This window comes from Adiantum capillus-veneris, chromosome 6 (assembly GCF_014529385.1).
Source record: "Adiantum capillus-veneris isolate H3 chromosome 6, ASM1452938v2, whole genome shotgun sequence".
Taxonomy (NCBI): Eukaryota; Viridiplantae; Streptophyta; class Polypodiopsida; order Polypodiales; family Pteridaceae; genus Adiantum; species Adiantum capillus-veneris.
In genome coordinates this window covers 125191546-125263634 of record NC_140936.1, presented here as the reverse complement: position 1 = coordinate 125263634, position 72089 = coordinate 125191546, and the positions used below count along the sequence as shown (strand labels likewise).

The 72089-nt window shown below is 39.3% G+C and overlaps 1 protein-coding gene across 1 annotated transcript; it reads right to left on the bottom strand.

Moving 5' to 3' along the window:
- Positions 1 to 12230: 12230 nt before the first annotated feature.
- Positions 12231 to 62076, bottom strand: LOC147456224 (uncharacterized). Its single transcript, XM_086513829.1, has 3 exons — positions 61986 to 62076; positions 53747 to 54286; positions 12231 to 12544 (listed from the first exon to the last, which is right to left on the bottom strand). Exons 1-3 carry the CDS (start codon positions 62074 to 62076, stop codon positions 12231 to 12233), a joined length of 945 nt encoding a protein of 314 aa, XP_086369955.1.
- Between the last annotated feature and the right edge of the window lie 10013 nt (positions 62077 to 72089).

Below are 72089 nucleotides of genomic sequence, written 5' to 3'. Positions count from 1 at the left end.
TCAGGACCTCATTTCACTGACTCACTACCAGTCCCGTCGGTACAAGAACTTTATTTCATCGAATCACTACCACTCCAATCGATGCAAGACATTTCTGATATTAACTTTTACGGTAGCCACGGGCTTCCACTTTTGTATGCAAGTCATGCTAGCCAGGAGGAATGACCTCCACCACTTCATGGATTACGCTTCCACTATCACGGTCGCAAATCTGTTAAGGACAAAATCAGTGACGGATTGTTTAAAATGATTGTCGGTTGTTATTAACACACAACCACACTAAAAGGAAACCTAAATCTAGGACTTATTTCATGGGCAAAGTACCAATGCTAAGTCATCCTCATACAATCATGACCCCTGCAAGCTAGGTGGATTGGAATGAGTTTTCTGTTACCTCTCTCATCAAGAGAGTCATTCCGAAAAACTGGGGAATGCTTATACGATAAGCTGCAAGTCCGGCTTACGATGTGTAAGAGCACATAGCTTAGGCACACACTCTAAAATCTTAAGGAAAGTTCCTCAGCCCAACATGCTCTTATTTTCGTTCTCCATCTCTTTCTCTAAGGAACAAAATGAAAATCTTCTACAAACGTTTTGTTACATGTTGCGCTAGTGAGTCCTCCTGAGCCAAGATGCTCTAAACTCTCAGCTAGAAATTGGGCAAGGTGCCATCCACATTAGTCTTCATAGGTTCAAGGATTGAACACTAATTTCCATGAGGGCTATGAACCACGCACGCTGGCTAAGAGCCATTGCTAAATCTAGGGTAAGATCCACTTGTTGGTATTCCTTGGATGATTGTTCTCAAGATCAAACAGCTCTACCCAGTGGAGTACACATTGAGGTTAATTGACAAGCAAGCGTCTTGTCATTACGGATGTTTAGGGTGTCATTTTTGCACTACATGTTTTTAGTGCGACGCTCAAGTGAGTTTTTGATAATATTAAACTCACACCAGCTGATCTCTACCACAGAGTATAGACGCAACAATCAGTTGTGATAGCATGGTTGTCCATAAGAGATCGGTAGTTCACTTGTGTGGGTCTCCTGCTCTCTCTATAACACTACGGAGTGTCTATGGACATACTGTTTTGGGGAAAGACCCGGCGGGTGATTGTTACATCACCCCATAGGCATTAAGGATCATAGTTTGATCTGCATTAAGGATCACAGTTGATCTCTCCCAGTTATACTTTCAAGGAAAGAATTCCGCAATCTACAAAACACGGTAGCGGATGGACACACTTGACTATGTACACGGTTGACTATGTTGGTTACCGTTATCTGCTAGTTGAGCAATTTCTACAAAGAGTCTTACCAAGGGGTTTGACTACATAGATTCTAATCCAAGGGCTTGGATTGCAAAGGCAACACCCAAGGTTCTCAGTACAATGCTGTTTGTTTTTTCAGGTAGGGGACGTACTCCTCTCCATCTGAATACAGGTAAGTGTACATTACGTTCAAATCTTCAGGTACGCATCTATTGATTTGGTGTTATTCCATTTTCAATATGCTTTGCTTGGTTTTTCAAGACGTCTAAGTACGCTTGAATGTTACAGAGACATGCCAAGGGCATGTCGAGACAAAGTATTTTGGGCCAAGTGTCCAATCTATCTTTTTGTCTTATGCTGTTACGAACCTACTTGTAGGGTTCAATTTGGCACATGTTGTCACATGGGATACAACATAGTCTAGGAACTCAAGGAGTTTGGTTTAGCCAGTGTGGAGCAAGATAATGAGGGTCCCTCTCACTCTTGTCGTGGAGTGTTTTGCAGTTCCTCCATACACAAGTACATCTTGTACTCGATGGATGTCGCTTTTTCGGCCATCCTTATTTGAGACATATTCCACATGTGGTGAATATGAGTCTCTGGGACGAACACTGGTGCCTAATTCTTAATGATGTGTCACGACGAAGTCCCTACGTGCTGGTCGCATCCGTTTATTAGACCATTTGAAGCACATCGTATCAGGAACAATTTTAGTGGCCAAAAATTGTTGGGTACTCAGTACAGATTTGTTGCGATGACAAGTGCTATGAAACCACCTTAACGGAGGGTTGTTTCTACATATAGCCAAGTATGCTAAGTTACTGAGAATGTCTCATGGTTGGTACCTAGGTGTGACTCATCTTTCACATTCTGTTATGGTCCAACTCTTACTGAAAGGCTTTCACTTACGTACCATAGAAAGTCTCGTCATGGAATGGCGGTTTGGATAAATTTGTGTTAAATGCTTGCACACTAGGTGTTATGGGCCCTAGTGTTTAACACTGATTTATTTGAAGCGGCATGCCAATTCATGAACTTTATTCTCTCTGCACCTTCTTGCACTGCCTGTGCAATCTCTCCTGCAGATTTATTAGGAGTTTACACCCTACCATACAAGGCACTGGCTCAGGATGGGTGTCTATGGTTGGATGATCTAAACTCCATGAGCTTACTCCAGTCCACCCGCTTTCAAACTAGTTGGTTGTCTTCACTCCATATAAAATATATGACTCGATACTCAATGATTGAGTCCTAGTTTATCGAGTCAGGAAAGACTGTCTGTAAGTGGTTGGGGAACAACACCTCACTCTTACTACTGCTGCTATTCATCTCGTGTTGGATGGGCAACTTACAAATATTTATTTTGATAAAGGATCTGCTAAGAGCATACGTTAGCACAACGCATTTCTGAATAGATGATTTTGTCCCTATTCTAGAATTTTCTTAAGTACGGTTTTCAACTTTTAACACCTGTTGCGGTGGGGTTGGAGATTCTTTCAATAGTTTCATACGTCAAGGACTTACCAGGTGTGCTGACAAAGTATGTTGGCAAGTAACATTCATTAGAGATGAACATGTAGTTCTATGTGTTCCAATATGTTCAAAAGTCTGACATAAGGACACACCATACTCTACTTCTTCGTAGCTAAATGTCAGGACAAGGGTCCTACGGGGCAAGGCCCAACCTAGGGGGTCAAGGACCTAGGCCAAGGGCCTGGACTGGACTAGTGTGGACTGGGGATCCGCTTAGGGCAAGAGCTAGGAGCTAGGCCTATAGACTGGAACATGTGTTTTCTGTTATGATCTAATGTGTTACCTAAGTAAATGAATGCTATCCATCTATGATGATTCATGCATTCTTTTATTCTATAGGATAGGATAAAGGTTTGTTATTGCATGCACACTAGGTGTTATGGGCCCTAGTGTTTAACACTCTTTTGTCTAAGGTGGCATGAGACTACATCTCCAGTTGTTTCAAGGATGAAACCTCTCTTTTGAAGGGAAGGAGTAAATCATCAATCATTCCTGTAACTTAAGTTATGAGCATGTTATAAACAAAGGTTTATATTCTACAACTTAAGAAAGGACAATAGACATGCTAAGAGCATAAAATTGCTACGCATATAAAATATAGGTAGCTACACCATTCAGAGGTGCTAAGAGCATTCGTTTACGATATGCTAAATAGCATATGCACATTACAACTCTTGATATGATTCTTATGGTACGGTTCTAAGATGATTTGACTAGTCTATTGGTAAGCCTAGGGAACTGAGACATAGGATCCTCCTCCCTATCGCCCTTTATATAGGCCTAGCTCCTAGATCCTGCCCTAAGCGGATCCCCAGTCCACACTGGTCCAGTCCAGGCCTCTGACCCCCTAGGTTGGGCCTTGCCCCATAGGACCCTTGTCCTGACATTACTCCCCCCTTAAGGAAGAGTTTTCGTCCTCGAAAACACACGTAGTAATATCTTCTTAATAATACTGATTTTTTCTTTATTGACGTCCCATACATGAGCCAGTTGTTGTATGACCGATAATTGGTGCAGTTAGGAGGTTCAATGAAACCAAGAGCAACATCTTGATTTTCAACATTGTTGTCCTTTTGCAACCACTTGGGTCTAAATGGTAACTCCATTTATAACTCACTTGAGTATTGGAAAGGAGTAACCACAACTAAGAGTTTTCCAAAGGCATAACCAGTTTTCAGATCTTCTGAACGTACTGGAATAATGCAAGGAAACCTTGGCGTAACTTTCCATGCAGTTGTGAGCCAGATTTCCTACTCGCGTGAGTATCTTGAAAAGTTCATAGATAGGGAGTGTCCTCTTGTTAGAATTCTGAATAGTTTGGAACACAAAGAACTACATGTTCATCCCTAATGAAGGTTACTTGCTAACATACTTTGTTAGCACACCTGGTAAGTCCTTGACATATGAAACTATTGAAACGATCTCCAACCCCACCACAACAGGTGCTCAAAGTTGAAAACCGTACTTAAGCAAATTCTAGAATAGGGAGAAAATCATCTATTCAGAAATGCGTTGTGCTAAGGTATGCTCTTAGTAGATCCTTTAGCAAAATAAATATTTGTAAGTTGCCCATCCAACACGAGATGAATAGCAGCAGTAAGAGTGAGGTGTTGTTCCCCAACCACTTACAGACAGTCTTCCCTGACTCGATAAACTAGGACTCAATCATTGAGTATCCAGTCATATATTTTATATGGAGTGAAGACAACCAACTAGGTTGAAGGCAGGTGGACTGGAGTAAGCTCCTGGAGTTTAGACCATCCAACCATAGACACCCATCTTGAGCCAGTGCCTTGTATGGCAGGGTGTAAACTCATAATAAATCTACAGGAGAGATTGCACATGCAGTGCAAAAATGTTCACAAAGAATAAAGTCCATGAATTGGCATGCCGCTTCAAATAAATCAGTGTTAAACACGAGGGCCCATAACACCTAGTGTGCATGCATTTAACACAAATTTATCCAAACCGCAATTCCATGACGAGACATTCCACAGTACGTAAGTGAAAGCCTTTCAACAAGAGTTGGACCATAACAGAATGTGAAAGGTCTGTCACACCTAGGTTCCAACCATGAGACAGTCTCAATAACTTAGCATACTTGGCTATATGTAGAAACGACCCTCCGTTAAGGTGGTTTCATAGCACTTGTCATCGCAACAAATCTGTACTCAGTACCCGACAAATCTGTACTCAGTACCCGACAATTTATGGCTACTGAAATTGTTCATGATACGGTGTGCATTTTCTCTCTCTCTTTCTCTCTCTCTCTCTCTCTCTCTCTCTCTCTCTCTCTCTCTCTTCTTGAAGAAGGAGGAAAAGATAAGGGCACGCTTTCATGATTTGCATAGCAAAGAAGAGGATGGAGAAGAGGTTCATGGAGTCTTGGCATGCTTGATGAGAAAGAGAAGCTCGGCGTGGGCAGTGCCCCTTGCCAGTCGACCGAATAAGACGACAAGGCACTGCGTGTGCAGATGCCCTTGCTAGGCGAGAGGGTCGAGGCCATAAGCACCACGGGCAAGCCCGCTTAGTAGGAGGAAGGGCCAAACCTTCGACCTGCATGAAATCCTACAGGGAGCGGCTCTTCGGATGCGCACTGGTTATGGCACCAAGCTTTGCTTCTGCTGCATGGCCGCAAGACGTCCATACCGCAATAGAGGAGCGGCTCTTCTTTGACGCAGTCGGCCATGGTGACAGCAGAGAGTTGTGGTTTTTAAAAAAAAATATAAATTACTTACTTTTGCCCTACCCTACTAAGGGTTCTAGCCCATGGTCCCGTTATCCGGGCACAACCAAGCCACGTAACAGGTCATCGACGTGAACATTACACAACATCGACGGGCGCCACCATCTCCAAAGTCGAGTAACGCTCACGCAGCATCCCATGGGCAGTCCGCCATAGCCACGCCTTTTGAAGTTCCAAGGACATGCGGGTAGTGGGTTTCAAGATTTTCAATACAAAAAAGCTTTGAAATCTCAAGGCTTCGGTAAAGTTCAAGGTAACCTTTCTATATTTGTTTTTTCTCAGTTGATTACCCTTATAGCTTATGCAGGATGGCTTAGTTACCGAGTCTAGTTGTGATTGGTATAACAAGCAGCTTGTATCCGTACACGAGAACCATTCAACAACATGTGATTGCCAACACTTTGATTCTCAAGCTCAGACAGAGGATCAACCCTACGGTTGGGTGGTTTCAATCCCAAACCTCTAGGGTAACTAACCTTGTGTCAGGCAAGGCCTGTGTTTTGTCCACTCAAGGTGCTCGGCAAGTTCAAGCTTTAATTATTATTTCACGATGTTGGTCATCATGACTCAGATCGAGGTTCACGGCAGGATGTCTGCCATCAATGTAATCAACCAGGTTTATGATCCTCCGCAAGCGTCTTTTGATGCAACAACCAGATGTGTCGCTCGAATTGGGTTTTCGCGACATAGGAGCGGCTCTCCTTTGGCAAGGCCCTTAACAACATGAAGTAGTGTAGTTATTGAGCATGTGCTCGATCAATTCTCATATGCAATGGAATGGATGATCACGGCTATCATTCATAGCACCAGGTAGGTCGGAGATGCATAGCTTGTGCCTGTTCTACTAATTTTCATTTACATTTACAATTCAACATGGTCGATTTTTTTGCATGAACAAAGCTAGGAGCTAGGCCTATATAAATGGCGGTAGGGTGGAGGATCCTATGTCCACATTGGTCCACTCCAGGACCTTGGCCTAGGTCCCTGACCCCCTAGGTTGGGCCTTGCCCCGTAGGAACCTTGTCCTGAAATTACTTTTTTGGCCACCGAAATTGCTCCTGATACGTTGTGCTGAAAATGGTCTAGAAAGCAGATGTGACCAGCACCTAGGGACTTTGTCGTGACACATATTTGAAATAGGGGGTGCCAGTATCAGTCCCATATTCGCCACATGTGGAATATATCTCAACTAAGGATGTCTGAAAAAGAACATCCTTCAAGTACAAGATGTACTTGTGTGTGGAGGTAACTCTAAACACTCTGCGACAAGAGTGAGAGGGACCCTCATTCAGTGCTCCACACTGGCTAAACCGAACTCCTTGAGTCCCTAGACCATGTTGTATCCCATGTGACAACATGTGCCAAATCGAATCCTACAAGTGGATTCATAACATCATAATGTACTTTGCATATTTAAACGACTTGAAAAAACCAAGCAATGCATACTAAAAACTGAAATAACACCAAATCAATAAATGCATACCTGGAGATTGAACTGAATGTTCACTTACCCGTATTCAAATACAGAGGAACACGTCGTCCACGTGTTAAAAAACAAGCAACATTGCACTAGAAACCCTGGGTGTTGCCTTTGCAATCCAAACCCGTTGGGTAGAAGCTACGTAGTCAAACGCCTTGGTAAGACCCCGGGGCGGTCACTTTTTAGAATGTGTATGATATCACGTGAGTTAACCGGAGAGGATTATTAAAAGACCAAAATGTATAAAAATGTATACATACAGAGGGGGGTGGGGGTTTTTTAAATAGGCTCACAGTGTAAGTATAGTATGTATATTGGGGTATTATAAATTACCTCTTGATATAGGGGTCTTTTGATAAGTGACTACCCCGGGGGTAAGACCCTTTGTAGAATTGCGCAACGAGCAGGTAACGGTAACCAGCCTAGTTAACCGTGTACAAAATGATGAGAGTCAACTTAAAAAGTTGAATTTTTCCGCTACCGCGTGGTAGATTGCAGAATTCTTTCCTTGAAGGTATAAAAGATGAAATTGTGATCCTTAATGCGTATGGGGTGATTTAGTAAGTGCCTGTTGGGTCATACCCCAAAACTGTGATGCCATAGACACTCATAGTGCTATAGAGAGAGCCGGAGATCCACAAAAGTGAAATGCCTAGCTCTTATGGACAGCCATGCTGTCTCAACCTATTGCTGCATCTATACTCCATGGTAGAGATCAGCTGATGGGAGTTTAAGGTTATCAAAAACTCAACTCGAGCGTCACACGAAAAACATGTAGTGCAAAATGACATATTGAACATCTGTAATGACAAGACTCTTGCTTGTCAATTAACATCAATGTGTACTCCATTGGGTAGAGCTGTTCGATCTTGAGAACAGTCATCCAAGGAATACCAACAATTAGGTCTTACCCTATATTAAACAATGGCTCTTAGCCTGTTTGGATCATAGCCCTTATGCAAAATAGTGTGCGATCGACGAACCGATGAAGACTAATTTGAGTAGCATCTTAGCCACGTGCTAGCTGTGAGTTAGAGCACCTCGACGCAAGCTGACTCACGAGCAAAACATGTATAAAAAGCTTCTTAGAAGATTTTTAGTTTCTCCTTAGAGAGAGAGATAGAGAATGAAAAGAAGAGCATGTTGGCTTAGGAACTTTCCTTAAGTTTTCAGAGTGTGTGCCCAAGCTATGTGTTCTTACCCATCTTATGCCTGACTTGCAGTTTATCGTATAAGCACTCCCCAGTTTTTCGGTATGACTGTCTCATCGAGAGAGGTAACAGAAAAACACAAAACGCAGTCCAATCCACCGGCCTTGCCGGAGTCATGATTGTCCTTGACAGAGTTGCAAGTGTGATAGCGGAAGTGTAATGCATGAAGCACGCGGTAGAATTGAATCCATCGCCCTAGCATGCCTTGCATGCAGAATTGTAAGCCCTTGTGGAGATTGATGGCCTCTATTGTGAGAACCAAAACTATAAGTGCCTTGCACAGTGTAGACTGGTAGGGATTCTTAAGTGCCTTGCACAGTTTTAGACTGGTAGGGATTATTAAGTGCCTTGCACAGTTTTAGACTGGTAGGGATGCAGTGAGCTGTGATTACCTATTTTGCCAGTTCCCTGAATCCTTGTTTCATATAAAATTGCCAAGTAATTGCCAAGTAAAGTGTAAACAGGAAAAAACTTAAACTTGGCTAACCTGGTCGTTGCTGTAACCAGTTGTCATGAAATTTGGAAGGAAAACTTGTTTCAAAACAGCTTATAGCCATATCTGCACAGACACCATCGTATATCCTATACACCTGTCTGGTACATAATGAAATAACCTGCAATATGAATTAACCTGCAAACACATTTCCTATTTCTTCGCAATTTTGTATGGTCAAACCATATGCCAAACATGCGAAGTCTCAATACGAAATTGAGCAATTATGAAAGCCGTGCTTCACATAAATACTTTTATGCTCATAGTGTACAGATATGCTTTCCAATTTACAGAGAAAAATAAAGTCGACGTTGTTGAGCATCAACTGATAATCGACCTTGTTGAATTGGTCCCATGTACTAAAAAGCAGAAAAACTTGCAAAATATGTACTGTGTACCTGCTTGGCTTGATTACGTTGTCTTTGGGATATACGTAAATATTGTCCTTGACATATATGTAGATATGGAGCCCTCCTTCCGGAATCCTTGCTTCCCCCAAGTCAGCGACCATGCCTAGTCTTGCCCTTACTAGCTAGGTAACTTTGCCTTGGTGAAGCCTTGTTCGTTGTGAAAACATGATGGAAGTTCCATCGTGCAGCTTATGACGGTGGTATACCGAAAGAAATTCCCACCAATTTGTGGCTTTGTCGAGCAAAATGCCGTACCCAAGGCATATAAACATCAAACAAAGCGTAAACGAGGAAGGAAAAAAAAAACGTCGGCCATGCCAACATCTGTACCATACCAATTGCAGGCATGGCCTGTACTTTCCTGAATGCAATTGGATGACAGTCCCAATTGGTAGCAACCTCGCGATCATTAACCATTCGTTAACTATTTTTGTACGTTTTTCATGAAAACTTTAGTCAAATACAAAAATTGTAAACCTTATTGAGATGCGTACTTGCCTTGCGTCAAATTTATGCAGTGGCATTTGGACGAATCTTCCAATCCTATGACAAGGTGGTCGCTTTCACGGGATCGATGTACTTTGCATGCCTTGCATGTTTCTTGCCTTTGATAAGTGTTGTGAATTTCTGAGTTTTACAAGAAATTATGCATGCTGCAAATCCGTATTGTTCACCCCCCATACGGTGGCTTGGTGTGTTGTCGTGCACGAAGAATGAAGAGGTGAAAGGGGGGGTTAGCCCATGGGAACCCTCCCTTGGCTTAATTTAAATTTCCCAAGGTCAAAGGCCTTAGGGCTTGTGTGTGTGAAACAAGTTGGATTTTGGGCGATGGCGTTCTCTACTGCCTGCGCAGGAAGAGAAGGGGTTTAGGGAACCCGTTGCATGCAAATTCGGGGGAAGGTGTAGTGTCGAAAAACATTCCTCAGGCCAGGGCGACCCCAGCGAGTCCATCAGGTCGCGGTTTCATGCAGGTCGAGGATGGGGTTAGCAGGCCTGCACACGGTTGGCACCGATCTTCGTTTCTCCTTGCAAGCATGCGTTCCTGCAGCCTTCTCCTTTCGGCTCTTGTTGGCGGATACGCCACGACGAACGTCAGCACAACGAGAACTCACCTAACAAGATTTGTCAGCTAAGGACGAAGCTCGACCCGCAAGCGCGTGGAAGCAAGCATAGGGTGTCAACCTACACTCGACCGACTCTTGACTACTTCCTACAGAGGTCTCTACCCAATGTCTAAGCTATAGCCTTCAGGAGTGCATAAGAGGAGATTTCCTACAACACTTTCAAGAGCCAAATACCCATCAAACGTTCTCGAAATGCCATTGAACTTGAAGGAAACCCTATTAACACCAATAGGTCGCTCTCCCTAAGGTCCACGAACCAAAATCCCAACCCTAAACACCTGGTGCAAAATCATGTAGGATGTCTGGTCAAAATTTACAGATCGTTGTTTCCAAAAACTAAAGTGCCTAATGTGTAGCTCTACTCAATGCAAACGCGTGGGTATGATGAAATGCGAAAACAGACAACGTATGCTCAACAAATCACGAGATATAGCTCGTGGGTCTAGTTCGCAATGCCAGACCATACACCCGCAATGTAGGTATTGGCGCGTAGCTCTCGTAGGGGGCAACACGCTGCACTTCTCTGCACTTGATTCCAACCACCAGTGTGCATGTAGCGTCAAGATGAAACTCTCACTCTCTCTCTCGTACACAGAGAATGCTCACTCACACGGACATAACCTTTTTTTTTAAAATGGAAAAGGGTTTTTCTTCATTAAGGTCAAAAGTGGTATAAATACCTTACAATCTCAAACCTTAATGTTCCAATTTTAACCATCTACTCAATCTAAATGTAAAAAATTGGATATAATCTGGAAGCTTCTGCAAGCCCCACTATTTACGAAGGTAAAATGACGGGTTTTCTCAATTAAAGAATAATTACAAAAAATAATATCCTACCGAGAAATCATTCTCCGTTGGGTGTGTCCAACTGCTAACACTCCCCCCCTCCTAGTTCATGTCGTCACCGACATGGTAGTAGAGTTGCTTTTTAGTGGAGACTTTCGCACATCTTTAGAAGGGACTCATATCGCGCATGTTGAGCCAGTAATGTCCGACCGAATATCTATGTGTTGATGGTGAAGAAGCCGGTGTAGAAGGCTTCTTCAAAGGCCTGGAGGTGATAAGAAGGCAAAAACATAATTCTCTGATATAGTGCATGTATCACCTCGTGGGAAGGCTGAGCAGACAGATCGTAGGCACATCTGTATGTATCTTGGAAGAAAAAGATATTGTCTGTTGCCTGTCCAGGTTTGAAGGTTTCTAAGACCGCCAGAAGGGTTTTACATATTTTTCTAAGCATGATGCAAGATAGGTCAGGCGAGCCAGTGAATAATTTGATGGCGTCCGTTAGGGTTTTCACCATGTATTGCTCACTCATTCTCTCGCCTGCCTTCAAGCCTGGCAGCTTCGGGTAATTGAGCCAAGTGGGTTGGCTTCTCTGCAACAGCTCATGTGCTTTCCATGTTCGCATCCTTAGTACAGGGAAAAAACTGCGGTTGTCTTTGATTCTTTTGGGCGCCTCTACCAGATGAATTAGATATTGCAGATATTTGGTGATCCATGCCTTTCTCCACCTGGGCTGAGAATCCACGATCAGCTTAACTCCTTCATGTTTGGAGATATCTGCTTTGTATAATGGCATGATTGGCTCCTCTTTTATCCGTTTGTTGATTGTAGCAGCCTCATACTTTAGCAGAGGATATGGGAGAGAAGGCTATAGCCATTCACGCCGAATGACATTGGCATCTATCTTCTGAATGGTCATAGATTTAAACACTCTCTGCTGCCACTCCAATGCTTCTTTGGTTGTGTCTTTTATCGCCGCTTCTATTGCCTTTTGTAGCTTTTCTTCTTCTTCTTGTGTCAGATCTTGGGGTTCTAATGATGGCCCCACAAGGATGTCCTCTTGCATGGTGGTGTCCACTGGATCTGACACATTTTCTATGTCAATTCTTTCCATTGCTGCTGACCCGGTGGTAAACTTTTGCTCTTCAGTTTGTTGTTGGCCTTTCAACTCATCTATCTGTTTTTGGAATGACTTTTTGCCTCTTCCGCTTGATCTCCCATGTTCACTAGGAGGTCGCTCAGATCTGCATTGATTTTTTCCGCCTCCTCGAGCTTCCTCTTGATGTCTTTGCTTTCTGCTTGCCATCTCTTAAATTCCTCGTCCATCTTCATTTTCACTGCTTCTAGCTCATTTTGCATGGCTTTGTTCTCTTCTTCCAGGTGGTTTTGCATTACAAGAGATCCCTCGGCCAGCATCAGCCTTTGACTTTTCTCGAGTGTCAACTCCTTTTGGAGTTCCTTCATTTGTTCTTCATACAGATCATTCTCTGAAGTTGTGCTAGTCGAGCTAGCAGCTCTGACTCTGGCCGGAGATGCCCTTAGCCTTTGATTGGTCTGATCTTTCACTTTCATCTGATCTTTCAGCTCGATCACTTCATCCTGGCTTGCCTCATGCTCTATCTTGGCGTTTTCCTTGGCATTCCTCAAGGTTTCCACCTCTTTGGACTCATCAGCAATTTGTAGAGTCAGATCGTCCCTCTCTTTTTCCGCATGGTATTCTTCCTCTGCTCTTTGAAGTTTGTGTTCTGCTACCTGATTCTGTCATTCCATCTCCTGGCATCTTTGTAATTCCACGTCCAGACTGGCTTGCATATTTGTTTGTTTCTCTATGTTTTCTTGGCCTTGTTTTTGCAGTAAATCCACTTCAGCCTTGATATGAAGTTCATTTGTTTTGAGAGTATCAATCTCACTCTCAGTGGCCATTGATCTTGCTCTGAGCCCGGTTAGCTTTTTCATTATTACATCCCAATCATTGGTTGGTGGCTGTAGGTCCACTGTATCGGTGGCCATCTCCTTCAACTCTACTAACCGAAGGGTCTGCAGAGATTCCTTGGGTTTTGTGCTTGCCAACTCAAAAGCTACAGTAGATGCCTCTTCTCGAGAGTACCGGTACGAAATCCCGGTCCGCCTTGGTTTTTCTCTCTCTTTCTTGGCCTTCCTGCTCTTCTAGCAGTTGCCGTCTCACTTCGTCCACTTCTTCTTCTGTAAATAGGATATTCGGGATATTCTCGTTGTAGCATCTAAGATCTCAAAGTTTTTGATATAATCTTCCAATCGATCCCGGTGAACCCTTCGAGATGATCCCGACATGGCTTCAAGGGATGGCTTCCACAACTCGCTTAGATCTCCTTTTAGTGCTCTCTCAGCTTTGAAGCTTTCCATCAGTCTTTCTAGCCACGCCGCTTTCTGTGACTTGGTTTCCTTGGTTGGCACTTTTAGACTTTCTTTCTTTCCCTTCTTTGACTCTGGCGGCTCTTCTAGCACGGTCTCTAACCGACGCTTCAAACGTGTGGCTACCTTGGGTGCTTTGGGAGGTTCTTCTTCTTTGTTTTCTTTCAGCTTTAACCAATCATTTTGTGAGGGAGGTAGAGGCCAGTTTACTTTGGCATGCACTGCTCCACAGAAAACTTTTGTTATCAGCTCACCAAGTACAATATAGGTGGGATTTTTGTTCCCCATCTTCACCAGATTGTCGTGGATGTAAGCGTCGTAATTTATCTCTTGTGGTTTGCTCTTCTGCATTGCCCAGGTGAAAGTGGTTGCAATGGCTCCAGGTGGCATTCTGTATTTTTGTGGCCGCTTTGTACACATGTGGAAGTATTGATTATAGAGTTGGCTCATGATAGCCACCTTCGAGTTTGCAATATCTTCAAATGTGTAGTTATTCTTCTTTTCCGAGTAGAACTTGACTTCATCTTGCCTTTTTGTCACAGAGTCTCCTTTGTTTGAGATGTCAAGTGCAGTTGCCACCACCCTCTCTGTGATGAAAACCATTGTATCAGGCTTGCCTTGCAGATGAGTGACTTGGGCCACTCCATCTTCTTTGATTGTGGTTACAAATTCCCACACTCTTTTTATATCAATTCCTGCTGGCAAAGCTTCAAAGTAGTTGTGGAGGTCCAGCTTTTCCAAATAATCCCCCATCTTGCTCTTGAAAAATTCATTGAGCTCTCGTGGTATCATGGGTAGCTCCACTGCATTTCCTTCAGGATCTTTGAATACTCCTTGGTAGATTCTCACATCATTGGACTCTAGCAGATTGTCTTGAATCCATGTGCTTGTGGCCTTCAGGGTTCCTTCTGGGATCACAAAAGGCTCTACTTCTTCTAAGTAGTTTTTATAGTCATCCTCTTCTTCTTTGGAGGTGATTTTGCGGCTGCCATGGATCCTGTTGCACTTAGTAGTCCAAAGTTAGCGTTTTTTCCATATTAGCTGATACACTGAGTTCTAACCCAAATGACTTGAAAATTAAAAATAAAACTTAAAAGGAACTAGGGAAACTCTGCATTTGCTCACAGTAGCTTTCTGGCTAAAAAATTATCATGTAGACATCCTACGTGTAGGATGTCTACCTTGTCTGTTTTTGGTGAAACTTGGTAGGCTGGTGGCCCTTGACCTGTGCAACATGGCTATGTCATTGGAATTGGGTTTGGGCATCAAAAGGTGCAATTTTGGGCAGATTTAGGCTTTTGGCTCACAAATTGGGAAGGATGTCCTCAACAGGTGGAAAATGATATTCAAAGCAGTTGAAAGTTGATATACAGGCTTCTTAGACCATGTTAATGGCTTCCATGAAGTCAGATCCTGCACAGTAGGTGAAAATGACACTGGAGACATCCTACGCGTAGGATGTTTATTTTATCAAAATGACTTGAAGTTGGTTCTGGGGGTAGCCCTTACCATGTGGAACATGGACCTGCTCTTAGATTTTGCTTTGGATAAGTATTGGTGTTTGTTAAGAGCATTTGTAGTGTTTTTAGGCTCAAAAAGTGCATCTTGGAGGTGTTGGGGGCCAAAGATGATGAGAATGGCTTGAAATTTGATACATGAGCTTGTGAAGGTGTTATAAAGAGATCTAGAACTCAAAAATACCATCTGGGGGTCAAACTAGTCATTTAGACATCCTACGCGTAAGATGTCTATTTCATCAAATTTCACATCTGACCCCAGAGTTAGGTTGGCAATGTGCTCATGAGTATATTGTGCAACTTTCATGTGATTTGGACTAGTTTTGGTAGGTCTATGACCCACTATTGCCTCTATGCTCTGACTTTTCATTTTCTGATGCATATGAGGTCAACTTTTGTCCAAATGTGATGAAACTTGGTGGCTAGCATATACAGGCTATGTAGAAACTATGTGTGATATGAGATGTTGAGTTTGGCTCCCAGATATGGCCTTGAGACATCCTACGCGTAGGATGTCTCTTGATGAAATTTATATAAGAAGTGCTATGAGCCCCCTTGAGTCCCTTTTAAGCCCTATTTCAACAAAAAAGTCAAATAAATAGATAGAAACTCCCTGTGTGGCTTTCAGAGCCTCTGAGCCGTTTTTTGACTCTTGGAGTGCTTTTCGGCGGTGAAATTTCTTGATGTTAGTCTCCATAGCCTCATGGTTCCTTGGGGATCCTTGCCATATGGTTTTTGTCGACTTTGGCTTCACCGGAGCTCTGTTTGGCAATTTGTCATTCTGGAAGCACTCGTGGTTGCGTTTACATGTCGTCTATGACTTGTGGTGGTCTACCACCATAGGACTTGGTTGTTGATGGTCTAGGAAAGCCGCTCGTGAAGTTTGGTGACAAACGGACATGCGGTTTGGCCGTGAGAGCTAGTTGACGCTTTGTGTGTCTGAAGCTTAGTGCCGCTTCGGGTCGCCTTATGGCCATGTGGGATATATAGCCTTGTCGAGCATGTCGAGATGCTCCTACCCATGAGTTTTGGTAGCATTTGGGCACCTTTCCACCGATTTACCATTTGGTGGCCTCTTGCAGGGCTCTAGAAGTTAGGGTTTTTTCCAATGATTTTCCGCGACCTTTGTGCATTCAAAAGTGGTCTCCTATGCTAGGGTAAGCCGCCGATGAAGCCTCATTGCTTTTGGGTTAGCCGTTAGGTGGCCACTTCTACCTGTAGGTCTCTCCTGCTCGCTTCTCGTGTGAACCCTACGCTAGTTTTCACGACAAAACATCAAACATATGCGAAAAGCTCAAGTTGGTGAGCCTACCTCTCATGTCTGGAGCCTGTCAGGTGGTCGTCCGCGTCGTAGAAGCTGTTGGAAGTCCAGTTCTCTCTAGGTGGCAAGAGCTCTCTCTCAAGAAGGCAATAGTAGAAATGAGCTTAAATGAAGTGAAAAAATCTTATAATGGGGGTCCCCGAACCACTTTCCATGAAATTTGACATGTGCTCCCAACTTCTTGCGAGATGCGGTTTAGGCTCGAAAAATTCTTGATTTGGACTCCATTTGCCCAATTTCCGAGAAATTTGACGTTTCGGTCAAAATCTGGCAAAAACACGCTTTCCGCTCCATTCACATAATTGTACCCCCATTGTACCATAGGTTGTCCTATAGCCATTGATTATCCCCATATTTTTTGTTTTTTATTACGACCGTATTTTGCCTGCTTTTTGTATTTTTGAAGTTTTTTGTCGATAATTAGTAAAATTAAAAAGAAAATAGCAAATTAAACCCAAAAAATCCCCAAAAATCAAAATAACTCAAAAACATCACCGAAAACACTATATACACTCACATGCAATTTTTATGTCCGGATTTCTTCGTTTACCAATATTTTGCCTGAAAAATGGCTATTTTTACCTATATACACACACCTAGGGGCTTGATTTGGCGTTTGGCCCCATATACTTGTAGATTCATGCTATATAAGGGCATATGTATTTGGCTATTTTTACCTATATACACACACCTAGGGGCTTGATTTGGCGTTTGGCCCCATATACTTGTAGATTCATGCTGTATAAGGGCATATACTTGTAGATTCATGTTGTATAAGGGCATATGTACTTGGGTTAGTCCAGAAAATTTCGCAATCAAACGACAACCCTCTAAAATGGTCGAAAAACATGGCCTTTTTTGCTCTTTTTACCATTGCGTCCGCATTTGAGAATGCCTCCCCCCCTCCTAGCTGGAGTCCTCCCGGACGACAAGGTATCACATCGGTGTATGTGCCATGCATGGGTTAAAAATTGTGCTAATGCTCGGCCGTGTAATGTGTCCCTATATGTTGTATACTCGATCAATGCATGGAAAAATCAATGCTGTGCAAGAGGAGGGAATAAGCAAAATGCTTATTGGCATTCGACGTTGAGGTTTCCTCTTTGTTGTTGATTTGGTTGGCGGATTTTCTTTGCAAGTAAAAGTTGTAATTCTACCGCTCTTTGTTTTATCGTCTTTCTTGAAAAAGTCGCTTGGTTTGCCACTACTGTCAATATGGCCATGGTTGTCTCCTTGGAGAGAATTGTGGTGGCGGAATTGGTCATAGTCTTTGTCTCTTTTTTTTTTCCATTGGTAGCTTTGTTTTGGAGGGTTTTGTAGGTTTATTGCTACTTCCATGGTTGTCATTGTTGTGATGCTGATTGGCACCCACCTAGATCGGTTTGCCGGTTTCATATGTAGTGTGTGTCTGCATGCCGATGTTGCTTGTACTGAAGGGAGTTCCCGTTGCTTTGGTTTCGGGATCCAAATGCGAGCCGCATGTAAGTTGTTACTGAGCATTTTCTTTCGTACCCATATCTTTTTTATTCCCTTGTTTTTTTGTTGAACTGTGTGCTTCTGTTGATTTCTTCTGTTGTATTGTGGTTTGTCTGCCATGTCACCTCTATCCTTTCGCACCCATACTTGTTTTTCGCGTGTTGCTAACCTTGATCTTTTCACTGTGATCTGTGTTGTTGTATGTTGGTATTGGACATGGTTGGCAGTTCCCTGTTTATTTTCCATGAGTATCATGTTGTTCTTTAGTGGCACCCATCTTTTTGGTTCTTTATCCAGTGATTGTGTTTCTGCCATCTGGTTCTTCCGGGGTTGCTGAGCAAAGGCTACCACCTGTTGTTCTTGTGCATGCTGAATTTTGACTGCATCCGCATTCCAATCTATCTGCACATTATACTCTTTTTACCAAGGTTGTCCCAACAACATGGGCTGTTGTGTGCTTTCATTCTCAACCACGTAAAACTTGTGTGGGTAAATATATTGATGTATTTGTACATGCAATATAGTCCAGCCCAATGTTTTCAGCGAATGTGATGTACTACTTTCCAGCACTTGTGGAGAAGGATGTAGTTGATCTTTGGGCTTGAGCTGTTTGTATAATCTGTAAGAGATCAGATTTTCTTGAGCTCCAGAATTAAGCAATGCCGTCGATTCAACTTGATTGCTACCCACTTTGACTGCAATTATTGGCTCCACTGTGTCTTCATCAAAATTCGTTAGTCGAATAGCATTTATTCGCAACGATGATCCACATTGTTGTTGTTGTCGTAGAAGCCTTCGTTTTGCAATGCGTTCTTTTGCTTCTGCTTAGGCTTCTTCTATACCCTCTGTTTCTCCTTCATCCGTTGTTTTTCTTGATGGATTTGTTGAAGCATATCCTGTGTTAGTGGTAAATGATATTCTTTTAATCGACACCCACTAATCAAATTTGGCATTTCTTCTCCTACTAATGTAGCAAGTTTGGCAGCTCCACTTTGTGATAAGTCACTAATCACAAAGGGTCCCATCCCTCGCTTTTTAAGTTTCTTGGCATGTTGCTTCAAAGTATAAATAAGTACATAATGACCTGTTTTGAACTCTTTTGTGCGCACATGCTTGTCAAAAAACTCTTTTTGTCTTCTCTTTTTAGCATAAATTGAAGCTACAACTCTCAATCAAAGTTCATCTAGATTTTCAAGATCATCTATTCTTGAAGAGAGCTCATGCCCTGTCCATTCCAAGCGTTTCGCTACTCGTAGAGTTGGAATTAAAAAATCTATGGGTAATATAGCGTTTAGACCAAACACCATGTTGTACGGTGTTGTTCCGATTGATGTTTTGTAAGCTACCCTATATGCCCATAGTGTTGAGTGTAACTGCTGATCCCAGTCTGTCCTTGACTGTGATACAATTCTAGTTAGAACAGTGCATAGTGTCTTATTTGTGGCCTCAGCTTGTCCATTTGCCTGTGGATGATATGGAGCAGATTTTCTATGTATGACCAAGAATTCCTCTAGAAGATATTCAATGACTTCATTAAGAAAATGTGTTCCTCGATCACTGACAATTTCTATTGGTAATCCGTATCGTACAAAGACATTCTCATACAAAAAATGTGTAGTGGTTCTTGCGTCTGCTTTTTGTGTTGCCTTGGCTTCCGCCCATTTTGTGAGATAGTCCATAGCCACAATGATATATTGGCTATGGGTGTGATATGCAGGGGGTAAAATAGGCCCCACAAAATCAATGCCCCATTTTGCAAATGCCCTTGCTCCCATCATTGGCCGTAGTGGCATCTCATCTCTCTTTATCGGCACCTTGGTGCGCTGACATGCGTCACAACGCTTTACAAACTCCTCAGCATCCATATGCAATGTAGGCCACCATATTCCTACAGTTAAGACAATTTTTGTCGTCTCACCTTAAAAATGGCCTCCACTTATACCTCCATGTGCGTGTTCTAGAATCAGCAGGTATTCTCTTTCAAAGCATAGACTCCTCTTAAGGTGCTTATCACTTTGGTATGCTCAAAGCTGGGTTTGGAGTGCCAAATCACACAGAACACATCCTACGCGTAGGATGTCTATATGGTCTGTTTGACCCCAAACTTGAGCCACAATTTCCCCTTGATGTGAGCAGCCCAGTGCTATGCTTAGATTTTAATTTGGATTTCAAAAGACCCGAATTTTAGCTATCCTAGCCCTTTTCAATCAAAGATACTAAAGTAAGCTTAAAACCCAATTTTCTCACCCAATTGAGATGAAACCTTTCTCAGGCGCTCAATAAATCATGTAGATCATGCTCATGCAGCCATCCTATGGTTTTGGTCTTAAAATAATGCCTTGGCACAATTTGGGTAGGTTGTCTAGCAATTTTCCTTCTATCTGGCCTTATCCTGTCAAGATATGGTCAAACTTCCACTTTCCAGGTGAAAATAAGGTAAAACCTACCTTCTAAACACACTGGTCAACTCAGAATTTCAAAATTTCCACCAGAACACCTTGTAGACGTACTACATGTAGGATGTCTCCTGACTTAAAATTTATTTATTTTTTGACAAAAGTGCTCCTGATGCTCTGCAGCTCTCTCAAAAACAATCAGAGAAACTTTTGAACTTCTCTTCTGCTTCTAAACACTCTTTTCCGTCTTTTACAACCTTATGATGCACTTAACAACGAATATAGCATGCATGAAGTGCTCCAGATCATAAATCACGATGTCCTACTTACCCTACTCCTACTCATCATGTGAGATGGTGATATTGGTGTCTCGGTTGCTTCCTAGCCTCTTAGGACTCTCAAGCTCTCCTTTCACCGCCTCTACCACTCCACCTCCTACTCTCTACACCCCAACTCAACTAATACCTAAAACTACCTAAGTCTACCTAAGTCGAAGGATCTAGGCCAGACACTTGCTTCCTAGAATCCTCGTAATACCTAGAGAGTCCTTCACCCTCTGATCCTATCTAAATGTAAAACGAGACTCTGGCAAGCCAGAGAATCCCTATCCTCAAGGACTAGTCTCGGTCACCTACCTAGGGTTTTCATCCCCGGCAGCGACGTCAATGTTGGCGGATATGCCACGACCGACGTCATCACAGTGAGAACTCACCTAACAAGATTTGTCAGCTAAGGAAGAAGCTCGACCCGCAAGCATGTGGAAGCAAGCATAGGGTGTCAACCTACACTCGACCGACTCTCAACTACTTTCTACAGAGGTATCTACCCAATGTCTAAGCTATAGCCTTTAGGAGTGCATAAGAGGAGATTTCCTACAATGCTTTCAAGAGCCAAAAACCCATCAAACGTTCTCGAAACGCCACAGAACTTGAAGGAAACCCTATTAACACCAATAGGTCGCTCTCCCTAAGGTCCATGAGCCAAAATCCCAACCCTAAACAGCTGGTGCAAAATCATGTAGGATATCTGGTCAAAATTTGTAGATCGTCGTTTCCAAAAACTAAAGTGCCTAATGTCTAGCTCTACTCAATGCGTACGCATGGATATGCTGAAATGCAAAAACAAACAACGTATGCTCATTGAATCACCACATAGTTCACAAAGCCAGACCGTACACCCGCAATGTAGGTATTGGCGCGTAGCTCTCGTCGAGGGAAACATGCTGCACTTCTCTGCACTCAATTCCGACCACCGATGTGTGCTTAGTGTCAAGATGAAACTCTTACTCTCTCTCGTACACAGAGTACGCTCACTCACAGAGACAGAACATTTTTTTTTTAAATGACAAAGGGTTTTTCTTCATTAAGGTCAAAAGTGGTATAAATACCTTACAATCTCAAACCATCTACTCAATCTAGATGTCAAAAATGGGATACAATCTGGAAGCTTCTGCAAGCCCCACTATTTTCGAAGGTAAAATGACGGGTTTTCTCAATTGAAGAATAATTACAGAAAATAATATCGTGCCAAGCAATCATTCTCCGTTGGGTGTGTCCAACTGCTAACAGATGTGCAAGGGGCAGTGCCCACGGCTCCCTTGCTCCTCCGCATGCAAGACATGCCAAAAGCCTCCAAACATGAGAGCCACTCCCTCCATAGCTAGCAAGAGAGGACGATTCTCCATGAATGACGGAGAGAGAGAGAGAGAGAGAGAGAGAGAGAGAGAGAGAGAGAGAGAGAGAGAGAGAGAGAAGAAAACCATGCTTTCTCCCCGCCATGGCTCCACCCTCCTTCCTCCTCTCCACCTTGCTCTGATACCAATGTAAGACCTAGGGGACTGAGACGTAGGATCCTCCTCCCTACCACCCTTTATATAGGCCTAGCTCCTAGATCTTTCCCTAAGCGGATCCCAGTCCACACTGGTCCAGTCCAGGTCCTTGGCCTAGGTCCCTGACCCCCTAGGTTGGGCCTTGCCTCGTAGGACCCTTGTTCTGACATCTCTTGAGGAGACTCCCAAAAGAAGACTCTCTCCCATAAGAGAGGAGGAATCCAAAGAACGAGAAAGAAGTGAATCCCTAATTTCCTCTAAAGATGTGGCTCCATGAAGATGGAGGTCTAGACTATCGCCAATTCCTCCCAAGAGGAAATGGTCAACCCACAGTCCTTCTCCTCGTCATTCCAAAAGGGAAGAGAGGAAACAAAGGAAGAAAAAGCCAAGAAAGAGGTCACCCTCTTCTCCTTCTTCTTCACCTTCCTCCTCTTCTGACGAAAGAAATAGTTTTTCTCCTAGAGAATACAAGAGGAGAGGACATTACAAAACCTACCCCGCATGGCAAAGGTCCAAAAGCTTAAGAAATTCAAAGGGGGTGGAAAGAGAATCTCTTTTCTCACCTATGACGGCACCTTTGATTCCACAAAGTATTGGCCTTCATCCAACTATTTGATGAGACCTTTGGAGACAAGGGCTTCACGGAGTCCTCAAAGTTATGCCACTCCCAGAAATCTACTCGTCAATGGTGGGCTAGCCTTCATGCAACAACGAGGCCCCAAAGACATCGAAAATTCTACGAGTTTCCATCATGAAGCAATTCCTTGCAAGCGATGCAAAGGACAAAGTGCTTACCAAATGGCAAAGTTTGAAGCTACTCTTCAACAAGTCTATCCACAAATGTGTAAACAAGTTTTGGGATTTACATCTCAAAGCTACAGTCTTTCAAAGGATAGACTTCATCAAACAAAATCAACAATTTTGTGTGGTATTACCTGAAGAAATGGCCGAGTATGTCAAGTACAACGGCCTAGCACTATCACCAAAGTCATCCACCAAACTATGGTTGCTTCAAGGATCGATTTCCAACAAGGGGCCGGAAGAAATTTCAAGCCCATGGAAAACAAGGATCGAAATGAATCTAAAGGGAAGAGCAATGCGCAAAACTCTTCCCAAGGAAACACAAACACCAACAACAACAAGTCCAAGGAGAAACGAGTTTACAAAGGTAAAAATAGCCTCTCTCCTAAATAATTTGAGGCCTTTCGTAAAGACCATAAATGCTTTAAGTGTGGGGAGCAAGGACATAGTTATCGTTCTTGCCCCAAAAGACATGTACTCAATGACACTCCTAGAGCTTCCATGGTTGAAGCTCCAAAAGAGGATACTCATTGCAAAGGTTCATTTCTCTCCTATGCTTGGGGAAAAGTAAGGGAGCATGATGCATTCATCTTATTTGACCCTGACTCTACTCACAACTTCATATCAAAACGGAGTTGGCCACCAAGTTGGGCATTCAAACTTTTGAGATGGGAGATACTGTACCTGTTGAAACAGCTTTCAAGGGATAGCAAGCCTCGAATACTTCTTTTCATCTCTCCTCTCCAACATGAGGATGTTATCCTAGGGGCACCATGGTTCAACCCCGTGGCTGCCAACATGAAGTTCCCTGAAAGGAGAATCTATTTCACCTAAAGGGAAAAGAGCATGTATATAGATGCTAATGAGTCGAGGAACACCATATCCCTAGTAAACATGCTTGCTTTTGTTAAGTCAATGAAAAGCTCTATTTTTGTGTATATGATTTTTGTTAGAGAATTTGTAAATGACTCTAATGTTTTCACAAGTAGTAATAAAGAGAATAAAGGGGAATTAAAGTTGTCTAGTTTCCTAAATGGATTCCAAGATGTTTTCAATGATGACATCCCTAGTGAGCTACCTCCAAAGCGAGGGGATGATGAGACCATGCAATAGAGCTTCTACTAGTAAGCTCACCTCCTAATAAACCTCCTTATTAAGTTTCACAAGCTCAACAAAAGGAGATCATGAGGAAATTGCATGAATTGGTGAAAAAGGGATGGCGAGGCCTAGCTCCTCTCTATTCTGTTCACGAGTACTTTTAGTGCAAAAGAAAGATGACACATCTCACCTGTGTCAACTTTAGAGCACCAAATACGATCACTGACAAATGCTCCAGTTGCATTTAAACTTACGATGGACACAAATCTTTAGGCCACTCAAATTCTCTGGAGGAGTACAAGCGACACATCCAGGTAATATTTCAAGTTGTGAGAGAGAATATTCTTTTCATTAATCAAAAGAAAAGTGAATTTTTCCTACAAGAGATTCAATATTTAGGTCACATTATCTATCAAGATGGTATATATATGAATCCATCAAAGTTGGAGATAATAAAACCATGGTCTAATCTAAGGAATCTACATGAGTTAAGAAGCTTTATTGGTATGTGTGCATACTATAGATGCTTCATAGAAAAATTCTCTCAAATAGCAGGACCATTGCATGACTTAATAAAGAAGAACGTTAAGTGCTCATGGACTGCTAAAGAACAAAATGCTTATGACAAGCTCAAAGAGAAGCTTATCTCTCAACCAGTCCTCATGCTTCTGGATCTCTCAAAGCCATTTGGGGTCCAATGTGATGCTTGTGGTGATTGCCTTGGAGTAGTCTTGCTTCAAGAAGGGCGTGCCACATATGAGAGTCAAAGGCTCAATGCCGATGAACGGGTCTTGGGCATATATGCAAAAGAGCTTTTAACTATTCTACATGCCTTAGAAACATGGAAGAACTATCTCTTGGGGGCTCCATTCATCCTACAAATGGATCACAAAGCCTCAAGAACTTCATGACGTGAACCAAGCTTTTCGTCAAACAAATGAGGTGGGCAAATAATCTTTTTCAATTTAAATTACATATAGCTCACATTGCTGGCAAGCACAGTCAAGTGGTCAATGCACTTTCCCAATGACCAAGGGTAAATGTGGTGTCTATAGCAACTCACAATAATCTATCTTTTATGATAGATGAGTATGCTACTGACCAAGACTTTAAGTAGGTAATTATAGCCTTTACATTAGGGAAGAAACAAAGACCCATTCACCTTGAAGGATGGTTATCTTCCAAACGGCAATAGGCTATGTTTTATTCATTGATACAATAAGAAAGTCATGTTTGAATCCTATGATTCTTCTTATATGGATCAAAGAAGGATTCCATAATCTACTCTTCAAGGAGTAGAAATGTATTTTTGTTGGCCTACCATGAAAAGTAAACATACAAGAGTATGTTTCAAAATGCATGGTGTACCAAAAATTGAAATTTGATCGAGGGAAGCAAATTGGATTGTTTCAGTCAAAAGTCTTAGCAAGAAAACACACTATATTCCTATCATAAAGACTATTAAGGCACATCAAAAGGTAACACTCTCTAGATCTCAAATTTTCAAGTATCATGGCTTGCCAACATCATGCATAGAATGACTAGTAATTTCTAGAAGGGTCTCTTTGAAAATCTAGGAAGTAGATTAAATTTCTCTTTTGGCCTATCATCCACAAATGGAAGTGAAATGGGGAAAGCACCTTTTGAGGTTAAGATCCAAAAGCACCCTACTATGCTGATGAATATAGCCGAGACTTACAAGAATATTTTTCAAAGAGTAAAAAGGGTTATATCCATCTTATAGTAAAGGCAGAAAGGGTTGCTTCTAATAAGCACAAAAGAGCCTTAGCCTTTAAGAAAAATGATTGGGTCTTGCTAAAGTTTCTCAAGGCTCATCTAAAGCATATGACGGGTAAGATTCTTACGGGCCACCAAGAGTATTATGATAAACTAGCAAAAAGATACTATGGTCCTTTTTAAATTCTTAAGCCAATCAATGAGATGGCTTATCAATTAAAGTTTCCGAACCATTGGCTCATTCACAATGTTAACCATGTGAACCTACTCAAGCCTTACAAAGGAGAGCCACAAAAAGAGCCACTAATGGAGGACCCGCTAGAGATCAAAGATAAAGAAGAGGTGTTGCAGCCCAAATCAATTCTTTGACACGAAGACAAAGTAAAAAGAAACAGTAATATTATCCAATGATATCTTGTTAAGTTTAATAATTATCCTTTTAAAGATGTTAGAAGGATGCAAGGAACCTAGCTTAAGGATAATATGAACCTTGTCAATGCTTATAATGCTACACTAGAGTAAGCAAATGAAAATGCATTTTAAATGAAAAATGTTTTTGTCTTATGAGACTCATTCTCTTTGTTTTATTGTGCACAAAATTTAAGAAGTATGCATGCTTAGGATCATGTTTGTGGTGCCAATGTTGTGAGCGGGATGGAAACACACAGAACGCCTCTATAACGACCCGACACACACTCTTGGGAAGATACACACACACACACTAGGGGCACCACTCGGCTCACACAACACAGCTGGCCGAGACAGGGAACACACCTCTGGAGTGAGAGGAGAGAGACTATCTACTTGCCCACTCCATACAAACACACACACACACACACACAAACACACACACACACACACAAACACACACACACACACACACCCAAAAAACTCAGCTCAAAAGAGGAGAATTTCTGATGTTTAGATACAATTGAGCTTGGGCCAACACCAATAGGGCAAATAGCTCACACAATATGGGTAAAAAAAGCCAGATACAATCACAAACTCGAGCAGAATCTTCGATCATAGGAGAAACTTACACAGCAAAAATAGCAGAAAAAGAGTGAGAAATTTGTCAAAATGGACAGCGCCATCGCGTCCGGAATGTCCCAAAACCCCAGTCTACAATGTCAAAGTGCTCAAATCCGACCTCGGATGAGCAGTTTACGGCCAAAACAGGCTCCAAAAACCCCAAAAACACACCTGCGACTGTTCCTCCTCTCTTCTCCACGTTTTTTCTCATCTTCTCCCTGTTTTTTCAGTTCCCACACTTAGATTTATTACTTGGGCACCCTTGGCCTTTTAGTTGACCTCAAATGGACCCCGAACAGGCCAAAAACTGACCTCGCAGTGCATAGTTGTCACCTTTTTGCATCATCCGCACACCTGGCACTCAGCTTTTTTCAATAATGCATCCCGCCACTACGTGAAGTGGCCCCAAAAGATGGTCCTCAGGATGACCTTTCTGCGTAATTATCACAAGAAAACACCCACGTTGTGTCCGTACTTCTCCACGTGCAAGTATTGACCCTGTTCGACCTCCTGACGCCACTAGATGCCATCTGACGCACCTGCTTATCTCATGTCGTCGGCCCGCGGATAGCTTCCTCGAGAAGTTTTACGCGCTACCAACTCCTTATTATTGTAGAAAAAACACACTGGTACTGGTAATAGTGAAAATCGATGCACTATGTACACCCTGTCCTACCTGTACACATGTGGGACCCACATAACCACCTGGCTCTGGAAAATGGGCAATTCTTTATTTGATGCACCATGCATGTGTATGTACATATGCGCAATCCCTTGCTCAAAAAAACTCCTGACATAATTTGACCATCCCCTAGCCTGCTAGATCATTCATGATCAGCAGCAGCAAAGAGAGATATGAGACTCGCCGCATCACAGGTCTCCTCATCCTTTACCAACATTGCTTGCTCCACAGACAGCTCATCTTGCTCCACCATCATTAACCTGGCATGATATAATTTAAGACGCAATCCATTAACCCTTGACTTATGTAGAATCCCATCCAGGTTAGCCAACTGATATGTACCATTTGGAAAACACTCCACTACCTTGAAAGGGCCTTCCCACTTAATCTGAAACTTATTTTGGAAGGTGTTGTCCAGATTACTGTTGTAACGCAAAACTAAGTCATGCTTCTTGATACCCTTACTTTTGACCTTTTCATTTATCTTTGCCAAAGCCTTATCCTGCATCTGCCCATAATGCTCCAATGCGCTCATCCTATCCAACTGAACCTCTTGTAACTGTAAGAGCCTCTCTTTGAATGCATTACTAGACGGCCCAAGTAGCTTCTCTAGCATCTTTACTGCAGGAAACTCTACTTCCACATGCAATAGTGCTTCCTTTCCATATACCAAATGAAATGGAGTAAACCATGTACCTGTCTTCACCGAAGTACGGTAAGCCCATAATGCACTAGGCAATTCCAAATCCCAATTCTTTCTTTGGTGCTCTGTCACTTTTGAAAGAATCTGTACCAACTCACCATTGAATCTTTCATTTAAGCCATTACACTGTGGGTAATAAGGAGTGGTATGCTGGTGCCTAATCTTCAACTTTGCGCATAAGAAGTCTAGTAGTTTAGCTCTAAATCCTGGCCCCTTATCTGAAAGTAGCTCTAATGGCACACCAAACTTGCAACATATTTCATCATACACAAATTTTGCCACATCCTTTGCAGTGATCTATTTTACTGCTATAGCCTCTGCCCATCTAGAGAGATAGTCCACTGCCATCAAAATATAGCTTTTTCCCCTGCTTGTGATAGGTAACGGGCCTATTGCATCAATCCCCCACTTTTCAAACACATCAAACGCCATAATGGTTTTTCGTAGCTCTGGCTTCAACACTCTCTTCCCAAATGCTTGACACCTATTGCAAGACCTACACCAATGGTGAACATCCTTGTGCAAACTAGGCCATACATACCCCTCTTGCAAAATCTTATGCAAAGTGATCTTTAGAGAAAAATGGCCACCACATGCGCCTTCATGATTCTCTTCCAACACTCTATAAAGCTCCTCTTGCCAAGGTACACGTCTCAACACGAGATCAACCCCTTTCATGTATAAGACATCACCAATCAATTTGTACCTGTATGCTCTACGCACAAAACCATACTTCTTAGACTTCTGAATCTCCTTTGGAATAATTCCTGTTAGCAAAAACTCCTCTTCTTGAGCCAAACTTTCCCGGCCATGATAAAGAGGTAAAGTGGTCCTCAACACAAATAGCTCCCCAATCATGCCTTGAGCTGCTTCATGTGCCTTGAGCTGCTATGATATATTTATTAGTGGTTAATTGGGTGTTAAGAAATCCGTGATAATTAGGAGAAGCTCAGATAATCAATCTAGCTAATTAATTAGGCATAATTACTCTGTTTTTTGAACAATTTAAATAGGGGAAATTAGTAAATGAAATTCAAATGTTATGATATAACTATAAGTGGTTAATTAAGTGTTTAAGAACCCGTGATAATTAGGAGAAGCTCAGAAAATTAATCTAGCTAATTTTTTTAGCAGAAATACTCTGTTTTTTGAGAAATTTAAATGGGGGAAATTAGTAAATTGATTTCAATTGTTGTGATGTATTTATCAGTGGTTAATTAGGTGTTCAAGAACCTGTGATAATTAGGAGAAGCTCAGAGAGTTAATCTAGCTAATTAAATTAGCCAAATTACTCTGTTTTTTGAGTAATTTAAATAGGGGAAATTAGTAACTTTGATTCAAATGCTGTGATATATTTATCAAGGGTTAATTATGTATTAAGGAACCCGTGATAATTAGGGGAAGATCAGATAATCAATCTAGATAATTATGTTAGTAGAAAAACTCTGATTTTTAGACAAATTAAATAGGGGAAATTAGAAAATAGATTCAAATTGAATTGAGTTATTTATTAGAGGTTAATTAGAGTTTATGAAACCCGTGATAATTATGCTGATCTTAGATAATTAGTTTAACTAATTATCTTAGTGAACTTACGTTGTTTCTAGGGATAAATTAAAGGGAAAAATTAGTAAATCATGTTCTATAATTACATGATATTTATCAGAGCTATATTATAGTGTAAAAAGGCCGGGATAATTATGCCAAGGTTAGAAAAGTAGTAAAGATATTTATCTACGTCAATTTACACCATTTTTAGCTAAAATTTAAAGAGGGAAATTAGTAAATCATTCTATATGATTACATGCTATTGTTTAGAGCTATATTATAGGGTAAAGAGGCTGTGATAATTATGTCAAGGTTAGAAAAGTAGTATAGATATTTATCTAAGTCAAATTACACGATTTTTAGCTAAAAACTAAAGAGGGAAATTAGTAAATCATGCTATATGATTACATCCTACTTATCAGAGCTATATTATCAGGTAAAGAGGCCGTGATAATTATGCCAAGGATAGAAAATTAGTATAGATATTTCTCTAAGTCAAATTATCCTAATTTAAGTTGAAAATTGAAGATGGAAATTATATAATTAAGTTATAAAATAATAATATAATTACGAGAGGTCAAAAATATTCTTATATACTTGTGGTAATTATACCATAGTTAATTGGTGAGGTTAGAAAATTATAATTGACCAAAAGTCCTATTTTTAGCGAATGATTAATTAAAATAAATAGACTTTGTGGTCAAAAGTTTTTAGGAAAATTATAGTAAGTGTAAACCTATGATATCAAGTTGAGGAAATGAAATATTCAAGAGAAATTAAATACGATAAATATTGAGCCCAAAATAAGTAGATTATTAGCTTAAAAGTTGATAGGAAAATTAGGAAAAAGATATAGAAAATTATAAGAAATTTAGGAGATCTTAGAAAACCCTTAGGGAAGCGGTGGAAGAAGTTATCATGCTTATATGGACAAATAAGAAATTACTAGGTCAAGAATTTATCAATTAAGACTATAAATTTAACCTTGGATGGGTTACGGTAGAATACAAAGGTTAAGTCTAGATTTTGAATTATTTACCTAATGATTAGACGTGCTTTTTATAAGGATAAGAAGTTATGGCACCAAAAATAACCCGAGCAAATCCTACATCTGATGATGAGAAAGTAGCTCCAAAACAAACTAGAGCGTCGCACGATGACGAAGCTGGGCCTAGTAGTAGGCCTACGGAGGAGAGTCTTCAGGCGCCAGCGCAGCAGCAGATGGATAATCAATCCCAGGTGGGTGTTCCTTATTCAATTAAGTCTTTAATTAGTTTAAGTTCTTTTATAAGTTAAGCATTGCATACGTAAGGTTAGGAAGGATAAACTAGCTGAAAACGGAAGGTAACTTCCAACGTGCATTTGTTTATAATGTAGGAAAGAATTGTTTGGGTTAAAACTGGTTGAATTAGGAAAGATATGTTTGATCATCCTTAAGACAGCTTGTCTCAAGACACCTCCGACTCCTTGATATAAATTGATGATAATGATTGGCTTTCTAGCCATAGTTAAGTCGGTTACCCCCATGAACGATGAGTTTCTACTCCGTGTCATGTCTTGATGTTTCTACATAAGTTAGGATACCTTTTTTTTATCCTAGGGGAGCCGCTCGGTTGTATGGGCAACTGGTTTGGTGTATGGGCACCCGGAACCTTGGGTGGGGGTTTTATCCACTTCGGATTTGAATAAGGAATGGGTGCCGTTTTTCACCCTTAGGTGGTCTTGAGACAAGAAGAGTACTGGTCATGGTTATTATGGATAATGTTTTGATTGACAGTACCCTGTCTTAAGTTTAAAGATGTTTGTTTTTTGAAAGAATGCTTTCAATGCTGTCTTCAAGGAATTATTGTGATGGAAAGTTAAAAGAAACCATTATTTTATATGTTAAAACAATGTGATAATAAGATAAATGAATCTTGTGTGAGTGCGGGGTGGTAAGTGGGGATTGACTAAGGTTGTCAATCATGGACGGGTGGACCTGATTCGTCAGGTAACTATCCATCCCTGCGCACTAAAACATTTAGAAAACTTCTTGAATTAGAAGAGGAATCTACCAGCGGCTGTGCCCTCACATATGTTAGGGGGAAAAAAGCGTTGGTTGAGGATACCTTAGTCCAATTTGTGGAAGATATAGGACCGAAATAGTTATTGGACTGTTAAAAGGTTGTTCCGTTTCCGCTGCGAGACAGGACTAGGTCTTCTTCTAAGGCTATAGACCCAAGCCATTGTCAATGACAAAGGTCTATTCCTTGGATTTTTCCTGTTCAGAGACTCCGATTTTTATCAGACCTAGATACCTGTCAAGGATCCCATCCCGATCTCGGTATAGGCGGGTTGGGGACCTTACAGACTGATGACTAGGCATTATCTTCTCTACCTCATAGTCGAGGACGACTATGATTTCAAGAGAGAGGTACTGTCATAAAATATAATATCTAACTTTACCAAATGATCTTCTCATATCAAACCGATCACGTAATATGGTAAGATAAAAGGGGAACAAGAGTTAGTGTATATATATATATACATATATATATGTGCTTCTAGACCTCTCTCAACAAGGGACCAAAAGGAGAAATGTTTGCATCTCAATAGAGGTCCAAAAGGAGACGGTCTAACAAAGAGTAATGTGCAATAAATGCTTCTAGATTTACCTCATCAAGGGACCAAGAGGAGAGATGGTTACATCTCAAAAGGGGTCCAAATGGAGGTAGTCTATCAAAGAGCAACATGCATCTAATGGAGCTTAAAAGACCTCCAAACGTTAGTGTTAAAAAGTCCTTTCGCCTTATGCAAGCTAGGGCTAACCTCAAGATAGGAATCGTACCAAAGCATGAGGTGCTAAGATGCTTAAAGTGGTTGTGGGAACCTTGACCAAAGCTTAGGTGATTTTTATGCTTAAAATGACTAAGGTTTTTGAAATGATAAATTCAAAGATAAATTCTCAAGAGGCATGAACATCCATGCTTGATTGACTAAGGCTTGAAGTATTCAATTCAAAAAAAAAAACTTAAGAAGCATAAAAGACACATGCTTGCTTGATTGATTAAGTCCTTGAAGTATTCCAATCAACCAAATGACTTAATAAGCACAAAAGACACACATTCAAATGATCCTCCACATGTGGACCTTGCAATGTGTTTGAATGCAATTGGTTAGGTTTTAAAGGGGTCCAATGAGAATTTAGATACATAAAAATAAATATTTAAGTTCTTTCTCTCAAAGAGGAAAAAGAGGACACATGTCCAAATGAAATAATAAAATAATACAAGAGAGAGAGTGAGAGTGAGAGAGAGAGAGGTAGGTGTGGACCAAGCATGAGAGGGGGGTATACTCTCCCACACATACACACACATATTCTCTCATTGTGTGGAGTTCAAAGTTCAAGAGCTCCATCTCCTTCTCCAAGCTTGTTAAGAAGTGGATAGCTTACACCAACACTCTTGGCTATGGAATGCAAATCCAACCAAGACCCATTCCTCAATGCTTAAGCTTTCCATCTTGTTCATCTTCATTACTATGCTATTATGCTATGCTAAGCAAGAAAAGTGATGATAAGTGAGGAACTATTTCTTTCCCGTATGGAATGTTTCTTCTTCCTCTTCCCTACTCTCATTTCCCGTTAGCTCTCTCCACCTTCGAAGGTGTTTGAGGTCTTAGGATTGAGGCTTGGGATAGTTAATTTTTTTTGCAGAGTTTATGTTAAGCTCGAGATGCATGAAGCTTTACATCTTTATAGCATCACCAAGGTCACAAGGAACACAAAGATTGTATTGTAACAAAGTCTCTCTTGAAGGGAGAATCTATAATACAAACGCCTTTTGGAGGGGGGATCGGCTCCAAGTAAATCTGGTCCTCAACTATTGTCATGTTCTCTAATACTCTCTCTCTTGCAAAAGTATTGCTCATGCCAATCTATTAAGTACTATGTTTAAGTTGCTACCATCAATTAAGTTCACCCTCTATGTTCTAAAAATGATCTTACAAAAATGCTAACCTTAATTCTCTTAATTTCGTTATTCTCAAAGTTCATAGGCCATTCCCATTACATGTATGTCTGGTATATTGAGAGCTCTGCATTTTTTTTTCATTGCATGCATGCAAGTATATGTACTATGAGGCGAACACAAATTTCAATCTTTGTAGGGTAGTGGAGGTTAATATATAAGACGAGGCACTTCAAAGTACCAAATTTGGTATTGTACAATACCAAAATTTGCATTGGCAAGGTCATCTATGTGATAAAGAGAAGTTCAGAATCTATGTGTTGAGTTTTACATTATTAAAATGTCCCCAAAATAAAGGCATATATGAAGCATGCTTAGGTATTTGGTTTGGTAGAATGGGGGCATGTCTAATGAGCTTTGGGTTTCCACGTTGTAGGAAAAACCACAAGGAAGGAATACCCTCTCCAGACCAAGTGTTTCTAGTTAGTCAAAGAGCTTCATGAGGAGTATGGTCTAAGCATGGAAGGTGTGCTCTCAAAGGATCTTATGGAAGAAGACCTCCCTGATGACGAGTGGATGACTATTTTCAAGCAACACTACTAGAAGAATTCAAAATATACTTGAAACATGTTCAACCAAGTTTTGTTGAAGATTGAAGGTTCCTATTCCACAAGGTAGACCAAGCCCCTCCATCTTGTGTGGGGATCACTTCAAAGCTTGTACATTTCTTTGCTTTCAAGAAATGCCATGCAGCAACAAAGGACCCTGCACTGCATAAGGTCTCATGGGAAAAGTTTGGAGAGATTGTACTTAGTATGTGTGCCAGCCACCCAAGAGGGTTGGAGCGGAAGGTCAAAACTTGACAAAGGGAAAACAATGCCTCCCACAGAGGCCACCCGTCGTCTATTAAGAAGCATTGCATTATGCAAAGTGGTAATAATATATGTATAGAGGTATACCCCCCACAACATCATGTGTGGATACCTGACTATGTTACATACCTCGAAAGTATTGTTGAGAGAGTACCTTTGACATGTGCAACTGCATTCGATAGGCTAAAAGAGATGAGAGAATCTCTGTAGTAGAACAAGGAAACTTTGTTGGGAGAACAATGCTATTGTGATGAAGATAAAATATGACATAGAGCACTATGAAGTGAAGTATTGCAAAACTAAGGTAGGAAAACCCTTGCAATGATCAAGAAATCGAAGAGGTGGAGACTGATCTGGGAGCTAGTGCATGCATGCTTCATCGACTTGGAAAAACTGAACATGAAGGAGCTTGAGAAGGGGGTTGATCTACAACAAGTAATTCTTGACATAAATTCCTTGAAAAAGTGATCTTGGTATTTTTGGCATCTTTTGGTATTGTCAATAACTTCTATTTGATGCTGCCTTGGTAGTTCTATTACATTTGGTGGTTTATGATAGTTTTGGGTACTTCAAATAATTTTTTTTAGAATTGGCAGATTCTGGCAGAATTTAAAATTTATTGATAGTAATTCATATTTGTTAAAGATCTTGGTATTTCTTTAGTATTTGTAAATCGTGCTTTGGTAGTTCTGTAAGTGTTTGGTCCTCTTGCTTCTGTATGGTAGTTGCATTTAGGTAGATTGGTAGCTTCATGTAGATTTTTTTATTTTTTCTATGCTGTTTTGGTAGATTTTGTTCATACTGGTATCTTTTGGGTCTTTTTGGCTCTACTTTCTTGTTTTGGTTCTTCTATCATGTTGTTTTTAGACATTTGGTAGTTTTGCTAGTCTTGGTAGTTTTGGAGGCAATGGTAGTTTTGGTAGTGTTGCTAGTACCACTAAACCCTTACTGAAAGCTTTTGGTAGTGTTTGGTAATGCTTTGGTAGTTTATGGCATGGATCTAACATGGTTGATTTGGTAGTTTTGGTTATGTTTAGGTACTTTATTCTTCTTTTGGGTGTATTTATAATTCTTTTGGTACTGACTAGTAGCTTTTGATAGTATTCTGGTTTCCCCTTTGGTGGTTTATGGCTACGTTTTTCTATCAATGGTGTTTTTGGTTTCTCTTCTTATGTTTTACTACTAATTGGTAGCTCATTGTTTTGATTTGGTTCTATTTATGGTTGTCTTCTATCATTGATGACTTGGTAGTTGTTTGTGGTTTTCGGGCACAAGCCAGGAAGGGGAAGGAGGCAGAAAGATGAAAGGAAGGCAATGAAAAGAACACGGACAGGACCTAGAATACCAAGGAGGAAGTGGTAGAAGAGGATGCCAAGGAGGAAGTGGTAGCAGATGATGCAAAAGTAAACAACACAGATGGTAGTGTGGATCCAATGACTAGTGATGATGTACAAAATCCAACAAGTGATCCTACTAATTTGGTGACCCTATTAGAGCTTTTTTGTGTGCAAAGAAATAAGCACAACTGTGCCCATGGCCAGTTGTCTTGTGCATGTAGATTGTAGCCCACTAGCTAGGGGCAAGTTGGTTCAGAGCTTGATATTTAATGTACAACAATCTCAAATACTAAATAGAGAAAGTGAAGAATAACAAGAAAAACAATAAATCATGAGGAGAAAAAGATGTATTCTATGTTAAGTATGGAGCCTGATTTACCCTTGTAATTTTCTGTGGTAAAAGCGCACATTTGTAAGGCCCCCATTATGAGGAGAAGCCATCGTGTGTGAAGGAAAATCACTCGCCGGAAACCAAAATTTTCACGGCAAGAATTTTTTTCCCCCTCGCCAGGATATTCCTTTTTGCCGGAATATTATGGCTGGACGACGGTCGGAAAGTGGTCGGAAAACAACCGTCGGTTGGCCGGTGGCCGGTAGTCAATGGCCGCTGGCCGGTGTTTGGAAGTCAATGGCTGGTGCTGGTGGCCGAATTCAATGGCCGGTGGCCGAATTCAAAAGCGGACTTGTCTTCTCAAGGACGGCCACACATGGGCGGATTGGAGGGTCCGATTTGGACTTATCTACACAAGGGCGGCTACACATGGTTGTTTCTCATGAGAGAGGGCAGCCCTTTTGGCCTATAAAAGGAGGCCATTTCTACACAAATTTCATAGTGTGAAGTTGATGCAACAAGGTGAGTGTGAGGTGGTGAGAGTGAAGCAAGGCGGGAGCTCCATTAAGGCTATAATCCCTTTGTAAACTACTTCTTGTTTTGGAGTACTAAAGCCATTGAGTGGATGCTTTCCCGTGGACGTAGCCCACATTGGGTGAACCACGTATATCGTGTGTACTCTCTCTCTCTCTCTCTCTACTCTATAATCTCGTGTATGTAAATCTATCTCTCTTCATTAAGTAATCTACTCAATTATCTATTTAGCTATGTCTAATTTCCTAACAACTGGTATCAGAGCAAGGTTTGCTCGTAGCTAAATTATCTCAAGGAAAGGATTCCTTGAATTGAGTGGGAGTTATGGCAGAGGAAGGGAAGCTCAAGATTGAGAAGTTCAACGGAAAAAAACTACCAACATTGGAAGATGTAGATTGAAGACTATCTCTACTAGAAGGACCTCTATTTGCCACTAGGCGGTCTTGCAAAGAAGCCCACAACGATGGCAGATGAAGCATGGATTGTCCTTGATCAAAAGGCCCTAGGAACAATCCGGTTAAGCTTGGCGTCAACAGTGGCCTTCAATGTTTTGGAGATGAAGACCACGGAGGACTTGATGAAGTCACTTGACTATTTCTACAAGAAACCATCGGCATCCAATAAGGTATTTCTTATGAAGCGCTTGTTCAATCTGAAGATGGCAGAGAATGGTTCAGTTATAGAACACCTAAATGACTTTAACACAAACATAAGTCAACTTCGATCGGTGAAAATCAATTTTGATGATGAAGTACGAGCTCTCCTTATACTATCATCTCTACCGGATAGTTGGGACAGCCTTGTGATGGCTGTAAGTAATTCTATCTCTGGTACAAATACTCTTAAGTTTGATGATGTTGTGGGTGTTCTCCTTAGCGAGGAAATGCGAAGGAGAAGTACAGGAGAATCATCAAGTGCTGCACTATCAGTGGAAACAAGAGGAAGGCCTAAGGAAAGGTTCAAAAACCAAAAGGGTCATGATCGCTCAAGGCGGAGCAAGTCACGCACAAAGTCAGTTCTTAAATGTTGGAACTGCGGCAAGAAGGGCCACGTGAAGAAGGATTGCTGGTCCAAGAAGAAGAAGGAGACAGAGTCTCAAGACAACAAGACAACATCGGAGGCCAATGTGGTAGGTAAAGTAGAGCAAGATGCTCTAATTCTCTCATTAGACAATGTGTCTAATTCCTGGATAGTAGATTCCGGGGCTTCATTCCATGCGACACCACACAAGCAACATTTCCAAGACTACACCAAAGGTAATTTTGGGTATGTATACTTGGGAGATGATGAAGCTTGTGAGATTGTCGACAAAGGTACAGTTTCTGTCAAAACTGCTAACGGAAATGAATGGAAGCTCAAAGATATTAGGCATGTTCCTTCTCTTCGCAAAAATTTGATCTCTACAGGACAATTCGACGATGAAGGTCACAACATTGCATTTGGAAACAAACGGTGGAAGATCTCAAAGGGATCTTTGGTGGTTGCCAAGGGAGAGAAAGTCGGTACACTTTACTTGTGTACTATTAGCACGCAACCTTCATCTTGTGCAGCAACTACAGAAGTTGACAGTGCGGTGTGGCACTACCGACTTGGGCATATGAGTGCCAAAGGAATGCAAATCCTTCAAGCAAAGAAGCTTCTACCAGGTTTGAAAGAAGTGGACTTAGAGTTCTGTGAAGATTGTGTTTATGGTAAACAAAAGAGGGTAAAATTTCAAAAATCACGAAATGAAAGAAAAAATAAAAAACTTGAGTTGGTTCATTCTGATGTTTGGGGTCCTGCAAGTACACCATCACTTGGTGGTTCATTGTATTATGTAACATTCATAGACGATGCGACTAGAAAAACAAGGGTTTATGTCATGAAGAATAAATCCGATGTATTTTCCATATTTCAAAGGTGGAAAGCCTTTGTGGAGAATGAAACAGGTACCAAGGTTAAATGCCTTAGATCCGACAATGGAGGCAAATATTGCAGCCAAGCTTTTGAAAGCTTTTGTGCTAGCAATGGAATTCGGAGGCAAAGGACAATCCCAAGGACACCTCAACAAAATGGGATTTCGGAAAGGATGAACATAACAATCATGGAGCGAGCACGAAGGCCCATGGAATCCTGAAGATGGTAAAATCTTAAGGAGTAAGGATGTAATTTTTAACGAACAAAATATGTACAAAGATTACTTGGAAAGAAAACAAAAAAGAAACAGGTGATAGTACATGGAGCTTGAGGACGGTGAAGACTCAAGGACTGTAAACGGTGACAATGTGCAACAACTTCAACCTTATGAGGAGCCTCAACCTATTACCCGAAGATCTACAAGAGCAAGTAGACCTCCAGAAAGGTTTGTTCCCTCCTTCAACCATCTCTTGATCTCAGATTCTGGAGAGCCAGAATCATACGAAGAAGCTATGCAACATGAATCCAAAGAAGAATGGACGAAGAGCATGCAAGTGGAGATGGACTCACTACATCACAACCAAACATGGGAGTTGGTTGAGTTGTCTAAAGGTAAGCGGGTATTTCAAAACAAATGGGTGTACAAGCTGAAGGGAGAAGAAGGTGGGAAGGAAAGGTACAAGTCTAGGCTTGTGGTAAAAGGGTTTTCTCAAAAGAAAGGTATTGACTTCAATGAAATATTTTCTCCTGTTATAAAAATAAACTCAATTAGGCTTGTCTTAAGCTTTCTGGCTGCTCATGATCTAAATCTCAAGCAAATGGATGTAAATACGGCATTCCCTTAGGGTGACTTAGAGGAGGAAATCTACATGCTTCAACCAAAGGGGTATGAAGTAAAAGGTAAGGAGAAAATGGTTTGCATATTAAAGAAGAGCTTGTATGGTTTAAAGCAAGAATCGAGACAATGGTACTTGAAGTTTTATCGATGGATGTTGGATCATGGATTCACAAGATGCAGCTCGGATCACTTCGTCTACACGAAGAATTTGGGAGATGGGAAATTCATCATCCTAATGTTGTATGTTGATAACATGTTGATTGCAAGTACTAACATGAAGGACATCAAAGACCTAAAAGAGGAGCTCTCTAAATCTTTTTCAATGAAAGATTTAGGTGCTGCAAAGAGGATACTTGGTATGAAAATATCAAGGGACAGGACAAAGAAGACAATAAAGCTATCTCAAGAAGATTACATCAAGAAGGTACTAGAAAGATTTGCAATGCAAAATACAAAACCAGTTTTTACACCTTTGGCTGGTCATTTTAAACTAACGAAGGATATGTGTCCAAAGACACAAGAGGAGATAGCCTATATGTCTAAAGTTCCATATGCTGCAGCAGTAGGTTCTCTAATGGATGCTATGGTCTAGACAAGTCCAGACATTGCACATGTAGTGGGAGTTGTGAGTAGGTTCATGGACAACCCAGGTAAAGAGCATTGGCAAGCTGTGAAGTGGATACGTAGGTATCTAAAAGGGACAACAACAAATGCTTTGTATTTTGGAGGAACTGATATTTTTCTAGAAGGGTATGCTGATGCAGATATGGCAGGTGACAAAGATACTCGAAGGAGCACTATTGGCTATGTGTTCACGGTTGGAGGCACAACAATAAGCTGGTCTTCAAAGCTGCAGAAAGTAGTTTCACTTTCTACCACGGAAGCAGAGTATGTAGCAATGACGGAGACAAGCAAAGAAATTCTGTGGCTTCACAGATTCTTAGAAGAGCTTGGATTCAAACAAGACAATTGTGTCTTTTATAGTGATAGCCAAAGCGCTATCCATCTTGCGAAGAACTCAGTCTTTTATTCAAGGACAAAGCACATTGAGGTGAGATATCACTTCATACGCACTCTTTTGAAAGAGGGACAATTAAAGCTAGGAAAGGTGCATACAAGTGAAAATCCTGCAGACATGTTTACAAAGGTGGTCAACAAGAAGAAGTTGAGATTTTACTCATCTTCAATCGGCATTCAAGGATAAGAAGCCAGAATGGAAAGCAGTCACAGGTTTGGTTTGGAGATCAGTCTCCAAGTGGGAGATTGTTAAGTATGGAGCCTGATTTACCCTTGTAATTTTCTGTGATAAAAGCGCACATTTGTAAGGCCCCCATTATGAGGAGAAGCCATCGTGCGTGAAGGAAAATCACTCGCTGGAAACCAAAATTTTCACGCAGCAAGACTTTTTTTCCTTCGCGCCGGAATATCATGGCCGGACGACGGCCAAAAAGTGGTCGGAAAACAACTGTCGGTTGGTCGGTGGCCGGTAGTGAATGGGCGGTGGGCGGTGGTCGGAAGTCAATGGCCGGTGGCCGAATTCAAAAGCGGACTTGTCTTCTCAAGGGCGGCCACACATGGGCGGATTGGAGGGTCCGATTTGGACTTATCTACACAAGGGCGGATACACATGGCTGTCTCTCATGAGAGAGGGTAGCCCTTTTGGCTTATAAAAGGAGGCCATTTCTACACACATTTCATAGTGTGAAGTTGATGCAACAAGGTGAGTGTGAGGTGGTGAGAGTGAAGCAAGGCGGGAGCTCCATTAAGGGTATAATCCCTTTGTAAACTACTTCTTGTTTTGAAGTACTAAAGCCATTGAGTGGCTGCTTTCCCGTGGACGTAGCTCACATTGGGTGAACCACGTATATCATGTGTACTCTCTCTCTCTCTCTCTACTCTATAATCTCGTGTATGTAAATCTGTCTCTCTCCATTAAGTAATCTACTCAATTATCTATTTAGCTACATTTTATTTCCTAACATTCTATATAGGAGAAAAACCACTCACTTGTCCACTTAAGGGTTATGAAATTTTGTTTCTAGTAACATGGATGCACCATCATCACTCTCATCATCATCATATGGCATTCTATTGTATATGCGCTCATATATTCAGTAGATATCTTGAACTGATTAGGGACTCCTACAATAGGCTCCATTGGGAAATGGATGGCCCTTACAAGATGTGAGTAGATCATGACTATAGATGTTTGATTCAATATGCTATATGTATCAACTTTTCCTTTGACTGGACATAGTAGAAGCCTTCAACAACCTTCCCTCCTCCTCTAACAATATTGTTATTCCACTTATCCTTTTGTGCACTCACCATTGGTACACAATTTTTTAAATTTGATAAGGTAGAAATCCTCTTTAGCCTCACTTGCTTTGACTGCAAAGTTATCACCAATGGACATCATTCCACATAACATTTTAGGGCATCCTTCATACAATGGCATGTTAGAAATGTAAGATCCCCAACCCACCAATACCAAAATTGGGATGGGGTCCTTGACAGGTCTCTAAGACTAATAAAAATCAGAGTCTCTAAACAAGAAAAATCCAAGGAATAGACCTTTACCATTGACAATGGCTTGGGTCTATAGCCCTAGAAGAAGACCTAGTCCTGTCGCGTAGTGAAAATAGGACAACATATTAAAAGTCCAAAACTATATTTCGGCCCTATAACTTCCACAAGTTGGGCTAAGGTATCCTCAACCAACGCTTTTTCCCCCAAACAGATGTGAGGGCACAACCGCTAGTGGACTCCTCTTCCAAGTGAAGAAGTTTTCTTAGTGCGCAAGGATGGATAGCTACCTAACTAATTAGATCCACCCATCCATGATTGACAACCTTAGTCAATTCCCACTTACCACCCCACACTCACACATGATTGTTTTGTTTTCTAGTTGCTCTCACATTGTTTTAACATTTAAAATAATGGTTTCTTTTAGCTTTCCATCACAATAATTCCTTCAATCAAGTATTAAACACAGCATTGAAAAGTATTCTTTTAGCAAACAAACATCTTTAAACTTAAGACAGGGTATTGTCAACCAAAAGATTGTCCATAATAACCATGACTAATACTCTTCTTGTCTCCAAACCATCTAATGATGAAAAACGGCACCCATTCCTTGTTCACAATCCGGGGTGGACAAACCTCCACCCAAGGTTCGGGGTGCCCATACACCAAACCAATTGCCCATACAACCGAGCGGCTCCCCTACGATAAAAACGGTATCCTAACTTATGTAGAAATATCAACACATGACGGAGTAGAAACTCATCATTCATGGGGGTAATCGACTTATCCATGGCTGAAAAGCCATCATTTTTCATCAAAATATACCAAGGAGTCGGAGGTGTCTTGAGACAATCTATTTTAAGGATGATCAATCATATCTCTCTTAATTCAACCAATCTTAATCCAAACAATTTATTCCTAATTTAAAAACAAATGCACGTTGGTTTCTTGGAAGATGTCTCCTGTTTCAACCATTTTTACTTTTTCTAATTTTTTACTCCCTCTTTACGTGTACAGTGTTAATATTTAAGTAAAACTTGAGTTATTTAAACTTAATTATAACGAAGATCCACCTAGGACTGATCAAGCACATGTTATAGCGTCGGGGCCCGAACGCTATCGTCAGTGGGCCTACTACTAGGCTCGGCTTTGTCGTCGTGTGACGTTCTAGTTCCTTTTAGGAACACTACCCTCATCATAAGAAGTAGGATTTTCTCGGGTTCTTTTGGGTGCCATGACTTATTATCCTTATAAAAAAGGACGTCTAATTATTAGGTAAATCATCCAAAAGCTACACTTAACCTTCGTATTCAATCTAATTTTTCTTCTACCCCAATCAAGATTAAATTTGTAATCCTATGAGGTAATTTCTTGACCTTGTAATCTCTTAATTGCTTATATAGACAAGATATCTTTATCCTAGCTTCCTTAAGGGTTTTCTAAGCTCTCATAATGTTCTTATAAATTTATAGATCTTTTTCCTAGTTTCCCCATCTTTATTGAGCTTGAAATCTGTCTGTTTTAAGCTTTATATTTATTATATTCATTTTCTCTTAAATATTACATTTTCTCAACTTTAAACCAATGGTTTACACTTACAATAATTTTTCAAGAGACTTTTGACAATAGATTCTATTTATCCTAACTACTCTTCAGATAAAAATAGGGTTTTGGATCAATTATAACTATTTAAACTAACTCACTAATTATGTTATATTTCCTAACACTGGTAATTACCTTGTAGATATTAAAATAAGCTATTTAATAGACCCCTTTCATTTTTTACTAAAATTAGATTGTTTAGGCTAAAATAAATAGCTAGATAAGTTTTTTGAAATTAAGCTAATTATCTTGGCTTACTTACAATGCAGACTAACTTTGATAAATAGCACATAATGATCTAACTTGATTTACTAATTCCCTTCTTTTGATTTCAGCTAGATTTAGTCTATATTGGCTAAGAAAAATAGCTAAACTAATTTTTTGACCTTAAGATAATTATCATGACTTAATTATAGTATAAACTTACTCTAATAAATAGCACATAACTATCTAGCTTGGTTTACTAATTTCTCCCTTTTCATTTTAGCTAGAATTAGTCTATTTTGTCTCAGAAAGATAATTAAACTATTTTTTTGATCTTAAAATAATTATCGTGGCTTAACTACATTGTAAACTAGCTTTGATAAATAGCAGACAAATATTTAACTTGGTTTGCTGATTTTTCCCTTTTAAATATTAGCTAGAATTAGTTTGATTTGGCTTAGAAAAATAGTCAAGCTTACTTTTTGACCTTAAGATAACTATCAACGCTTAAGTACAATGTAAACTACCTCTAATAATTAGCACATAATTATCTAACTTGGTCTATTAATTTGCCCCTTTTAATTCCAGGTATAATTAGTCTATTTTTGCTAAGAAAAATAATTTAAAAATATAAACTAACTCTGATAAATAGCATATAATTATCTAACTTGTTTTACTAATTTCCAACTTTAATTTGTAGCTCAAAATAGCTACTTTTAGTTTAATTAAATACTTATATTAATTTTTTGTTAATGAGTAATTTACCCCATGTTTCGAGCAATGTTTTCTAATTGTGATAATTAGATTAATAATTTTTGAGTTAATTAAGTAGGTTTCCCATCAGTTTTTGGACTAAAAACAACTAGTTTTTTCCCAGTTAATTACGAAAACTAATCAAAAAATTATAATATAATTTTCCTAGCTTCTTAACAATCTAATATAGTTCTCACAATTATCTTTTATTAACCTAAATCTAGCTAGTATAGTTACTTTTTATTTATGTCCAAAAAGATTAATTTCAATCCTAATATGGCTCAATAATTAATTGGATTAATAGCCTTAATCTTAATCTAAGTAATTAGAAAAATATTAAGAGTTAAGAGAGTAATTTAGATTATAGATAAGTTTAATCTTTTTAATTAATAAGATTAATTCAGAAAATAGAGATAAATATGCATAATTTTACTAATTAAAAAGGGATTATACTAATTACCATGGATAATCAGCTAGAGGTTTGGTGTCTTGTGATTTTTGGGTCAATTTTTCTCCCTATGTGAGAGAGAAATGGCCAGGACTCCGAGTCTAAGTGAAATTGTGAAGAGGGGTCCTATTTATTGGTTTTGTGGCACTCACAGGCTGGAAATCGCAGTATCTTGCATCCCAAGGTAATCCTACAACTCTCCTAGCACCCCCTGCTGCTATTCCTGTCCCTGGCAGGTCAGTGATGACCCCTCCCATCACCTGCCAGCTTTAAAAATCAAATCTGCTAAATTTTGACATATTTTTTGCTTAATTGGTAAATATTTGTAAAATATCTGGGAGGCCTTTAGTAAAGTCATGCTTAAATGATTATTGCAACCATTCAATTTTTGTTAATAATTTAATTTACATTGAATCTTCCAAAAGGACTAGCGAGGCCAATTTTTGTCCGGATTTAATTCAACAAATTTCTAGCCTGGGGTTTGCTATGCTTAAGATTCCAAACATACCATTTTTTATTGCTTTTGAGATAGTGTTTTTAGCTGATTGTATGACCAATGCTTTCTCATAAAGCTTTGAGTTCATTCTTAGAAGCTAGAAAGGTGGAGGCCTTATAAGAAACTTGGTGCATCAACATAGAATTTGAATATCCATCATCCTCCTCCTCATACTCTTGTCATCCCTTCCTCTATTACCAGACTCTTGTAGTGGTTTGATGGAAACATATTTTTATTCTTTTATGTGCATTCTATTTTTGCATCTTCTCCATAGCCCACTCATACATGGATCACAATAGCATGAAGTGTTCAAAAGCGTACAACACACGGATTGTGCTTTGAATACCCATCAGCACAATGAAACAACCAAGAGCCCATGATGCGCTCACAGTCCACTACAAATTTTTTTGCATATCATCCAAGCCAATAAGAAAAAAGACTCTCTGTGTATTACACTTGTGAGATTGTTCTCTTGGATGAAATTTGCATTCAAAAAGTTGACCACATCAGCCGCATACTTCATAGGCTAGCCATCTAGTTCCGGTTCCTTATGCATCAGGCTCTCTTGATAGCTACCCCTACCCCATCATGCTCTCCTTTTCCATGGCCGGTGCTGAGAAGTTATGCATCATGTGAAAGACTATCATCTGATAGTACTTGACCACAAAATAGTAAGGTCTACTGGCTTTGAATTGTGAAGCAACCCCATCTGACCACACCCAATGGTGCTGCAAGCAATGTCCATGCTATTTCATCAAGTTGTCATGAAGCATAAGACAATGTTGTACAAACAATGGATCATTCTCTCATCATGTTGTGTGTCATGTGATATGTAAAAGTGTAATGTATTTTGAACACTACCTGCTGTATTTCTTCCATAAGTGATATGAAGAAGTATTTTAAAAGAGTAATTCTCTACAAAGTCGATAACTGATATAACGAAATTGCCAGGATACTTGAGTAAACAATCCTTAAATTTTTGGGCTTGCCAGTGGAAGACAAAGTTATGCTTGATGAATCTTGTGAGGTGGGCTAAAAATAGGCTAAGAAAAGCCGCACTTGTCATTCGTTGGACAGTCAACTCCTTTCTATTCTTCTCACTGACACCTGCATCAATCTCTCGTGTTCCAACATCCATGAAAACCTTCACAGACACCTCCTTGCTATCCTCTACTATCTCATTGGGATACAATGTCAACTTTTGTACACCACATAGGGATTAGTCCCCCATCAAGCATTTCTTGCCATGGTATTCACTATCTCGAGGCTTTAGACACATGATGGATTCCCACATACCAGTGATGTTCTGACATTGCATTAGGAAGAGAATGGGGTCTAGGAGGGCCTCTTTATTTGGCAGTTCAAGGAAGCCAAACCTTTAGTTTTAAGAAAGTAATCAAAGGACAACTTTTGAATTCAAACAGGAAAAACGGCTAGATTATTTGAGTTTAAATTTTTCTCCCAAAATGGAAGTTAAAATCTAACGGGTAAAGCCATATCATATAGCATATCTATGGAAAGAGCTCCATGTGTAGAGTGCAGATCTATGATCTCCACTTAAATCAGAGAGCATATGTGTGAGTTATGGAAGGCCAAAAATCATAAAGTTTTCCACCTCCTTTTTGGAGGGATAAGTGCATACTTTGACCACTCTTACACACCCACCATTCTTGCACACATAGCGTACACCTATTCATCAAAATTAATCACCTCCATAAGCTCATGGAAAATAAAGAGGCCCTCCTACACCCCATCCTCTTCCTAATGGGTTTGCAAAACACTCTCCTATATCATCACTTCTGCAACATAGAAAGAAAGTGCAAAGGTGACCTTTCTTGTGATGCCCAAACTTGTTTGTCCACATTTGATTAAATGCCTCTTTGAAATAGAGCATCTGCACATGGGAAACACAACACCAAGTATACCACTGTTTCAACTTCCGAACAAAGTATCACTTTAATGCCTCAAAGCATCTAAGAAACACTCCCATTGTAGTGAGTCTTCTTGATCTTCGGTATAGCTCAACCTATGGCACCAAAACAAAAAAGGTTAGAAAATTCCAACTTCATGTAGATGGTAAATTGCCACTGGTGGAGTAGTGCCAAAACTCGATATAGACAATAACAAATATGGTACTGTAGAACCATCTTTGGTAGTCTAAAAAACTTTAAAAATCTAGAGTACCAATATAGAATACACAGTGAAGTGGGTTCTTCTAAGAGCCTTTGGCACTATACAATCATTTCCCCATGAAAAAGAATAGAATTGAAGGGTTCTACACCACTAAAACTAGTCAAATTTGAGACTATTTGCACTATTAATAGCAATTGGAATTTGATGAGAGTTTAGAATTTGGTAATGTCTTCAGGGATTTGGTGCTAGTTTAAAATCTTGTAATGCAAGAGAGTACCAAATTGGGTATTTCAAAGATTCTTGGGTACTAATAACCATTCATGTAACCTTTGGTACTATAACAAACTCTTTCCATATTTGGTACAGTCTTTAGGATGCTGGTGCTATGTAAAACCATTGGCATGTAGGAGAGTACCAAATTGGGTAGTTCAAAGATGCTTGGGTATTATTCATGCAACCTTTGGTACTATAACAAACTATTTCATATTTGGTATTTTCTTTAGGCTTTTGGTATTATGTACAACCATTGGCATGTAGGAGAGTACTAAATTGGATAGTTGAAATATGATTGGGTATTGTTCGTGAAACCTTTGGTACTATAACATAGTATTTTTGTATTTGGTGATGTTTTTAGGCTTTTCGTGCTATGCACAACCGTTCCCATGCAGGGGAATACCAAATTGGTTAATTTTATAGAGGCTTGGGTACTATACAAAGACCTTTGGTACTGCGAAGGACCAATGCCATATAACAAAAATTCAGATTTGGTACTCTCTGTCTACTTTTGATGCATTGTAGAACTCCGTGTAGAAGAGTACCCATATAGGTACTTTGCAAATGCTTTGGTGATGAACAAGAATGATTTGGTATTATATAGGGAGTAGGTTTGGTACTACACAAAGATTCTGCTACTACAAAATTAGGATTTGGTACTCTGTAGATTGGCTTTGGTGCCTCTAGGAAAGGAAAAGGTACTATAAAGAGTCTTTCTACTCTATGGATAGGCTTTGCAATTACTAGTATATAAGTGAACAGCAAATTTGGTACTACACAAGGGATTTCTCTCTATGCAGGACAGCTTTGAAACTGCAAAATAATGCTTTGGTTCTGTATATAACCTTTGTAAGGTACTCTACAAACCCACTATCGTATAGAAGACTACCAAATTTGGTATCAAGTCAAGGATTACCAAACAAATTACAATTGCTAAGAGTTGTTGGTACCTGTGAGTCATCGAGTAGATGCATAGGATGTTTGATGACACTTTTCCTTGCAATTTTCTTTTTACGTATGTCCTTCTTGTTAGGTGAAACTCTCGTCTCTGATGTCCAAAAGGCATACATTAAATCTCTTGTTTCATTGATGAAATGGTTCCTCAAGGCAATTGTCTCTCACAAGCACTCAAGGGTAGCACTTCATTCTTATCTTTATTCTCCAGCCTTGAACTTGCAAAGTAGCCATATTTCTTTGATGGGATACCCATAACAATAGCAATTTTAGATCGGTTTACTGAGGTCATAGTTGTACTATTTTTCAACATCATTGTCAAAGAGGTTCTCTTCATAAAAAGTTCATTACTGAGTACGGGACCTTAATTTGAGTCAAATTGTTGCGTACACCGACTAGAACAATGTATGTGACATGGCTGAAAATTGATTTTTGCAGCTCAAAAAATGTTAGCTCCTCTGATAAGTTTTTTTTGCACGAATCATCCATCCATGATTTATATCAATTGGGAATTTTTCTTTTTGATACAAACTCTTGGACATGAAGTTAATCTCTGATCCATGACCTATAAGCACAATGTATGGTTCTTCTAGGTCTCCCACTTTTACCATAGTCTCAGTAGTTGCTCTTGCCCAATGACCCTAAAAACTCTTGTGAGTTGTCTCAACTTCATCTTCATCATCAAAGAAGTGAACATGTTTAGCTCCTCCTCTAGACTTGTAGCATCCAACAATGGTTTTATCACTTTTCTCACCATAAAAATGTACTCCTTGTGCATTTAGAGTCTCCCCTTCACCCTATACATGGATCACTATCGTGACACTCTTGTGTCCACATAGTACAATTCAGATTGCATGTCACCTTTTGGACAATATCATCGCTCAAGTGGAATACTTGCATCTACTATTGTCTTGGGAGCAGGCTATTTGGGAAAAATTTCATGATTGATATGTATGCCACATGTTATGATTGGAAATGAGGAGATGGAGCATGTAATCATGCAAGTAAATGATCCTACTCCTCAGTCGACTCCTCTTGATGGGCATGCTTTAATGTCGGAAGTGGGCCTTAGCACAACTAAATATTGCAAAGAATTAATTAATGGATAGAGGTTGTATGAAGCATTAGACAAGCAGCGGTTCTTTGAGTTACACTTGAAATGGATGCAAGATTTTGTGGCATGCGGTATACCATTCAAGCTATGCATAATTCCATATTTCAAGATGCTTTGATGAGCACGACCAAAAAAGGTTTTGTGAAAGAAAGTACCAAAGGCATCCTCAAATGCATGATGGTAGACTTTGTTTCTACATATGGTGCACCATAGCATTGGATGGATGGACTAACTGTCTGAAGAAGCCGCTAATCAATGTGATGCTTATCAACCCTAGAGGGTCCATGTTTGTAGAAGCTATGCACACCTCATTTAAAGAGAAAACGAGTGGCTATGTAGCAAGGGTATACGATCATGCAATAGCAAGGGTAGGTGGACCAAAGCATGTGCTTGCAATTGTCACAGATAATGCATCCAACTGCAATGCTGCAGGAAGGGCTATGCAAGTTAAGTACCCAACTATTACTTGAGTACCATGTGCTATGCATAATTTTACTTTGTTTTTAAAGGACATTGGTAAAATGTCTTGCATAAAACAAAATCTATTGGGCATTAGGAATAGTTTGGACTAAAAAATGGGCCTTGTAAGAATTGTTGATGTGGCATAGCTTTCAAAAAGTGGGGATCGGTAAATTTTTTGCAAATATGATCCAAACTTGTCGGAGGTTGGATATTTAGAATCTACTCTTCAAATGCTATCTATTGATATATAGCATGCATGTATCGGACATTGCCTTCATGTAGATCTAGAAAAAGGTGATTTTAGATTACCTTAACAGTAACAAAACCTGGCTGATTGAAAAAAAATGGCATAACTTTCATAGAAGTCATCCAAAATTTTTAGAGCTTTGCTCTTTAGAATCCATTTTTCAAGAACTTTCCAATTATAGGTCATATCATGGGGTTCTTAGCAATATTTAGAGGGGTCTACTGAGTTGCTTTCTTTTGTACAAACTTTGATGATGTGGCACTCTTAAAAGGCCCAAAAATGAGTTCAAAATTTTCCTAATGTGCAAAACATGTGGTGAAATTTATCAGAGAGATCAATTTTCATATGCTCTTTTTTAAACAAAATCACCCAATAAAACTTTACAGATATTTTGTGCGTCAAGGTTTGCTATTATGTTCTTGACACATTGCAAGAAGTGAAGCATACATTTTTGTAGAAGATAAGTATGGGATGCATGGCTCAACAAGTATCCTAGCTATCAGAATATAGCTACAAGATGTGCACAATTGGTCAACTTGCTAGTTTTTTGGCATAATATAGAGAGGATTGTCACTCTAGTAAAACCATTTGTAGATCTTTTGCAAACTATTGACACAGACTCTTTCATCTTTGGTTGAATCTATTGGTATATGCTAGAGGCCTTTCGCAAGAAGCTAAGAGAGAATGCTGGATTTGGTACAAAGGATAAAACTGCCATAATCACAACAACTGCCGACAAGTGATAGGTGCAGTTGTATACATTGTTGCATGGTGCAACATTCGTATTGGATCCTAAATTCCAAATGCATCAATAGTTGGTCAACAAATAATTCATGACCGGCTTCAAAACAGTGTGTGCTCAACTCTTGGGACAAGAGGATGGAAAAGTAGCTTCTCATCAGTGGGTTGATTATGCTAACAGAACTGGTATGTTTGAACTTTCATGGCATATAGATTCCCTTACAAAAACAAGTGTGCCTCTATGATGTAAGGAGTACAGTGGAGAGAAGGTGGAGCTATAACACATTGCAGTAAGGGTTTTATTAGTTGGCAAATCAAGTGGAAGCTGCAAGAGAAACAAGCCGGCACTCAATTCTATGGATACCAAAAAACAAAACTAGATTTATTTTAAATAGACTGCGAATTTGGTGTATGTTTTTTGCAACATGAGACTTATCCATAAGCTAGTAAAAATTGCAACAAGAGTAGCATAAAAGCAATATGGTGTCTTCAAGAACCATGGAGCTATTGTTGCAGAAGTTGGTTATGACAATGACATGGAATGGGAGATAGCTTCACTGAATGCTCAGATATGGATGAAGTAGATGATATGGTTGGTGTGTTTGATACCGACCCGATGATTTTTGACTTAAGCCTTGTAACTTTTGCTCATTTTGATAACTCTGCACGATAGAATACAATGCTATGTTACTTGATGCTCACACCTTTCTCTCTCCCTCTCTCTCTCTCTCTCTCTCACACACACACACACACACACACACACACACACACAAGTTTTACAAACACTTTGCAATAAGATTCACAATTACAGCTAGATATAGCACAATTTCATTTTGGGAATACAAAAAGGGGGAGATGAGAGAGAAAAATAAAGTGTCAAAATTACGGCTACAGGAAAACACACACATCTTGGAGAAGACACAGGAAGCTCAAGGAACAAAATAGAAAGTGTATTACTTAGTGTGAATTGGAAAGATAGATAGCCCTATAATGATGGGAGTATATACAATGCATGGGGGAAAAAACCTCCTAGTGAGGGAAAAAATGTCCCGGCGGTCCTAAGTGTGTTCACCACATCACTACCACATATATATGGTAACAAATCTCCCCTTAGGAGTGATGTGGTGAACAAGATCTAGCACATAGAGTAAAGGTAAGTGCCATTCCCTAATGACATGATCAATCCACAAAGGGAGTAAGCCTGAAGCTTTGCGGAAAACTTCAAACTTCTCACGAGACAATGCCTTTGTGAAAATATCTGCAAGGTTGTCTTGTGTTGTCACATAAGCCAAGCTCATCTCTTTTAATGAGAGCCTCTCCCTGACATAGTAGTAATGCACCTCAATGTGCTTTGTTCGAGTATGAAAAACTAGGTTCCTTGCAATTGCCAATGCGCTATGACTATTGCGGTAGATAGTGTTGGCAGTGTCCTATCGAACACCCAAATCATCTGTAGCTGTGAAGATTGCCCTATGCTTAGCCTCACAACTAGAAGTGGCCATAGTAGGTTTCTTCTTGCTCAACCATGATATACATGAACTACCAAGCATGAAACAAAAACCACTTGTGGACACTTGCGTGTCAAAACAACCAACCCAATTAGATTTTGAAAAAGCATGTAAGTCTGGCAGAAATGATCCCCCCTTGGGATAAAACAAGCCAAGATATAAAAATCCACTCAAGTAGCAGAAAATCCTCTTGACAGCCTGGCAATGCTTAGACCCTAGGCTATGCATAAATCTACTTACCTGTGAGATTGCAAATTGAATGTCTGGCCTCATGTTGTATACACAAATGAGGTAGCCAATAGAAGTTTGGTGAAGACTCAATTTCAAATATGTTTCTGTGGGAGTGGAAATAGGTTTGAAATTCTCAAGTCCAAACTTACATAGAAATGTCTCTACGTAACTTTTCAGACATAAGGAAATACCACCATCACATTGCTTAAATTGTATACCCAAGTGATGATGCAACAATCCTAAATCTTTCATCATTAAAGTAGCATTCAAATCAGCCTTAAATTCAGAAATATGTCTCTCATTTGGTCCAATGATAAGCAAATCATCCACATAGTGAATCACAATGAGAAGTACATCACCCTCACACTTTACATACAATGTGCTTTCTGTTGGACTATTATGAAAGCATCATTTGACCAAATGAGTGACAACCTTCTCATACCAAGCATGAGGAGATTCCTTCAACCCATGCAAAGATTTCTTACATCTATACACTTTATCCGCTTGTCCTTTCTCAACAAAACCATGAGGTTGCATTACATAAACTTCCTCAAATATGTCACCATGCAAGAAAGAAGTAACAATGTCTGATTGCTGTACATCCCAACCAAAATGAGCTACCAATGACACATGGGAGAAAAAGTCTCTTCATAATCTATGCCTTTCTGTTGTGCATAACCTTTTGCAACAAGTCGAGCCTTACAAGGATTACCATCCGGCTTGCATTTTAACTTGTAAACCCACTTCGTACCAATGGCCTTTTTTCCGGGAGGAAAATCACATAAAGTCCATGTGTCATTTTCTACAAGTGCATCATATTCTAATTGCATGGCAACCATCCAATTTTTTGAATTTGGTGCTTCATTAAAAGACAGAGGTTCCTCAATATCATGTAAGCTAGACACAACCAAAGCATAACAATTTGATCCATAAGATACATGGTGAGAACTTGAACGAGTACGACTAGACAAAGGTGCATCCAATTTACTGCCATGCAAAGTATGCACCAGCCATTTAGGCATACCTCTAGCCTGCTCATTCTCAGACCTTTCCTCATCAAGTACATCATGTACATCTGCATCAGTAATAGGCTGATTTGTAACATTCTTAAAAATCCCCATAGACTGCACATTTACCTCATTGGAAATTACATTCAAACTTCCTCCACTAAAAAGAGGCCACAAAGTTTCATAAATCTCATGTGAGCTTAGATTATTGTCTCTAGTACATGACAACAAGGACTGAACAGAATCTTCCACAAACAAAATATCCCGTGAGACCAAGATATGTTTCTTTTGTGGATGATACAACCTATAACCTTTTCTTTCAGTACTATAACCAAACAAAAATACATTTGGCAACCTTATCATCCAATTTCTTGCATTGCGTTTGTGGCACCAAAGAATATGCCAAACAGCCAAAAACACACATGTGCTCAATAGAAGGCATTCTATCATGCCATGCTTCATATGGAATCATAGACTACAAAGATTTTGTAGGACACCTTTTTAGTACATAAGTGGCACACATGATGGACTCAAGCCAAAAGAAATGCGGAAAAGCTTGGCTCTTACCATACATCGTGTCATTTCTGTACGTGACCTAGTTTTCCTCTGAGTAACACCATTTTATAAGAGCGTGCAAGGCATTGTACATTGGTTTTTTCTCCCACAACAAGCCAAAAATGCATAAAATTCATGAGACATATACTTCCCCCTTGATCAAAACGGAGGGTGTCCACAATACATTTTGAGACATTTTGAGCCATATCTAGAAATCTCTTGAAGCACATAAAGACTTCGGACTTTGCTTTAAGAGGATATACCCATGCATGCCTAGAGTCCACAAACAACTATGCAAAAACTGCAACTTGCATGTGGCCCTAATTGAACAATCCTTTAGAAACTTTACACGCTGCATCTTACCCAAAATACAGCCTTCACAAACATGTGTGATAGTTGCTTCAAGACGCATCAAAGAAGAAGCCATATCAAATTTTTGCAAACGTACCAAGCTGGAAAAATTGAGATGCCCAAAATGTGTATGACAAAGTTTTGCATCTGAAATAGCCTTAGAATCCACAACTGCATTTGCAAAATTCTACCCACATTTGTCAGATAAATTGAGCTTATATAGCCCACGACATAAAATGTGAGATGCAACAATTTCATCACCAAAACTGAGATCATGTATTGTACGTCTGTCATCCAAAAATTCGACTTCAAGAACAATTCTAGCAAGTGCAGATACATACAAAAAATTCTTCTCGATGCCAAGTACATACAATGCGTTCATAAGTGTGAAAGAACTACCATTTGCAGCAGTAAGCATAATATTTCCAACTCCCTTGAACTTATTTGGCCTTCTTCAATTAGGACACTGCTTGATTAAGTGATCATAATCTTTACAATAATGGCAACACATCTTCTTTGCTATTACCGCCTTTTCTTTGAGCAGTAATAACGGCATGTTCAACTGCACGTTGTGTAGTCTAGTTTTTTTTGGAAAGTGACTCTTGCAACAACAATGTGCATAATGCATCACACGTGACAATTTCACGATTTTCTTGGGTCATGAGTCTCCAAGTACTAATGAAAGTCTGATAAGAATCTAGCAAAGTGTCAAGAAGAATTAGGGAACTGTCAAAAATAACTTCACCTATAGAAATAAGTTGCTCATTGATAATCTGGAAAATATGTATGCTCTTTGATGTGCTTGGTAGTGATTTTACAAAAGCACAAAAGGTTCTTGATGAGCATTATCTTTGGAATGTCATGATCATGGACACATTGATTGCGGCTTCAGAATATCATCACCATGAATGTATTGTTTGAGATATATTTTGTAATAAAGCTATGGAAAAGAGGCTTGGGATACTTTTCAAAGCCCGAAGTTATGCGCTACCAGATGTGAAGGAAAGTTCTTCTTCCAATGTAATTGCCTAATCTTAAAATATGAAGGCCATTTAAGGGCGACCCATGTGAAAGGCCACTCAAGTTGTGAGGTTGAAAATACAATCAAGCTATTAGGTTTAAAAAAGGGAATGACGTGCAGATAAATAATAAATAGAGAGCTACATGCAGTTAAAAAATAGCAGCATTGGCGGACGGAGGCTAGGGGGAGAGATAGCAAACGAGCCTAAAAGCGAGAAAATTTTGGCAGAGAAGTATGTCAACACTGTAAGTAGAGATAATGCAGTAGATGATGTAGCAGTTTGTTACCTTCATGCAATAGTAGGAGATTACTCAGTATCGCACAAGTTTGGGAAGAAAGAATTATGAGGTGAAGCAATCTACAATGGATAAAATAAGCAATATTGAAGAGCAAAATAATACAACAAAGTTTTATAAAGTATTGGAGTATGTTGAGCCAGAAAACTAGAATCACGAGATGACACAACATTTAACTTTGTAGAATGCTGCGTGCTCACTTTTTGACAAGCACATACGTTTTGATGACTACAATCCAGAAGCCTATCTAGAGTGCTATGAGGCTGAATTGGAGCTACATGGAGTATCCAAGGTAAATTACATTCTAAAGTTTGATAGATTTGTAATTACAAACTTTGTTGAGTGAGTTCAAGAGATTTAGTGGAAATGTATTCATAGTTGGAGCTAGCTATTACCCAAGAGCGTTGGGATCCTAGAATGGAAGACGATGAGTTGGATTGTATCAATGTGCCTACTTATGTAGATGTTTACAAATAAATTCCAGCTAAGATTGTTGTAGATGAGTTCTCCTTGAAAACAATAGGTTATTGCAAAATACAAATGATGAAGAAGTGGTAAAGGCAGTTAATGAAAAGCTTGGGATTTCAAACTCTACATATCCAATTATGCTGATGGAGAAAATTGATGATATACACGGTCGTGTGAGGATCTAGATGGCTTAGTTGTACCAAAGAATATGTCTAATGAAGCTCCACAGAGGGACGGTTTACAATAGAGGATTAGAAGGAAGGCAGTTTAGCGTTGTTGTTAAACATTGCAGTTGTATCTACAGAGAAGCATGCAAGTGTATAATTTCAACCTTATACAACTACTTATGGATGAGGGTAATATTAAATCTGATGATTTTGATGTTGATTCAGAGTCCATTTTTGCTCTAGAAGAACTATTTGCAGATATGAATGTTGAGTATTTTCTTTATGAAAGGCATGATTATTCACTTAATGGAGATATTTTTTGTGATCTTGACTTGAAGTGATAGTAAGTAAAATTGAAGAACTCATGTATGCAGAGTATTCAAAGCTTATTGCTATTAGTTTAGAAAGGGTGCAAGAAGATGCGCAACAAAGTAATGCTCTTGTTGACCCAACCTATTTTTATAATGTTCTTACAAGAAAGATTAATGCTCTGTTTGAGATGCATTCTAGATCTTTTGTTTAATGCAGTCAAACGGTATCTGATGGAGAGTAAAAAGGATGGAGAGTGTTTTACCAAACCGATGATTTCGATGCATGTTATAGGTGATGGATACTTGTTTTGATTAGTGTATGAGGATTTTATAGTTTTCTTTGGATCAAGATACAGAGACTTTACACGGTTCCTTGATGATTAAGAAAGATTCAAATCTTGTTGCTCATTGTGGATGATGTTTTAAGTGGGTTTTGTGTTTCATGTGAGGAGGACATCTGAGGCTTGACTTTCATATGCAGATTAAAACAATGAGAAGGAGCAGACGATGGAGAGCCTATATAGATACTAGATGAAGCTCTAGAGGAATTCATGCTTGCCAAAGATGACATGTCTACAGGGTGAAAGCTTGTTAACGTGACATGCATTTTGCTTCTCAGATAGTGCTAGTTAGCATAATTTTGACATATGCTAACTAGTATAATAACACGAGCTAGATCTTGAAGATCTATGATATGTGATATATCAATAGAAAGCTCCTGAAACAAGGAATCCAAATATACAAACTTTGACAAATTTTGATACTATTTGTGAAAATTTTACCGTACGCCCAAGTTTCTTTGAGATGTGCTAACTTGAATATACTATCTATCAAAAAAGGCATGCCATGTTAACATGCTTTTACCCTACAAATTTTTAGGTACTAAACACTAATAGTTACAATCATACAATTTACTCAACAAACTTTATGTAACTCTCAGGCTCTAGAATTATCAATAAAACATACACGCTATTGAGAAAAACTGCTCTTATATCTTAAAACCTAATTTGATGGTTCCTAAATGCTATACTCCAAGTCTTCTTGCTTGTATCCCCGTGAACAATGACACGTAGACTTAAAAGGTTTTCGGAAAGCACTCTCATGTCTTCTAGCATGTAAAACCCCCTCGTAAAAAACGTGGAGAGCATGATAAACCATTGGTTCTCATAAAAAAAAAGGTTTATCTAGAAAAGTTTGCAAAGATCAGACTCACGCACCATGATGATGGTAGATATTAAAAGGAAGACAACACAAGCGCAAGTCGTATAAAGATTCTTGCAGAGAAATTTTCTTTGCATCAGATAAATGATAAGAGTAATTAGAAAAACTTGTAGAAAAATTAGCATGATGCACAAGAAACACGATAAGTGAAACATGTCAAGAGATCAAAAACATGATGTGCATACATAAGGCTTCAACTAAACAAAATATTCAGACAATTTTGGAAGAGAAAAAAGAAAGTTCATTTAGAAGCTTGACTTGCAACCAATTTCTAGAAAACAAATCGTCAAGAATACAACAGTGACTTGATCCAAATTCGCAAGAAGCTTCCCCCAGACAAAACATGCAAGAGAACCTTATAAGTTGTCCATGAAAGGTTCGACCTGTTGATTGCAAGAGGGTAAGTAGGAAAGGGATCTATTATCTTCATTAGAAAGGACTTAAGTCAAGGTACACCATTGGGAACTATAGACCTAATAACGAATCCTTTTGGGACTTGCCTTTGGCTTAACCATTTTTGAGCTACTAGCAAGCTCAACATCAACCGAGCAATGTTAGATCCTCTCCACTAATCTTTGAAATCAACGGTCTCTAAACCACACGTGTGGCTACTTGTGTTACGAGATTGGCCACCCTCCTCTTGCATGTGGTTAACTGCAATTGGGATAGCTGGCTTAATGGTTAATCATGTGTTGTCTATTTAAATTCTACTAACAACAATTAAAAGATGGTTTTTAGATTTGAATTCTGGGATCTGACGAGGAGGCACCGACAAATAATAATTATCTCAGTCATTTTGTTCTAAAATAGTATTTTACATCTCTTAACAATAAGCCACTATGGCTGCTTTGTAAATAGGACAGTGAGAACTTACCCTAAGAGGGTCATGCAATAAGTAGTGTGCTCCACTCATAACTAAAGTGGGACTAAAGTGTAAAAGAGGGCCCTCCAATTTTTAGCATAAAAAATAATATCAAATATCAAATATCAAAATCCACAAGAGGTTCCGTGGATTTTGGGGCTGCAATCCTTAGGCCTTTCTTGTGTAAATTCTCTTAATTTTCCCCTTTCGTCTCTCTTATGCTATGCTGTGTTTCTCTGTGTACTCCATGATTATGTCTCCATCTCTTACACACCTCTTACTGCACTCTTCCCTTGTCAATTCTCTCTCTCTCTCTCTCTCTCTCTCTCTCTCTCTCTCTCTCTCTCTCTCTCTCTCTCTCTCTATCTTGTGTGTGTGTTTGTGCTAACATAGTATAGGTGTTTGTGAGTACTTGGTAATTGGAAGGGATAGTGAAAGGCTGACAAGCAAAGGTGCAAGCAAAATTGGGAATTGGAAGCAAGCAACCGTTCTCCCCATATCCCCTTCCAACTGTGGCATCAGAGCTTTGGTTCGAGTTATTGGCACAAAATTTTCAATTTTGAGAGAATCATTAAATTGGTTGATTAATCGGCAAATTTATTCCACAAATTTTGCTAACTGGCAACCTAATCGGGTATGTGCAAAGCTTATTTCGAGATAAATTGCTAAAGTTGGCAGATTTATGAAGACATGCGGGCGAGCAATCGAGAACGAAGTGATTTTGAGGAACTTTGAGAAAATTTGGTGAATCAATTCAAAATCGAAGAGTCTTGAAGAAGGTTTAGAAGGGGCATATTCAACATCGATAAATATAAGGGAAGAAAAGACAGATCCCGAACCCATGGTAGCGTATTATCATATCTATGTGAATTCATCTAACCACTCAAGCACTCAAAAGGAGAACATAACGACATGAAGAAGGAGATCCGGAGGATCTTATGAAATTGAGTATCGGTTTGAAGGCAAAATAACTTGGAATCCTAGAAGGCAGCAGACAAGAAGCAAACAAAGCCAAGGAGAAGGCTCTCTGTCCGTGGGAACTAGGATCTACTGAGGAGAAAGGGTCTACGTCGACCTTCACCAAAAATGTCACAATCACCCTCAATAGGGGTGCCGAGGACCGCCGGTCACTTTACCTTTCCTCCTCGCGGCCTAAAACGGCACCTGCTCGCCACTGTCGTGCTCGCTAATTGCTCACTGCATGCCAATTTTACTTCACACATTTAGTTCAAAAAGTTGTGCTTTATTTTAACCTTCAAGTTGGCCAGCCACCCATGGATTCGCCAAAAACATCCCCTCTTAAGAGGGTATTCACCCTACTCACGGTTTTGGACGGTTGACGTCACAAGCAGGGCAGCTAGCTAATCCCGAGCCCCTTTGGCCACCTAGCACCAATTGTTGTTCCAAGAGACAATTCGGCCTCCTATCACTCGTGACCTCCGAATAGATTCACACCCAAGGCTATTATTTGGCTATATATATATATATATATATATATATATATATATATATATATATATATATATATATATATACATATCACTACAATTAAAGCTCTCTTAATCTTGCTTTATCCAAGAATCCTCAAGCTACACAAAATTTTGACCATTATCCAATCGGTTGATCAACATAAGGGAGATCGGATGCTAAAACTAAAAACTAAAAAAATAAAAATCTAGTCAACTAGCATTTGAATTATCAACCGATCATCGCTTTCCAACTTGCCATCGTACTCCTTAGCTTGGACTGAACGGCATCAAAAAATCTACGAGCTAAGTACCCATTTATTTTTGCTTATTACTTTATTTTTTAATTCTTAAATGTTACTCTGCATATCACTTTATACATATACACTGATAGCCTTAATTTTAAAAAAACAAAAAAAATTATAAATGAGAAAAAAAAGAAAATAAAAAAGCACGCAATCATGACACACCTTCCATAGGCACCCACAATTACTGAGAAGCTTGCCAATCTGCAACAAGCTCTCATGTATGAACATATGAGAAGGCAAGAGCTTGAAGATAAATTATTACATTCTTCACGCATTGAATTTGCACCAGCATCCAAGCAAAACAAAATTAGCAAAAAAGCCTTCACTTTCAAGGATTTTGATGGCACTAAAGATGCTAGCACTTTTCTAGCATGGGTTAGGCAATTAGATTCCTATTTTCATGATGAAGACTTTCCCGAACATGAAATGGTAAAGTGTGCATCAAATCATCTCACCAGTAGCGCTGCATTGTGGTGGAACGCCACCAAACAGCATGGTAAAAGACCACGTACCTGACATGCATTCATATGCTTTTTTTACCTCAATTTTTTTCCCACACAATATAAAGCGAAAGCACAATGCTAGTGGGATTTAATTCAACACGGTCAAAATGAAGATGTATAGGGCTACATTGATCGTTTTTGAAACTATTTAATTCAATTATTTACAAGCTATTGAACATGTCAATCGCAGGAAATCAAAGCGTAAATATATATCTGGCTTAGCACTGCAAATTGGTGTAGAGGTAGATATGTTTGAACTAGATTCACTATCAAAGGCTATTAATTTGTCCCTTAATGCGGAGAAGAAGAAAGGTGGACAACCCTCTCACATTGAACAAACTGTTAACACTTACCACCGTAACAAGAGAGCTTCTTTCTCTCCTAACTTTGACAGGAACAAACATCAAAGTCGTACCTTTTTCAAGAGACGTAGATTTGATAATTATGCCACGACTTCTCAACCTTATGGCAACAACAACAACACAAAGCAGCGAGGCAGCCAACATTCTTCCAACCAACATCCTACTCAAAACTCTAATGGTAATAAAAAGGTGAAGTGTTTCAAATTTTTTCAGTATGGTCACTATGCAGATAAGTGCTCAAAAGGGCCTGCTAAGAGAAATGGCCAATCTAATGGAGTCACCCCAAAATCCAAGCCAAAAACCCTTCAAAAACAACCGCCCCAACGATGCTACTATTAGTCTCATTGAAGATGCTAATCCCAACGACAATGAAGTGGAAGCTAATTATGGTAAAGGATACGATCTTGAGGATGATCACGATGACAACCCATCTTTAGGTACTCCTATATCTCTTCATACTTTGTTTAAAGTACAAGGCACAATCAAGGGTGAAATTTCCACCATTCTTTTAGATGATGGCAATAGACATGATTTTATTTCTGCACGATTGGCACAAAACTCTCTCTCTCTCGGAAACTTATTCACCTGACAAAGTCAAAACTGTTTTTAATAATCAACGTTTTAATTGCAAAACCCAAGTCATTGTTAAAGTTTGCATTGGTGAATTTACACAAGCATGTACATTTTTGGTAGCACCATTGCATGGTCTTGATATGACTTTGGGAATTCCATTTTGTCATGAATTTGATCTGTTGATTAATTATAAAACATGTACCATAATAATTAAAATTTCTCCATCCAAGCAACACTAGCACATAAAAAATTTCCACTTCTCTCTCACACCCCAAAACCTCATATAACTCTTCATATGATGATTTTCTCTCACAATTGAAGAATTGTTTCATGCATGATCTACCACCTGGAATTCCACCTTCATGTAGACCCTAAGAAAATTGAATCTATTCAATCATGGCCTAGACCCAAAAAATTGCATGAACTTTGTTCTTTTATTGGTCTATGCAGTTATTACAGGAAGTTTGTATATAAATTTGCTTACAAATCTCATTACCTTACTCTCGTGTTAAATAAAAAATCTCCTTATGTATGGTTTGATTTGCAAGACATTTCCTGCAATGCACTCAATAATGCTTTGATAAATGCACCAATGCTGTAGTTACCTGATTTTGATGGACCATTCTATGCCGTAGTCACTGATGCTTGTGGAAAAGGTATCAGTGTACTACTTATGCAAGATAACCATCCACTTGCATTTGAAAGTCGTAAGTTCAAACCATCTGAAGAAAAAATTAGTACATATGACAAAGAGTTGACTATTGTTGTACATGCTTTGAAAATTTGAAAACACTATTTAGTGGGTGTCGATTTAATCATTAAAACAAATCAACAAAGTATCAAGTATATGCTCTCTCAACCCTTAATAGATGATAGATATATTAAGTGGGATGCCTTCATCCAAAGTTTTCAACCCAACACTCAATACCAACTTGGTAAAGAGAATGTTGCAGTTGATGCTTTGAGCCAAAGACCCTCTCTTAATATTCTATCAACTATTACACGAGTACTTCATTTGATTCAATGCCTAACACTTATGCACAAGATGATGGTTTGAAAACCACATGGTTGAATAAAATTGAGAACTCTCTCCACACATTTTTGAAATACACTATTCAAAAAAACTTTCTTTATTTCAAACAAAAATTGTGTGTAACTAAACCTTTTTCCACATTGATCATTAAAGAGTTGCACAAACCATCCTATGCTAGACATAGAGGATTTGCTACTACTTTTCAAAACGTACATTGTGATTTCTATTGGCCTACTATGAAAACTGATGTTAAACAGTATGTTTCAACTTGTTTGATTTGTCAAAAGGTCAAAGCAGCCATGTAGGTAAGAAATTGTAACTTTTACACCCTCTCCCTATTCCTGTAAAAACGTGGGAATATATTTCATTGGATTTTTTTATTAGATTTTCACTCATTGACCGTTTTTATAAACAAACATACTTCATTCCTTGTAAGAAAATACTCACAGCACATCAAGCTGCACTTCTATTTATTAAAGCTATCTTTCCACATCCTGGTTTGTGTAAAGTTATAATCTCTGATCGAGATTCCAAATTTTGTAGTGCTCTTTGGACTACTGTTTTTGAAAATCTTGGAACCATACTTGATTTTACTTCTGCATTCCATCTTGAGTCTAATGGTCAAGTTGAAGTCACTAATTGAACTATCATTGACTTGTTAAAATCTTATGTTTCTTTTAACCCAAGGAATAAGATGATACCTGCATATTCTACAGTTTTCATATAACAACACCACTTACACTACCATAGGTAAATCTCCATTTGAAATTGTGTTTGGTCATTCTCTACCTACTCCTACTTCACGTCTTTCCAATATTGTGCCTGCCACACTGATGATTTTACTGCTAATTTTCATAATATTTATGCAAGTGTGAATTTTACCATTAAACACTCACAAGAACTTTACACTAAGCATGCTAAGAAGAACCGCAAGGCACACCAATTGAAAGAAGGTGATTATGTGATGCTTCGCATTGAAAAATGAAGGATCAGAAGTGTTGATACTAATATTTTTGTAAGACTTGCTCCTCATTCTTATGGTCCTTTCAAAATTTCTTATGTGATTAATGATGTTTCCTTTCATTTAGACCTACCTTCACATTGGCACATTCACAATGATCTCCACATTAGTCTTTTAAGACCTTTCAGAGGACCCCTACCTACACATCACATTTATGAGGATCCACCTTCACTTGTGGACCAAGAAGAACAACTCATCACCACACAAATAGTTGATCATGATACCATCACCACAAAAACTGGCATGGTTTATAATCGCTATCTTTTGACCTTTTAAGGCCACCCTAGAGAGGATGCCAAGTAAATTTTTTCCCTCAACCTTCTAAACCTTCAAAAAGTTTCCGTCAGTCATGGTCCAGTTGTTTCTTTAGTGAGTAACTGAGGACAATTGATATCCCTGATGGGAGGGATGTTACAAGATTGGGCACCCTCCTATTGTATGTGGTTAACTGCAATTGGGATAGCTGGCTTAATGGTTGATTATATGTTGTCTATTTGAATTCTACTAATAGTGAGTGCATAACGGTTTGTAGATTGGAATTCTGGGAGTTGACGAGGAGGCACCGTCAAATAATAACTCTCTCAATCATTTTATTCTAGCATAGTATTTACATATTTTATCAATAAACCACTATGACTGCTTTGTAAATAGGACAATGAGAACTCACCCTAAAAGGGTCATGCAATAAGTAGTGTGTTCCACTCATAGCTAAAGTGGGACTAAAGTATAAAAGAGGGGCCTCCAATTTTTGGCACCAAAAATAATATCAAATATCAAATACCAAACTCCACAAGAGGTGTCATGGAGTTTGGGGTTGCAATCTTTAGGCCTTTCTTGTGTAGATTCTCTTAATATTACCCTTTCCTCTATCTTATGCTATGCTGTGTTTCTTTGTGTACTCCATGATTATGTCTACATCTCTTACACCCCTCTTACACTCTTCCCTTGTCAATTTGTTCTCTTGTGTGTGTGTGTGTGTGTGTGTGTGTGTGTGTGTGTGTCATAGTTTAGGTGTGTGTGAGTACTTGGTAATTGTAAGGGATGGTGAAAAGCTGGCAAGCAAAGGTGCAAGAAAAATTGGGAATTGGAAGCAATCAATTGTTCTCCATATCTCCCCTTCCAACAACTTGAGAGATAATTTTCAAAGTAAAGAAGAGTAGCAAAATTAAGGTTTTTGAGGGTACCAAAGCGCAAAGTAGCATATACATAGCTTTAATTAGCATGGCTAACAAAAATAAAGAGGGAAGATTATAATCTCAAAGATAACAACAAGCAGGAATCTCTCTCTCTCTCTCTCATACACACACACACACACACACACATACACACACATTAAGATCCTACAAAAGTACAAGCACAGGTGTATGTGTGTGTGCATGTGTGTATGAGAGAGAGAGAGAGAGAGAGAGAGAGAGAGAGAGAGAGAGAGAGACTATTCTCCTATACATCATTGTAATACTTCTTAGAGTAGACAATCTCTTGCTTTGGCATCTACGCTCCTCCTCAAAGTCTTCTTTGAGAGAGTAGAGAATGAAAACTTGGTGAGTGTTGCAATAGCATGAAACGGGAATTCAAGATTCGAGATGTCGGCAATTGGTATTGGGCGACTGGCCAAGGTGGTGGCCGGTGGGATTCACATTGCAACCTATATCTTGTCCAATGCCTCCGCTAAAGTAGAGAATGTGCTAGGTCCTTACTCTCATGTCGTCAGCTAGCCTTGTCTGTAAACACCACACGCCCATGGGATTCACATTGCAACCTATATCTTGTCCAATGCCTTTGCTAAAGTGGAGAATGTCCTTGGTCCTTACTCGCATGTCATCAGCTAGCCTTGTAAACACCACACGCCCATGGGCATGGCCCCTTCACCAGTATCTTTGATCCAGAAACCTACCCTAAGATTAATTTTTGTCTTGAGGTTTGTTTTCTATCTGAATCACATATGTGTGGACTCATCTCTAGGTCAAGAAAACACACGTTGGTCATGTCGGTTAAGGCATTAACCTCTCGACCTAGTGGTGTCATCCCAAATGTAGTCGTGACTAGTGCAAGGGTGGGTATCATTAACCTCCTAACCCAATGGTGGTGTATGAACAAGAGTCGTAGGGAGCACGGATGCATGGATGAAGACTCCAAGATGACATGCATGGGGGCTCCTTGGGGTTAGTCCATGAGCTTCTCTACCTTCTCTTTCTCCAATCTCCATTGTACGCAACGCATGAAGAGTTGCTTACACACAACCTTTGCGAGGTGGAGCTACACCAAACTACACGAAGTAAGGCTCATCGGGAGCACTAAGATGAGGGAAAGAAAATGTGTTTCATCTTCGTATTCAAATTCCTCTCCAATATACCTCCGCACAACTACTTGTGGTGCATGCTAAAAAGTTCGCATTGTTTTTAACAAAGCCCATATGAGACCCAACAAGGATCGAAACGTGTTGGCGCTTCGCTTAATACAATCTCATCTTTTGTTCTGCACTTTTTTTGTGCAAAATTCACAATGGTGAGTGGATTATATAAACAGATCCAAAAATTACAGATTCTTGTCATACTCGTGACGAGCCATGACCACATCAAGGATTCTAGATACCTCGGCTAAAGGGGGAGCCACCCCATGACTATGGATGATCCCACATATTCACCTTTGCACTTCCATTCCAGTAGCCCCAAGGGTCCTGATCCACTTTTGAGTTCCTTTGCTTACCAATGGCAATGATCGTTACCCTGGTTTTTTGGACTATCTCCTCAAACTTAGTTGCCTCCACAGAATTCTCAAAAATTCGATTGTTCCTTGCCTTCCTGTGAGGTTCGTGCCCCTTTTTGAGAGGAGCGGAGTAGCTTTGATAGGTCTTCAATCTTGATAAAGAAAAACCAATAGACATTGCCTTAGCTACTACGTAGCCACGGGCATGAACCGTTATTGAAGGATTGGTCCTATCTCGCTATGGCGGAGAGTGACCACCATAACCCTATCTAAAAACTATCTATAATCAATTATGCCTAACAGTATAAATCTTAGAGTGATCAACCTGTGCGCTTTTTTCTCCATGTTTCAGAAGCACAGCCGCCAAGGTTTGTCTCTTTTAAGATTTATGATTTAAAAAAATAATTTCTAGCGTTGGAAAGTTACCCGACTCATCGGGTCCACCCGTCCATAGAAGGATACCGTCGGGGTATCATTATCCCACTTTCCACACCACACTCACCCTTCTTTTGTTATCTAATTACTACCACACTGTTTAATTACTACCATACATGTTCCTTTGCTTTATTTATGATACTGGTTCGTTAAAACAACCCTTCAAATAGTATTACAAACAATAGTCAAACAAGAAGTCGTCCAATTTTAAACGAACAACCCTTGGATTAGGTTCACTCAAGAATCTCTACTGGCGCTATTATGTCCTATCGGTATATACATTATTTATAAAAATCCTTGTCCTCATGAGCGTCCCATACCGCTCGACAAGTACTTGTTGTGCTAATCTGGACGTACTCCTGCCACAGCAACAACGGTGCAAATCTGAACGTCATCCTCACGCCACGGCAAAACAAAACTACAGTATCCAGCAAGGCTAATCTGGGTGTACTCCCACCACAGCATTAGCGGTGCCATCCTGGGCGTCATCTCACGCCTCGGCAACTGTCACATAATGCCAGCGCTAATAAGTAGAGAGACTTGAGAGAAACCATACCGAAGGTTTTGGACAAACATTCTTTCCTATAGCAACCAGTTTAACTAGACATTCTTTCCTACTTGTCAAACATATGCCGAGTTTCTTGGGGTTAAGCCCCTTGGTTTCGGTCTGTGTTTTCTTTTCATAAGGTAAATAATATATTTCTATGGTCTCTCATATGCAATGATGCATAACTTGAAACTGCAATACTAACCTGTACCATAGCTCTGATTGATACAATTGGTGGAGACATAACATGTCGCAGGAGTTCCACCGTTACTTGTACCAGCTTCATGGTCATTAGCGCCTTGTGTTCGAGCACGCTTTGGAGCCATTTTTTTTGTACTACACTTATGTTATACACTTAGAACTTTAAATTGGTCAATTTCCCTAGTAGTCTCCTTGTTTCCAAAGAGAGTCTGTAATTTGAACCCTCGCCAACTCGGATTCACACTTAGTCTTGTTGTTCTATATCTAATTTCTATAAATCAAATATTTGTTAATCTTAATTAATCAAAAATTAAGTGTGTAAACTACGAGTGAAATTTTAGGACTGCATTACTTTTATGCATGACATTTCTAATCCAATTCTAACTTCCATTTCTATACTTCAACTAAATCAATTTTTAGTATTATTCAAAATTCTACTTAATCTAATTGACAATAAAATTGGTCAATGAGAATTTCATAATGTATAATAAGAATATGATGAGTTCTCTTATGTATTAACTTTCAATTTACTATGCATAAGTTAATAGTGAAGATGTATTAACTAGAGAGAGTAGGTATACTTAGAGAGATTAGAGTAAGAGAAAACATACACACACATCTTTTCTAAAGTTAATTGAATCTTACTAATCCATTAGAAAGATTAGAGTAAAAGAGAACACACACACATCCTTTTCTAAAGCTAATTGAATCTCACCAATCTATTAGAGGAATTAGAGTAAGAGATAGCACACACATACACTCATATCCTTCTTAAAACTAATTGAATCTTACTAATCTATTAGAGAAATTAGAGTAAGAGATAGCACACATACATCATTCACACCATTTTAAATAATTTGGGAAAATCCCGTTTCTCAAATTCTAAATGTGTATGCTAGGATTGTGTTATTTAATGATTTCTAAGCTCTAGTTGCCTTTAATTTATATAAATTATCATGATTGTATGAGTTTATTTTAATTTCTCTACTATAAAATTTAAGAATAAACCTCCAATATAGTTTTTGGAAAGAGGATTTGTATGACATCATTGCTTTTCAAAATTCAACAAATGCTTTTAGAAGTAGCTTCTCAAAAAATGAGGTGTCAAAAAAACCAATTGATATGATTTTAAAGCAGCATATAGATTGATTACAGCAATTAAAAAAGATAATATGTAAAGGAAAATACTATTAAACACTCTTGTCATAATTTGGTGACCTTAATCCATGTATAACAAAATACTTGGTCATGGTTTTGTAGCATGCTATCAAGTTTTCAATACACGATAATTTAAACAACATTCAAACTAATATCTCATGGCTATAAGACCATGAGATGCCATCTATTGCACCTATGGCCTTAAGGCCATATGGTGCTCTTTGTAGACATGTCTATGACTTTAATATGTCTCTTTATGACCTCAAGGTCATAGGGTTAGGATTGTTAGCTGGTCCCAACATATAAAGAGGTCCAGTCTCTTAAAGCCATATGTGACTTTATTTATGTGCCACCCTATGTCCATAAGGCTGTAGGTTGTCTTAGGGCCACAAGATGTTGTTTATGCCAATAAGAAACCCTTCTATGCTCTATGTTGGCACACTATGTCCCCAGGCGCACAAGGTGTGCCTCGTATGCTAGTTAGAAACCCTTTATTCTATATGTTGTCACCATATGTCCTTAGACCATAGGGTGCCCTCTGTGCTAGTAAGAAATCCTCTATACTCTGTGTGTGCACCCTATGGACCTAGGGCCACAAGGTACCCTCTATGCTAGTAAGAAATCCTCTACGCTCAATATTGAGACCATGTGGCCCCAAAGCCATAGGATATCCTCTATGGAGTGAGAAAAACCCTCTATGATCTATGTTCACAAACAATTAAAAAATCTAAACAATACTATAGAGTATCCTATGGCCCTAAGACCATAAGATGTCATCTATTGCACCTATAATTCCATTTGGTATTTTATTTACCTATACAAAGTTAGATGAGGCACTTACTTAGATAAACTATCATAATTCTAAATTTGAAATTATTTCTTAACATAAAACTACAATATAAAAACTCCTAATATAAGTTTGTGCCAAAGAATCAATGTTAAGATGAAGATTTTTTACATCAAGAACATGCGTTAAAACTTCACTCAAAGGTTTTAGAGATGGTGTCTCAAAAAAATGAGGTGTTTAAAAACACCATTTGATGTGAATAATACGAATTTTATACATTGATTATGTCAAAATAGTATAAAGTATAAACATAAAGATTACCACCAACTTGACAGTTTCATAAAAATTATGGTCTTCATCGCATGTACAATAAAAGACTAACTAGAAACAATATGATATCTCCAAGATTGAGGGTGTTCAAAAAACACCGTTTTGTAATACTACCAAATGTCAATAAATTCTGATTGTTTGGATCACTTAATAAAGACAATTAATAAGAAGAAAAAGTTAACAATACCATAGAAGCATCAAACAATGAAACCAAAGAACTTGAATGAGAGAAGTCTCCTGACAATAGGATGCACTTCATTAAAAAAACAACTTAAATATGTTTCAAGATATCCCACAACATTCCATCAAGTTTAAATCTTGAAAAGTATACATTGCCAAATACTTGGTAGATGCTATTTAGAATACTTAACTAGTACACTTAAAATGGCCTCCTTCTCTTGAGATTTTGAGTCCTTTGAGACATATAACATTGCATTACATAGTGAGTCTCAGGATCAGGATGGAAAATTACAAAATTTATTATGGTATAATCTCTCTTGTCTTTAGCATTAAACCATCCACATAACCATGGAACAATTTCATCTTTTAAAAAACTTTGAAGCAATTGAGTAGGTTGGTTCCAAAACTTTGGAAAAATCATATAAGTTCCTTGCATATTCCACATCACTCGATATGAACTATGATCAAATATTATAGTGTTGCTCCCATCTAAATAATCAAATAGCTTCCATATGGTCGAAAGATTTTTGTGATAGGATCTTTTGTAACCGATCATGAAATTTGAATTTTGGCAGCACCGGTTATCCATAATCATCTTGAATTTGTGACTTTGTGTAGGAAAACAGGTCTTGATTATGTGTTGAGATTTTCTTAAACGATGGCAGCTCCAAATCCAAACCTCAAAGAACTCAAAGCAAAATCTTAAGAAATACTCTGCATCTGGACGCACCGCATACACCTCATTGTTATCTTCTACAATGCACATGTACTTGGTCCAAGTTGGCCTTGATTGAAGCTCAAATGTTGCAAGAAGCACACCCTCTAAATCCAACATAAGCGTTCTTTTGTCCTGTTTGAAAGATGTTGGTAGATAATGAAACCATTGCTCTTGGTTTGAATGTGATATTTGATGTAATATGAAAGGGAGCTCCTCTATTTTGTGATAATCTAATAGCAAAACATTTTTTCTTAGAAGCCCTGAAATGATTAAAAAAAAAAGTTAATATAGAGATCTTTAGTGTGTTGAAGACCTTAGGGACATAGGGTGCTAATTTGTGGTTACACTTAGTAAGTCTTATGCAAGAACACATGCCAAACTATGACCCTATGGCCTTAGATTCATAGGGTGTTGAGACCATAAAGTGAAATTCCCCCAAGGACATATAGGGCGAGATTTGACCTTATG

Coding starts and splice junctions, on each gene's coding strand:
- LOC147456224 (XM_086513829.1), bottom strand. CDS start 62,076: ATGTTGGCTGCCTCGCTGCTTTGTGTTGTTGTTGTTGCCATAAGGTTG. Junction 54,287..61,985: donor ATCTACGTCTCTTGAAAAAG/GTACGACTTTGA, acceptor TGTTTGTGGAAG/ATTCTGTTCAGTCCTTGTTG. Junction 12,545..53,746: donor GTTAAAATGCAAGCCGGATG/GTAATCCTTGTA, acceptor GCACAACTTCAG/AGAATGATCTGTATGAAGAA.